Source organism: Crinia signifera, chromosome 2 (genome assembly GCF_055691185.1).
Source record: "Crinia signifera chromosome 2, ASM5569118v1, whole genome shotgun sequence".
Lineage (NCBI taxonomy): Eukaryota > Metazoa > Chordata > Amphibia > Anura > Myobatrachidae > Crinia > Crinia signifera.
Genome location: NC_139218.1, coordinates 226231833 through 226285544, shown reverse-complemented (window position 1 = coordinate 226285544; position 53712 = coordinate 226231833). Strand labels below are relative to the sequence as shown.

General features: G+C 45.0%; 1 long non-coding RNA gene across 1 annotated transcript; it reads right to left on the bottom strand.

The window, feature by feature from the left end:
* Positions 1-18340: 18340 nt before the first annotated feature.
* Positions 18341-53255, bottom strand: LOC146058990 (uncharacterized). Its single transcript, XR_014470083.1, has 3 exons — positions 53043-53255; positions 46587-46810; positions 18341-20869 (listed from the first exon to the last, which is right to left on the bottom strand). It is a non-coding gene; the product is annotated as an uncharacterized LOC146058990 (long non-coding RNA).
* Between the last annotated feature and the right edge of the window lie 457 nt (positions 53256-53712).

The following is a 53712-nucleotide window of genomic DNA, read 5'->3' as shown; positions in this document are numbered from 1 at the left end:
CAGTGGGTAGCTGACGCTGACTCCAAACGGAGTGTAGAAAACCTCCCCTTCACAGGTGGCAGGTTATTTGGGAGTGATTTGGACGAGTTAATCTCTAAAGCCACGGCGGGAAAGTCCACTTTCCTGCCATCTACTCCACAGGCGCCGAAGCGTCCCTTTCAAGCTCACTCCCAGCAGTCCTTTCGGGCAAGTAAATTCCGCCCTAAAGCCAGGGGTGGTTCAAATGCTGCAAGAGGCTCCCGTGGTAAATTCAGGAAGCCTTCTGCTTCGGCCACCGCAGAGCGGCCATCCGGGGCAGCTGCAGGTAAACCCGCAGCATGACGGTGGGGCTCCACCATTAGCTCCGGCAGAGGTGGGAGCCAGACTGGCGTTCTTCGGCCAGGTTTGGGAAGCCTCGTGCCTAAATTCTTGGGTACAGGCTCTTATTACGCACGGCTACAAGCTGGAGTTTGCAGTACAGCCACCTCAGAGGTTCTTCAAATCAGGCCTCCCAGCGTCCCCAGAGGACCAAGTGGTGTTGCAAGGTGATAACCCGGGTCCCTCCCCTAGAGAGGGGGCAGGGTTATTACTCGAACCTATTTGTAGTTCCAAAACCAGACGGGTCAGTACGCCCGATTCTGAACTTAAAATCCCTGAATCCTTTCTTGAAAGTGACCAAATTCAAGATGGAGTCCTTGCGGGCCGTGATAGCGGCACTGGAGGAGGGGGAGTTCTTGGCGTCCTTAGATGTGAAGGACGCTTACCTTCACATCCCTATATGGCCCCCTCATCAGAAATACCTGAGGTTTGCGCTGCTAAACGAGCACTATCAGTTTCGCGCACTGCCTTTCGGCTTGTCCTCAGCCCCGCGCATATTCACCAAGGTGATGGCGGAGATGATGGTGGTTTTAAGAAAAAAGGGTATCTGTGTGATACCATACTTGGACGACCTGCTGGTAAAGGCGCGGTCGCCACAGGAATTACAGACAGCCTTACAAGTTACCATTCAGACCCTGTCGGGCCATGGTTGGCTCCTGAATCTGGCAAAGTCCTCTCTGATCCCTTCACAGAGACTGCAGTTCCTGGGGATGGTGATGGACACAGCTCTCTTGAGAGTGTCCCTGCCACAGGACAAGGTGTTGGACATCCAGCAGCTGGTCACAGACTTACTGAGGACCCCCCAGGTGACGGTGCACCAGTGCATTGTCTTATTGGGAAAGATGGTCGCCTCTTTCGAGGCTCTCCAATTCGGGAGGTTTCACAGCAGGATTTTCCAGCTCGATCTCCTAGGGAAGTGGTCCGGTTCACACCGCCAGATGCACCGGCGAATTGTGTTGTCATCTCGGACCAGACTGTCACTACAGTGGTGGCTCCACACGCCCAACCTGCTGGCAGGGCGTCGGATTGGCATCCAGGATTGGGTCTTAGTCACCACGGATGCAAGCCTCACGGGATGGGGGGCAGTGACCATGGGTCAGTCCTTTCAGGGCAAGTGGACCCTATGGGAAACACGCCTCCATATCAACAACCTGGAGTTACGTGCTGTGTATTACGCACTTCTGAAGGCGGCCCCTCTCCTCAGCGGTCAGGCGGTCCGCATCCAATCAGACAATGCCACCACGGTGGCATTCCTGAACAGACAGGGCGGGACCAAAAGCAGGCCCTGTATGAGGGAAGCATCGAAGATCCTGTCCTGGGCAGAGAGTCACTGCCAGGCGCTCTCGGCCATATTCATACCCGGGGTGGACAACTGGGAAGCAGACTTCCTCAGTCGCCACGAGCTCCACCCCGGGGAATGGAGTCTACACCACCAGGTATTCAGTTCTCTGGTGGCTCGGTGGGGGACCCCACTGGTAGACTTGATGGCATCAAGAAACAACTGGAAAGTATCCAGGTACTTCTCGAGGGCAAGAGACCCTCAGGCAGAAGGAGTGGACGCCCTCTCCATACTGTGGACGTTCAACAGCCTGGTGTATGTCTTCCCACCGATCCCCCTAGTGGCTCGGGTGCTAAGGAAGATAAGAAGAGACGGAACCGAGGTGATTCTGGTGGCTCCAGACTGGCCACGAAGAACGTGGTACCCAGAGCTTCTAAGTCTACAAAGGGACTCGTGGCGCCTACCCCTGCAAAGAGATCTACTCATGCAAGGACCGTGCGTCTTCCAGGCCTTGGAACAGCTGCGTTTGACGGCCTGGAAGTTGAACGGCAGATCCTGACTCAGAAGGGGTTTCACACTTCAGTCATCAGAACTATGACAAGTGCAAGGAAACCGGTAACGGCTGCACATTACCACCATATCTGGAAAAGATATGTGGGTTGGTGTGAACAGGAAAAGTTTACTCCTTCAGAGTTCAAACTGGAAAGGTTTCTTAGCTTTCTTCAAGCTGGTCTGGATCTAGGCCTACGCCTAGGCTCTTTAACCCCTTCCTGACAGAGCCTGTTTTTGCCTTCCTGACAGAGCCCTTTTTTTCAATTCTGACATGTCTCACTTAAGTGGGGATAACTTTTTTTTGCTTTTACTTATCCCAGTGATTTTGAGATTGTTTTTTCGTGACACATTGTACTTCAAGTTAGTGGTAAATTTTCGTCGATACAGTCTGTGTTTTTTTGTGAAAAATACCAAAATATCGTGAAAAAATGGAAAATTTAGCGATTTGCAAAATGTTAAATTTTCTGCTTGTGAGACAAATAATCTTACCACTCAAAATAGTGAATAACTAACATAGACCATATGTCTACTTTATGTTGACATCATTATTTCAACTTCCTTTTAATTTTTTGGGACACTAGGAGGCTTACAATATGAATAGCAAATTCTCAAATTTTCAAGAAAATTTCAAACACTGATTTTTTTAGGGACCAGTTCAGTTCTGATGTGACTTTGAGGGACTTGTATGTGAGACACCCCCATAAATGATGCCATTTCAAAAACTGCACCCCTCACAGTATTCAAAACAGCATTTTGGAAGTTTGTTAACCCTTTAGGTGTTTCACAGGAATTAAAACAAAGTGTAGGTGAAATTTCAAAATTTCTTTTTTTTTGCAGATTTGCAATTTTAATACATTTTTCTAAGGAACACAGTACATTTTACTAGAGAAATGTGACTAAAAATTGATTCCCCCAATTCTTTTGTTTTCATAAATATCCTATATGTGGCCCTAGTGTGCACGGTGACCAAACCACAGGCTTCATAATAGAAGGAGCACCTACTTGATTTTGGAGCCTCCTTTTTATGAGATTATTTTTTAGGCACCATGTAGGTTTCTAGGCACCATAACATGCTAAAAGTTAGGAACCCCCCCACAAGTGACCCCATTTTGCAAACTACACCCCTCAGGGAATTCAGCTAGGGGTATAGTGTACATTTCAAACCCGCAGGGGTTTCACCAATTGTGGTACAACTGGGCAGTGAAAATGAAAAATTATTTTTTTTACACAAAAATGCAGTTCTGGCTCCAAATTTGTCATTTTCAGAAGGTATGAAGGAGAAAAAGCACCCCAAAATCTGTGCCCCAATTTCTCCCGAGTACAGCAATGCCTCACATGTGACCAAAAAATACCAGTTGGGTGCATGGCAGGACTCAAAAGGGAAGGAGTGATTTTTGGATTTTGCAGCTCAGATTCTGGTGGAATTTTGGTGGGTGCTATGTCGCATTAGCAAGACCCCCCAAGCACCAATACAGTGGAACCCCCCCACAAGTCACCCCATTTTGAAAACTACACCCCTCAGGGAATTCATCTAGGGGTATAGTGTACATTTCAAACCCCCAGGGGTTTCACCAATTTTGATACAAGTGGGCAGTGAAAATGAAAAATTACATTTTTTTACACAAAAATGCAGTTCTGGCTCAAAATTTTTCATTTTCAGAAGGTATGAAGGAGAAAAATCACCCCAAAATCTGTGCCCCAATTTCTCCCGAGTACGGCAATGCCTCACATGTGACCAAAAAATACCAGTTGGGTGCATGGCAGGACTCAGAAGGGAAGGAGTGATTTTTGGATTTTGCAGCACAGATTCTGGTGGAATGAATGGTGGGTGCTATGTTGCACCAATACAGTGGAACCCCCCCACAAGTCACCCCATTTTGCAAAGTACACCCCTCAGGGAATTCATCTAGGGGTATAGTGTACATTTCAAACCCCCAGGGGTTTCACCAATTTTGATACAAGTGGGCAGTGAAAATGAAAAATTACATTTTTTTACACAAAAATGCAGTTCTGGCTCACAATTTTTCATTTTCAGAAGGTATGAAGGAGAAAAAGCACCCCAAAATATGTGCCCCAATTTCTTCCGAGTACGGCAATGCCTCACATGTGACCAAAAAATACCAGTTGGGTGCATGGCAGGACTCAGAACGGAAGGAGTGATTTTTGGATTTTGCGGCTCAGATTCTGGTGGAATTTTGGTGGGTGCTATGTCGCATTAGCAAGACCCCCCAAGCACCAATACAGTGGAACCCCCCCACAAGTCACCCCATTTTGAAAACTACACCCCTCAGGGAATTCATCTAGGGGTATAGTGTACATTTAAAACCCCCAGGGGTTTCACCAATTTTGATACAAGTGGGCAGTGAAAAAGAAAAATTACATTTTTTACACAAAAATGCAGTTCTGGCTCAAAATTTTTCATTTTCAGAAGGTATGAAGGAGAAAAAGCACCCCAAAATCTGTGCCCCAATTTCTCCCGAGTACGGCAATGCCTCACATGTGACCAAAAAATACCAGTTGGGTGCATGGCAGGACTCAGAAGGGAAGGAGTGATTTTTGGATTTTGCAGCTCAGATTCTGGTGGAATTTTGGTGGGTGCTATGTCGCATTAGCAAGACCCCCCAAGCACCAATACAGTGGAACCCCCCCACAAGTCACCCCATTTTGAAAACTACACCCCTCAGGGAATTCATCTAGGGGTATAGTGTACATTTCAAACCCCCAGGGGTTTCACCAATTTTGATACAAGTGGGCAGTGAAAATGAAAAATTACATTTTTTTACACAAAAATGCAGTTCTGGCTCAAAATTTTTCATTTTCAGAAGGTATGAAGGAGAAAAAGCACCCCAAAATCTGTGCCCCAATATCTCCCGAGTACGGCAATGCCTCACATGTGACCAAAAAATACCAGTTGGGTGCATGGCAGGACTCAGAACGGAAGGAGTGATTTTTGGATTTTGCAGCACACATTCTGGTGGAATGAATGGTGGGTGCTATGTTGCACCAATACAGTGGAACCCCCCCACAAGTCACCCCATTTTGCAAAGTACACCCCTCAGGGAATTCATCTAGGGGTATAGTGTACATTTCAAACCCCCAGGGGTTTCACCAATTTTGATACAAGTGGGCAGTGAAAATGAAAAATTACATTTTTTTACACAAAAATGCAGTTCTGGCTCACAATTTTTCATTTTCAGAAGGTATGAAGGAGAAAAAGCACCCCAAAATATGTGCCCCAATTTCTTCCGAGTACGGCAATGCCTCACATGTGACCAAAAAATACCAGTTGGGTGCATGGCAGGACTCAGAACGGAAGGAGTGATTTTTGGATTTTGTGGCTCAGATTCTGGTGGAATTTTGGTGGGTGCTATGTCGCATTAGCAAGACCCCCCAAGCACCAATACAGTGGAACCCCCCCACAAGTCACCCCATTTTGCAAACTACACCCCTCAGGGAATTCATCTAGGGGTATAGTGTACATTTCAAACCCCCAGGGGTTTCACCAATTTTGATACAAGTGGGCAGTGAACATGAAAAATTACATTTTTTACACAAAAATGCAGTTCTGGCTCAAAATTTTTCATTTTCAGAAGGTATGAAGGAGAAAAAGCACCCCAAAATCTGTGCCCCAATTTCTCCCGAGTACGGCAATGCCTCACATGTGACCAAAAAATACCAGTTGGGTGCATGGCAGGACTCAAAAGGGAAGGAGTGATTTTTGGATTTTGCAGCTCAGATTCTGGTGGAATTTTGGTGGGTGCTATGTCGCATTAGCAAGACCCCCCAAGCACCAATACAGTAGAACCCCCCCACAAGTGACCCCATTTTGCAAACTACACCCCTCAGGGAATTCATCTAGGGGTATAGTGTACATTTAAAACCCCCAGGGGTTTCACCAATTTTGATACAAGTGGGCAGTGAAAAAGAAAAAATTACATTTTTTACACAAAAATGCAGTTCTGGCTCAAAATTTTTCATTTTCAGAAGGTATGAAGGAGAAAAAGCACCCCAAAATCTGTGCCCCAATTTCTCCCGAGTACGGCAATGCCTCACATGTGACCAAAAAATACCAGTTGGGTGCATGGCAGGACTCAGAAGGGAAGGAGTGATTTTTGGATTTTGCAGCACAGATTCTGGTGGAATGAATGGTGGGTGCTATGTTGCACCAATACAGTGGAACCCCCCCACAAGTCACCCCATTTTGCAAACTACACCCCTCAGGGAATTCATCTAGGGGTATAGTGTACATTTCAAACCCCCAGGGGTTTCACCAATTTTGATACAAGTGGGCAGTGAAAATGAAAAATTACATTTTTTTACACAAAAATGCAGTTCTGGCTCAAAATATTTCATTTTCACAAGGAATGAAGGAGACAAAGCACCCCAAAATCTGTGCCCCAATTTCTCCCGAGTACGGCAATGCCTCATGTGTGACCAAAAAGTGGCAGGACTCAGAAGGGAAGGAGTGATATTTGGAGTTTGCAGCACAAATTCTGGTGGAATTTTGGTGGGTGCTATGTCGCATTAGCAAGACCCCCCAAGCACCAATACAGTGGAACCCCCCCACAAGTCACCCCATTTTGAAAACTACACCCCTCAGGGAATTCATCTAGGGGTATAGTGTACATTTAAAACCCCCAGGGGTTTCACCAATTTTGATACAAGTGGGCAGTGAAAAAGAAAAATTACATTTTTTACACAAAAATGCAGTTCTGGCTCAAAATTTTTCATTTTCAGAAGGTATGAAGGAGAAAAAGCACCCCAAAATCTGTGCCCCAATATCTCCCGAGTACGGCAATGCCTCACATGTGACCAAAAAATACCAGTTGGGTGCATGGCAGGACTCAGAAGGGAAGGAGTGATTTTTGGATTTTGCGGCTCAGATTCTGGTGGAATGAATGGTGGGTGCTATGTGGCATTAGCAAGACCCCCGAAGCACGGTGAAATTATGAACCTAATATTCCATAGATGTGTGGTATAATTTAAAACACTCCTTTATACATAGGCCGGGTTTGTCGGGGCAAGTGTCACACTGGAAAATAGTTTGCTTTCTTATTCCCTTTTTATAGCAAACTTTGCACCTTTTTTGTGTCCTGCCCTTTTTTCCAGTGGAGGGGATTTCATCAGGAAAATGCTGCCCTGGTACAATACGGGGGCCAGTACTAGAAGTACTGGGGCCCTCTGCCTGCTGGTTCCCAAATATTAGGCCCTTTATGACTTCCTCTTGAAAGTGCATAAATGTCCCCCTCTGGCCGGTAGAACGGAATAGCACGTAAGCGTTATACAGTGCCATCTGGATGATATACACGGCCACCTTCTTGTACCAGATTTTTGTTTTCCGCAGGGCACTGTACGGCTTCAGTACCTGATCTGAAAGATCCACTCCGCCCATGTACCTATTGTAATCCAGGATACAATTAGGTTTTGAGGTGTGGGTACTGGTACCTCGTACAGGGACGGAGGTGGTACTGTCTCCGTGAATTGTTGTCAGTATAAGGACATCCCTCTTGTCCTTATATTTGACCAACAACATATTTTCGGTGCATATTCCCCTGCTTTCACCCCTTCTCATTACTTGGGCAATGTGCGTTTTTGGGAGGCCTCTTTGGTTCTTGCGCACAGTACCGCAAGCTGCTGTACCTCTTGAACCAAGGGCCTTAAACAGGGGGATGCTAGTGTAAAAGTTATCCACATAGAGGTGATAACCTTTATCCAGGAAGGGGTGCACTAAATCCCAGACAATTTTCCCACTAACACCTACGAGGGAGGGGGGGCATTCTGGCGGTTGAATTCTTGAATCCTTCCCTTCATAAACCCTAAACCTGTGGGTGTACCCTGAGGTGCTCTCACACAGCTTATACATTTTTATGCCATACCTTGCCCTCTTACTGGGAAGGTACTGGCGGAATTTAACCCTTCCTTTAAAATGTATAAGGGACTCGTCGATACAAATAAATTTTTCAGGGATGTACACCTCTTCAAATTTGGCACTGAAATGATCAATGACCGGCCTGACTTTGAATAGCCGGTCAAAGGTGGGATCATCTCTGGGTGGGCACTGTGCATTATCGGTGTAATGTATGAATTTAAGAATTGTCTCAAATCGAGTCCGGGGCATGGCCATACGGTAAAATGGAGTACTGTACAGAACATCTGTACTCCAATATTGCCTAATTTCTGGCTTTTTTACTATGCCCATATGAAACACCAGACCCCAAAACGTCATCATCTCTACTGCATCTACAGGGGTCCACCTAGCAAATGATGACGTGGGGTTTTGAGCAATAAACTGCTGGGCATATAAATTAGTTTGGTCCACCATTAAATTTATAAAATCATCAGAGAAAAATAATTTGAAAAAGTCAATTTCTCTGAGACCTGTGGAATCAAATTGGATTCCTGGCATGCCCAAAAACTCAGGAACCTGGGGCTCAAAATTGTCTGGTGGTGGGGTCCATACTAGATCAATTATTGGGGGGGGAATCTCAGCTGATCTACGGGGGCGTCTTTGAGGGGGTCCCTCATCAGCAGAGGAGGAAGAGGAGCTTAAGGCAAATCCTTCAAATTCCCCGCTTGCATCACTGCCTGTGTCAGAGTCAGAAGCAAGCATGGCATATGCCTCCTCCACTGAATACATTCTCCTGGATGATTGGGAGGACATTTGGGAGGACATTTGGGAGGACATTTGGGATGCCATTTTTATTTTTGTGTTACCGGTAGTGAAATGTTTCAACACGTGTATAGTGTAGGGGGGGGCACAAACTTTATTTCAATCCGGGGGGTATGTAGTGTGTAGTGTGTATGTGGTGCAGAAAAAAAAAAAAATGCTTTATACCAATAAAAAAAAAAAAAATGAAGGGGTTAAAAAAAAAAAAAAATGAAGGGGTTAAAAAAAAAAAAAAGGAAGGGGTTAAAAAAAAAAAAGGTCCTGCGCCAAAAATTGAGCACAGATGTTGGTCAGTAACGTCTGTCACTGAACAGCGCTCAAAGGCAACAGGAATTTGATCAAAAAAAAAAAAAAATAGATCAACCCTATGCCGAAAAAGATGATCAGTGATGTACGTCACTGATCAGCGCACAGCGGCCACAGGACACCCACAAAATCACAGTGTGTGTAAAAAAAAAAATTAAAAAAATACCCCACAGCACACACACAAAAAAAAAAGGTGATCAGTGATGCGACACTGATTACCAGTGAGGTGCAGCAGGTGCACAACCTTTGGTGCAACTGACAGGTATATATAAAAAAAAAAAAACCTCTGTACCCCCAAAAAAGTTGCTGATCACCTCAGATATAGTGATCAGCACAAAAGGCGGGGACAGCAGACACAAAATTTAGCACTCTCTATCACTATCTCTCTCTATCTCTCTATCTCTCACTATCTAACACTATCTAACACTCTATGACACTGCAGCAGCAGCACTCACAGGTATATCTATATATAAAAAAAAACCTGCGCCCCCAAAAAGTTACTGATCAGTTAATTTATACTGATCAGCACAAAAGGAGGGGGCAGCAGTCAGTTATATAAAAAATATATAGCACAATCTGTCACTATCTCTCTCTATCTCTCTCTCTCTATCTCTCTCTATCTCTCTATAACTATCACACTGCAGCAGCACAAAATATAGCACTCTGTCAGTAGGCCTCTCTCTCTATCTCTCTCTCTCTATCTCTCTCTCTCTATCTATAACTATATCACACTGCAGCAGCACAAAATATAGCACTCTCTGACACTATCTCTCTCTCTATCTCTCTCTATCTCTCTCTATCTCTCTCTATCTCTCTCTCTCTATCTCTCTCTATCTCTCTCTATCTATCTCTATCTATCTCTCTCTATCTATCTCTATCTATCTCTCTATCTATCTAGCTAATACTAATACAGTGCAGCAGCACAATATCACAGTATGGCACAATTATTGCACAGGATCCAGGAAGCAATCAGCAGCGATCAGGTAAGTATTGCAGCAAGTATTTCTGGTCAGTATGGCGGCAGGGGGGTACGGTGACCGCACTGCACGCTTTCCAGACCGGAATGGCGTCTGCAGTGCAGTCACCGTTAGTTTAAATCTCCCTCCTTGGCTGTGATTGGTCCGTCGGTCCGACGGACCAATCACGGCCTTTGGGGGCGGGCGGGGTGAGGTGGGGTGACACCAGTGTCACCCTTACACCCCGCGGTGATTGGTGCTGTACTTTACAGCACCAATCACCTCTGATCCCGTGTCACCGGCGAACGTTATTCGCCGGTGACACAGGAAAACGCTGTGAATGGCTGTTCACACTGAACAGCCAATCACAGCGATCGCCGACGGGGGGGCGGCATCGCAGCCCCCCCGGGGCATGCACGGACATGTCTGCTGTCAGGGACAGCAGACATGTTGAAACTGTCACCGCGTCTATAGACGCGGTGACAGTTTAAATCCATGACGTACATTTACGCCATGTGTCGGGAAGTGCTTCCCGACCATGACGTAAATGTACGTCAAATGTCGGGAAGGGGTTAAAAATGCAGGTATCTGCATTATCTGTTTTTTCCAGAGGAAACTGGCTAATATTCCTGAAGTGCAGACTTTTCTGCAAGGAGTATTGCATATACAGCCTCCTTTTGTGGCCCCTACTCCACCGTGGGACTTGGATGTTGTGCTGAAGTTCCTTAAATCCTCCTGGTTTGAGCCCTTGGAGGAAATTTACCTGAAATATTTAACTTGGAAGACAGTGGTCTTACTAGCCCTAGCTTCGGCTAGGAGGGTCTCGGAGCTAGGGGCATTGACTTGCAAGAGTCCTTATTTGATATTCTTTGAGGACAGGGCAGAATTACGCACTAACCCGCGTTTCTACCCAAAGTGGTGTCTGCGTTCCATGTGGTTCCTGCTGGTGGGCCTCATTCTGAGGTGCCAACGTCCTTGGACGTAGTAAGGATTCTCCGTGTCTACATCAGGAGAACAGCAAGGATTCGCAAAACTGATGGACTTTTCGTCCTCTATGACGCCCAAAAGATTGGACGTCCTGCTTCCAAGCAGTCTATTGCACGATGGATATGTGCAACCATTAAACAGGCTTATGTGGTAGCAAAGCTGCCTATGCCTGTTGGGGTGAAAGCTCACTCTACTCGTTCTGTGGGGACATCCTGGGCGGCTGCCCAAGGAGTTTCAGCCTTACAATTGTGTAGAGCAGCCACATGGTCTGGCCAACACACTTTTGTCAAATTTTATAAGTTTGATGCTCTGGCCACTGAGGATACTCAGTTTGGGCAAGCGGTGCTGCGGCAATAGGTTCCGCACAATCCCGCCCGTTCTGATATCTTTGGTATATCCCCATCGTTATGAACGACTCCCTGTATCCCATAAGAATGATAGAGAAAATAGGATTTTAATACCTACCGGTAAATCCTTTTCTCGAAGTTCTTATGGGATACAGGGCGCCCGCCTCTGTGCGGAGGTTTGCCTTGCTCACTTTGTGAGATATGGACCAATACTGGGTTCTTCTACTACCCTTTTTGTTCCTGGCGGACATAAGGGTGTAGGTTACCTAGGTAACTTACAGTTACATAGTGTACCTTAAAGGTTCACGAGTGTAAATTGTCACTTAGGTGATAATTCTATACATTGTTCCAGTTGGAACATAGTTCAAAATAGTTGTCATGTTGACATGTTCTTAGGCCCTTAGACTTCCCAGGTTCTGGGGTTGCTAATGTGGTCTGTTATGTTGAATGTTGGGTGTGCTGGATGAATCTCACCACGGTAAATATACACATATTCCTCTCATATTGTTCTTCTCCTTCGGCACAGTTCACTTAACTGAAGCTAGAGGGAGGGGAGCAGAGGGGAGGAGCCAGTACACCCTGTATAAATTTTTATATGTGCCTGTCTCCTTCGGATAAGCTCTTTTCCCCATCGTTATGAACGACTCCCTGTATCCCATAAGAACTTCGAGAAAAGGATTTACCGGTAGGTATTAAAATCCTATTTTTTTGTAATACCACCTTCAGACAGAAATGTCTGAAAGTCCCGGTTTTTACCCAGCATTTTCATTGCTGTTTAATTTTGCCATTCCCAGCCTAATACACCCTCCCCCCCCTTTCACACAGAAAAACAAATTACCAGGTTAGAAACTCCTACCTGGTAATTTACTAAATAACCTGGGTATATCTTCTGTGTGAGGGTCAAGCCAGCTCAACAATACTGGGTCCTCGACCTGGGATTTAAGACCTGGGTTGACCCTTTCACACAGAATAAGGACCCACGTAGAACGGCAAAGTACCGGGTAGAACTGCTTCGTGCGTTAATTTGGATTTTCTGTGTGAAAGGGGTATAACAAACCTCTGTAAAAAAAAGATTGACCAGAACTGTTTACAATGCCAAAGATATTTAGCAAATGGTGGATCATGAATTCCCTTTATTGCATCTCTTTGGTCCAGCTTGCATGTGTTACAATTTGAATAGCAAATGTAACTGGGTTTTGTCATGCATATACTTGGCTTTTCTTGTAAATTGTGAAATGTTATTCATTATATTATAGAATTTGAAGATGCTACAACATCTCTGTGTGTATATAAAGGTTCCAGGAAGTGTCAACTTTTTTACCAATTTTCCTTTGCACACAATAGAGGTGCACATGAAAATTAGTAATGTTGACTATGTACAGTATGTATGTGTTCAGCAAAACATAATTTCGCATGTGACTTTAAATATAGTTTGTATTCATGAATAATTTATTTGGTTTAGCATAGTTGATTCATGAGGTTTCTGTGACTCTGTTAAAGCATGCATATTTATAATGTCACCTTCATACTAGAGGGGACACTGAAGTCTGTTAAACATGTGGGTATAGCGTGGTGTCTGAGGAGTCAGCCTTTTAAGAATATTGAAGTGTGGTAGGCTCCTCCACCTCTGTCCTCCTCCCAGACTCTAGTCTTGGAAAAGTGCCCAGAGGAATTGGATCTCTGGGCTTGGTCTTCTGCTGGGGGACTAAGTTTTTAGCCTTGTAGTTCGATTCCAGTAGTGAGGACAGGCAAAGTTACCCACTGTCTGCCTATGACCTGGTAGTTCCCCAGATATCCGCTGTTATCGGGGACTACTGTATGCTTTGCATGTCTGAGCCCAAATCACTAATAAGCAGCCTCAGGGACCTGCGATAACACATGGGATCAGGGTTTTCACACAACCGTGGGTCCATTTTCAGCCGTTAAAAAATTTGGTACTTGTGTAGTTTCACGGCGCCAGTGTTTGTTTATTAATCCAGACAGCTGTGTTTAATGTTTCTTTGAAATTTGCAGCTTGCCAGAGTCTGTGATTACTTTAACTGTGAAACTTGGCAGGTTTCCAGACACTGTAGTAGGCTAGCGCACGCTCACTCTGTGCTTAATCCGTGTAACTGTACTAAGGTACGTTATCGGTGAAATAGCGGTGAGGTTTTTTTGCGCTGCAGTAGCGTCACAGTCACAAACAGCGGCTGAAGTCGCAAACTGCATCTAGTTGGCCGCAGTCAGAATTTGAGTCCCAGTCACAGTTGCATCCCAGTCACAAACACTTTTCACGCCACCCCAAAGTGTGGCGAGATGATGCGGTACGCATCCGACAGACTTTTTCATATCCCCACTATCCACGACAGCGTGGAGTTGATCTTATATAGTGTAGCGAGCCACCGAGCCCAAAGCGTGACGAGCGCAGCGACCCCCACGAGGGGACGTGGAATACATGTGAAGTAATCCGCGCCCCCTCGCAGGGCTCGCTGCGCTCGCCACGCTTCAGGCTCGGTGGCTCGCTGCGCTCGCCACACTATATAGTCAACTCCACGCCGACGTAGATAGTGGGCGTATGAAAAGGTCAGTCAGATGCGTACTGCGTCCGCGCGCCACGCTTCGGGTGGCGTGGAAAGTGTGTTTGTGACTGGAACGCAATTGTGACTGACTCAAATTCTGACTGCGGCCAACTAGACGCAGTTTGCGACTGTGATGCTACTGCAGCTAAAAAAAAAAAAATGCAATTTCACCGATAACGTAGCTTAGTACAGTTATGCTGCTTTCCCACTGCTGAAACGGGTCATTACCCGTTTTTTTTTAAACGGCAAGAGCCATAAAGACCCTTTCCCACTGCAGCTTTTAAACTGTAAATTACCGTTTAAAAGCTGTTTTTGGCACATTCACACTGCCGTTTAAAAACCCGTTTAACCCATAAAAAATATGAGGGGGGGGGGGTTAAAAAAAAAAAACGGTGTGGGGTCCCCCCCACTGCCGTAACCAGCACCAAGCTGAGAGCCGGGGCTGGTACTAAAAAAATCAAGAAACCCGACAAATAGGGCTTCGCTGATTTTTTAAGACCAGCCCCAGGCTCAAGGGCCGGGGCTGGTACCCAAAATATGGGGGACAAAAGGAGTAGGGGTCCCCCGTATTTTAAGAACCAGCCCCAGGCACAACCAGCCAGCAGGGTAATGCCACAGCCGGGGGACAGTTATTATATAAGGTCCCGCGGCCAAGGCATTAACCCTACCGACCAGTCAGCCTGGCCAGGGGTCCTTGGGGAGTGGACCCAATAAAGGCCCCCCCCCCCCCCCTCCAGAACTTACCTGACCAGGCTGAAGCTGTCCTCGATGCCCCTGGGCGGTGGGCATCGAGCTGATCTTTGTGTGAAAAAATAGATGAAAAAACTACTGTTTTAAACTGTAGAACTATGAGTCCCAGCAAGCCTCCCCCGCAAGCTGGGACTTGGAGAACCAGCCTGATTTCAGAATGAGAAAGTCGGCTCCTGATTGGCCAGAATTCATTCTGAGTAGAGACGCCGAGGATGAAGGATCTCTGCGTCTCTAGTGTACAGCGGAGCGGGTACCAGCAGCCGGGAACAGCGCGACTTGAAGTGAAGATGCCGGGGTGGACGCCAGAGGACAGGTGAGTAGGATTTCCTTCCCCAGGTAACCCTTTGGATTACTACGGATCCAGGACCCCGGACTCTTCAGCCCTGGAGCCCCGGATCAGCCCCGGAACGGACCCTGGGACCTACCTACAGGATCAAGATAGGTAAGTATCAGTGTGTTTGTGTAATGTATGTATTAAACTTTTATTTTTCTGGCTTGTCAGTGTGTTTATTTAACTATTTTTTTTACTGTGGAACTACAAGACCCAGCGGGCCCTTTAATGCCCCGCAGGCTGGGACTTGTGGTTCTCCAAGTCCCAGCTTGCGGGGGAGGCTTGCTGGGACTCCTAGTTCCACAGTTTAAAACAATAGTTTTTTTCATCTATTTTTTACACAAAGATCAGCTTGATGCCCACCGCCCAGGGGCATCGAGGACAGCACCAGGCTTCAGCCTGGTCAGGTAAGTTCTGGAGGGGGGGACCCCTTTATTGGGGGGGTCACCACTCCCCCAGGACCCCTGGCCAGGCTGACTGGTCGGTAAGGTTAATGCTTTGGCCGTGGGACCTTATATAATAAGTGTCCCCCGGCTGCGGCATTACCCTGCTGGCTGGTTGTGCCTGGTGCTGGTTCTTAAAATACGGGGGACCCCTACTCATTTTGTCCCCCGTATTTTTGGAACCGGCCCTTGAGCCTGGGGCTGGTCTTAAAAAATCAGCGAAGCCCTATTTGTCGGGTTTCTTGATTTTTTTATTTTTTATATCAGCCCCGGCTTTCAGCCTGGTGCTGGTTATGGCAGTGGGGGGGACCCCACGGCGATTTTTTTTTTTTTACTAAATACCGTTTCAGAGGCATTCCCACTGCCTTAAAAACGGTATTTAAACGTGTAGGACTCTGCTTTTAAAACGGGTTGAAATACCGGTTAACTTTAACCGGTATTTCAACTCTGGCGCTTTCCCACTGCAGCCTTAAACGGTAAATTGAGGGAAAAAACGGCAATATACCGTTTAAGAGCTGCAGTGGGAAAGGGGCATAAAGGGGTGTACACACGGAGCAAATTTGTGCTATTTTCTAAGCAATCTGACTAGATTGCTTAGAAAGTAAGCACAGATCTCTCCGTGTGTATGCTCCGAGAGATTAAATATCTCTTGCTAACTAAGTCAGTGCATGCAGTCACAATCTAGTAAGATTGCTTAGCAAATGACTGCAAATCTCTCTGTGTGTACAGAATGAGAGATACTGATCACAATCTCTCATTCTGAAACATTACCCTGACTTTTTTTGCTTAAGCAAAATTGCTTAGCAAAATCGCTTAGCAAAATCACTTAGCACAAAACGCTGCATGTGTATGTGCTCCCCATGGGAGATCTTGACACCAGCAAAATTGATTAGCAAAATAGCTTAGCAAAATTGCTCAGCACAGATCTCTACGTGTGTATGCCCCTTTACACAGATTAAGCACAGAGTCTGGAAAGCAGCCAAGTTTCACATTTAAAGTAAACACTGATCAGGATGTGGACTCTGGCATGCTGCAAATTTTCAAAGAAACTGTAAACACAGCTGTCTGGATTAATAAACAAACACTGGCGCCAAAAGTACCAAAAATTCACGAAGTGGATAACGCAATAATGACCCTCGGTCATTAATCACAATATCTGCCCATTTATATCATCCAAAGCTGCATTGGTGAAAATAGGGTATTCCAGTATATACATGGAGTACATTTCCAGTTGAGTTGCATCTTGCAAACACGCTGGAGCCACATACTGCAAGGTGTCTGCATGTGGGCTGAGGACTGGGGAAGGATTATAGGCAGCCCTTGGTAAGTGGAAACCCGATACCTGATAGGGAAGGGAAGGCATTTCAAGTGATCCCCCAGTGTGAACATGCTAGGGGTTAAAAAGACGTAGGACAGATGGCTTTCTCTCTGGATCAGTGGGTTATGGCTTTTGTTGGACTGGATGCAGAGCGGTGAAGGTTAGGCCACAAATGGGGTGTTAATGTGTTCCTAACAAAATAGAATAATATTAGGTTCAGGAATTGAGGACAGTGCCTTGTTTCATTTGCAGTCTGTTGAACCTCTGATATTTCATTGTCAATATACTAGAGTGTACATACAAATTTCTGGGTGGTGTTCATTAGGTCGACGATGTCCATGTCGACACCAACAGGTTAACATGAGTTTTTCAATGTTGCCATCTGAGCATGTGGACCCGCATTTCGTGTACCGCTTCCCCTCACATGGCTTGTGTTGATATCCATTTGTAATCTGAGAACTGTAAAAAATACTGTTGTTCTGTTCACCTTGTGAACTTGATTCACACCGCCCCTGATGAAGTCCTAAAGGATTAAATGCATAGGAATACAGTTTTCTATATGTGGCACATCTCGAACAAAACAGTTGTATGTTGAAGTCAATAATGGAAATGTAGATCTGAAGAACCCAATGCACTGTTTTTGGAATGTCCTTGAATACATGTAATTGTATTTATAATGGATTTTTTATGATTTTTTATATTCTTTATATTAAGCCACTAAGAATTGGGTTCTGGTGAATCAATCTACAGCGCAGGCTTATTTCCAGTACGGTCCCGGGCTCCACCCTTCCTCACTTGACTTACCATAACCCAGCTTCTGCTTTCCCATATTCTCCTCCGCTGAGCTGCAGCCCGTAACACAGGCTTCTTCAACTCAGGAAAACGGTGGCTAAAATTCCGGGCCCTAAAATTCCTGATGTCAACCCTGATTGTTTGTGTGGTATTAGTTTAAGCAGACTGTGTTTGTCTATTGTTGTAACTTAGATGAAGTTTAGAGTTTGAGAACCTGTGGTATAAAGGATTAGGTTAGAAACAATTCCAGGTTCTAACATAAAGTGCATGCATCCAGTTAGAAAGTGACACTTTGGGGGTTATTCTAGTTCATTCTTTCTGACAAAATCCTTCTTAGATGGACAAAACCATGTGCACTGCGGGTGGGGCAGATGTAACTTGTGCAGAGAGAATTAGATTTGGGTGGGGTTTTTCTTCAAAGTGAGATCTATATTGCAGTGTAAAATCATGGAGTCAGTATTTTCCCTGCACAGAAACAAAAAAACTCACCCAAATCTAATTCTCTCTGCACATGTTACATCTGCCCCCCATGAAGTGCACATGGTTTTGTCCATCTAAGAAGGATTTTGTCAGAAAGAATGAACTAGAATAAACCCCTTTGTCACGTTCCTAGAAGCACCAGCTGTAGTGTAACGGAGGCTGGGTGCTTTAATGTAAGGATGTTGCTACCACGACAGAAGGGAGAGAAACAATAGGATAAAATGAAACGGGTTTAATAAAGATACTGTAATACAAGTTGATACTGATGGCACAATTAATATACTGTAGGTTATGCAATAGAGAAAGTCAATAGTCCAATACTTTATTGTAGAATGTGATGATGCGTGGTACTTGAAAAGGTTATTGAAATGTTGATTGAAGGATAACAGAAGAATTGGAGGTTTGATAGGATAATTGAATAATTGGTTGAAGAATTGAAGATTGGGGTTAAGGTTGAAGGATAACTGGAAGATTGGATGGTTGGTTGGAGGATTGGATGATTGATTGGAGGATTGGTTGGATAATTGGATGATTTGTTGGCAGATTGGAGGATGGGTTGGAAGATTGGATGAATAAAGAAATGATGAAGTCTGTCCTTGCTGGATTGGATCGTGGCTGCAATCAGAGGTGACCGTGGAATAATTACCGTTGGGAAAGAGAAGTAAGATAGTACCCCTTTGGGGGGCTAACCTTACTCGGTCCGCATTGGCGGCAGTGGAGTCCGTGGTACACGAAAAGAGCAGTGGGACGATCAGCAGGAGAATACTTCACTTGAAGACACGAGGATTGTAGCAGGAAAACTACAGAGCCAGACCGGAGCAATGATGCTTAGGCAGAGACATCATTGTACTGACTGCCGGTCTAACCCGGTCAGTCAGTACTTAACAGGTGAACTGTGCGGCTATTGGTTAGCCTATTGACAGGGGAGGCGGAGCCGCACAGGACAGGCTGAGGTAACCGAAAACATGGCGGCCACCAGAGGGGCGACAGGATTCAGTCGGCAGTGAGAGCGCGCAGCTGCGCAATTGCCGGCATTCAGACAGAGGCCTAACCAGGCACAAACACACATGGCAGTTCAGGTCTCATGCCGCTCATGCCCAGCATGGCACCGGAGCACACAGCACCACTGTCACCACGCAGTGACAGTGTGGACACATTTACCCCACCAGGACCAGGGACACAAGCGGAGGTGAGTGCCATAGCATTAGACATGCGGTTAGAGAGCCTAGGGCTGGGCACAGCACAGGGGATTTGGGTGAGAGCCATGGTGGATGTGACAGTACCCCCCCTTTTACGAGTGGCCCCAGGACACTCTTTAGGCTTGTTTGGGAGTTTCCTGTGGAAGTTAATTACCATTCTAGGAGCATGTACCTCAGAGGCATTAGTCCAAGACCTCTCCTCCGGCCCGTAGCCTTTCCAGTCGATTAGATACTGTAATCTCTTGTACCGGATGCGAGAGTCCAGGATATGAGCTACTTCATACTCGATGCCTCTATGGGTAAAAACTTTAGGAGATTTAGGCAAAGAAAGATGAAATCTGTTCAATATTAGAGGTTTTAACAATGATACATGAAAGGAATTAGGGATCCTTAAATAATTTGGTAACTTTAATTTGCAGGCAACTGGGTTGATGATTTGTACTATCGGGAATGGCCCGATGAAACGAGGTGCAAACTTCATTGAGGGAACACGAAGACTAAGATTTCGAGTGGACAGCCATACCTTGTTGCCTACTTTCCAAGTAGGAGCAACTCTTCTTCTTCGGTCTGCAAACCTTTTATACCTTTGTGAGGCTTTTGTTAGAGATTTCCTGACTTTCCTCCAGTGTTGTCGGAGTTGCTGGAGGGACAAAGTTACCGCTGGTACAGATGTTACAGGTACTTGCTGGAAATCAGGAACCCTAGGCTGGAAGCCACAGTTCATATAGAAAGGAGTAGAAGAAGAAGACGAATGGTACTGATTATTATGCCCAAATTCGGCCCATGGTAACACCTCAACCCAGTCATCTTGAGAGGAGGAGACATCTTAACGAAGAAAAGTCTCTACATCTTGGTTGACTCTCTCCGTCTGGCCATTAGATTGTGAATGGTATGCTGTACTGAAATTAAGCTGAATTTTGAGAACTTTACACAAAGCTCGCCAAAACTTTGCAACAAATTGTACACCTTGATCAGACACAATTTCCTCAGGTAACCCATGGATTCTGAAAATTTCCTTAATGAACAGTTCTGCTAATTTAGGAGCTGAAGGTAGACCTCGTAGAGGTATGAAATGAGCCATCTTAGAGAATTTGTCTATGACGATCCAAATGGTGGTATAACCATCTGATGGTGGAAGGTCAGTGATAAAGTCCATCGATAGATGAGTCCAAGGCCTCTTGGGAATAGACAATGGCCTTAATGGACCTACTGGAGCTAGATTGGAGTATTTATGTTGGGCACAATGAGGACAGGAAGCAATAAAGTCCTGAACATCCTTTTTCAGAGCAGGCCACCAATACCGATGTGACAGGAATTCATAGGTTTTCTGAACCCCTGGATGACCAGAGAACTTAGAATAATGGGCCCAGCGTAGAATCTGTTTTCTTGAACTAGGCTTGACAAAATTTTTACCTGGCGGTACTGGAACTTGAACAGTTGTTACGGCAAAAGCAAGTGGGTCAACAATTGGACTTCCTTTGTAAGATCTCGCTTCCTCCGCAGTCTCCCAAGACCTAGACAAGGCATCCGCCTTCCGATTCTTTGCTCTAGGAGAAAAAGACAATTTAAAATTAAATCTTGAAAAGAATAATGCCCATCTGGCTTGACGGGGATTAAGACATTGAGCATTTTTTAAATACAGCAAATTCTTATGATCAGTAATGATGCTAATAACATGAACTGCCCCCTCTAATAGATACCGCCACTCCTCCAAAGCCATCTTAATAGCTAATAATTCTTGATCCCCCTATAGCATAGATCTGTTCTGCCGGGGAGAATTTTTTGGAGAAAAAGCCACATGGATGTAATTGTCCGTCAGCTTTCACTTGGGAAAGGACTGCTCCCACGCCGATGGCAGAGGCATCTACCTCTAGCGTGAAAGTTACAGTATACTGACCTCTGGTTGAGAAATACAGAAAATTATTCTTGTTAATAGGATGAGGTTAAAAACTCCTCCCTAGAAAACAAAAATCCTGGCGCTCAATCAATAGTGGTGGTTAGTTTAACTGAAAAAGTATATAAAAGTAGAAATTCCCGATTAGCTGCTGCCAGTATCAAATGAGATCGCCCGAGCTCATTACAAAAAACAAAAATTACAAAGAATGATACTCGGCGCTGCTAATTGGCATAAATAAATAATGTCTGCTGAGTGAATAAGTTTGCGGACACACTGCTTGAATTTATAACAATTTTTATAAAGGTATAAAAAGGGGGGAAAAACAATTAGACAGTCACATACATATATAGGTAACAATTAGTATCAACACATTAAGATACAATAAAAAATATAGTTACAATCCTAAATGAGAGGTCTCCAGTGATATGCAGAATAGTATTGATTCTGCTGATGTAAATAGTAGACAGTTCGTGTTAATACACGGTTTTTAAAGGTAGGTAAATAATAGCCACTGTAATTGAGTACAAGCCAGTCCTTTTAGCGTGTAATGGACACGCAAGTGGCTTATGTAGGCAATAAGGGACCAAGCACGCATAAATTATCTGTTGTCCAGATGACGTATTTTTAGGGAGCACAAAACAGTTTGTAATTGTTGGTAGTATGCTCACCTAATAAGTGTATTGTCCAATCCAAACGGAGCGCCGGTTAGTAGGCAGCCAGAGCGGCTTATGATGTTGGAAAGCCGGTACTTGATTATAGCTGCGCCGGTTTTGGAAGTTAGCCCGTGATGGTAACAGAAGTATTGCACGGTGTCTGTGCTGGCGGGAGTAGTAAGCCGGCAGCACTTCCAATGCAGGAGATAGGTGTAGATGGGCTGTGCACGGTGTCCGCGCTGAACGGCCTTGTGTGCCGACGGCGCTTCCAGTGCAGGAAACAATGTAGGTAAGCGATACGTGGTGTCTGTGCTGAGGGGCCTGATGAGCCGGCAGCACTTCCACGGCGGGTGACAGTCGATAGCGTGTAGCGTGGTCCAACTTAGGCAAACAAACAGGAGACCTCACACTGAGCTTTTGCTGACCTCTGGTTGAGTCAACACTGGTGCAGAGATGAATTTCTTCTTGAGTAACAAAAAGGCATCAGCAGCTTTGGTATCCCATTTAGAAGGTTTGGCATTTTCGCGAGTAAGAGCAGTTATTGGAGCAACAATGGTAGAAAAGTCTTTAATGAGTTTCCTGTAATAATTCTCAAATCCGAGGAATCTTTGGACCCCTCGAAGAGTATGAGGACGAGGCCAAGACTGAATGGCTTCCACCTTTGCTGGATCCATCTCCAGACCGGACCCTGATACAATGTAACCTAGAAAAGGTATGGATGGAACCTCAAAAGTACATTTTTCCAATTTACAAAAGAGAAAGTTTTTTCTGAGGCGAGAGAGTACCTCCCTGACAATCTCTCGATGTTTTTGGACACTTTTGGCAAATATTAAGATATCGTCGAGATAGACCACCACATGTTTGTACAGGAGATCATGCGGTTAGAGAGCCTAGGGCTGGGCACAGCATAGGGGATTTGGGTGAGAGCCATGGTGGATGTGACACACTTGATAGCAAATGTCCACTGCTCACTGTATGCACTGGAGGATATACATTTTTTTTATATAATTTTTATTGTGATTGTGGAAGCATTTCCATACATGTAGAGGCGCTGACAACACTATTGTTTGTGATACTTGGTTTTTGGGTTCCTACTACTAGGGAACTAAGGGGGTTATTCTGTTTGGTACGGTGAAACGTACGTACGGTCCGTCACACCGTGTGTTTTCCGTACGCTCACAGTGAACGTAAGTCTGCCCACAGAACAGCCGCACACGGACGGTCACAGACACCGACAATGGGGAGTGGCCTTCACTTGAGCGTACGCCACCGTGCACGGACGGATCTCCCGCTTAGCCACCGATACCTGGCGTACATCAGAGCGTATGCCACAGTGCACAGACGGTTCTCGTCCGTTTTCCCACCGACACCTTCCGTATATCTGAGCGTACGCCACATGCAAACATGTTCTAATATTGTTCAAAATAAGACTTTAGAGTGTGATAGGCAGATGTTGGGATCCTTTGTTAGAGATATGTGATTGCAATAATGTGCTTGGTGGCATCTTACATACAGAGTGTGCTACATAAAGTTCATAGCAGATATGAAAGTGCATAATGTATGTTCTTGGGGAAAAAAATACAGATTGTGTGCAAAATAGTGGCCATGGCCTTAGGACATTGCTCCACCACTGCAAGTAGAAATTGAGTCCAAAAACATAATTGTTGCTCTTAGACGTGGTTTATGTGTCTTTTTCATAATAGAAAACTGGTATGTTTGTGTTACAGTGAAAAAGTTGACACATGTCGACTCCTGTGAATTGAGTGTCCTGCTTTTTAAAGTAGAAAATAACACTTTCTGAATGGGTGCAGAAAGATGGTTATAAAATAAGTACCTGGACAAATATAACCAGGTATTCGAATGAATATTACCTAAAATTAAACCAACCTTTACATGTTGAGAAGTGTAGAAAGATATGCTTCCAATCTGTTTGAGGGCTGTGTGTGGCTTGCAGGTAGTGAAATAATGGTTTTCACTTAATAGCCTGCAGCATTGCTTATTACATTCAGGTGTATGTGTTTGACTAGTAATCAGCGTTAATTAGAAGACCCAGGTGTCCGCTCTCATGCGGTATCTCTAGGGGTGGTCTGGAGCTATCTTTGGTGTCCGCCTGTTTTTGGGCCAAAATGCACGGCGAGTTCGCCGATCGAGGCGGTTGTGGCACCGTGCATTTTGTGTGCACACCCCCGTGTACGCCCATGTTTACGCCCAGTTTTCCTCATTATTCCGGCCGCTCCCATAAAAACGCCCACATGACGCCCACAATGACCGTGTTCTTGCGGACAGGTTTTTTCGCATTGAGAGACCCGTCCGTGAGCGGTGTGAGGTCGCCGCACATGCGCATTGCGAAAGATACGCATGCGCAGATGGAAAAAAGCCCGATCCGCCCATATTCTGTCCCACCGTACCAAACAGAATAACCCCCTAAGTGTTAGTAGTGAGCATAACAAATAGGAATAGCATGATTTTAGAGATTTTGTTGTGCTTGTGTGCGTGTGTTTGTGTACATAAATATATATATATATATATATATATATGTGTGTATATATATATATATATATATATATATATATATATATATATATATATATATATATATATAGCTTTTTTGTTAAAATAGCAATATATATTTTATTCCTAAATAGAAGAAAAATTATCTGATTTTTTTTTCTGTTAAGAGGATCAGGTTTACCATAGAGAAGAAAGGTAAGAGGGAAGAGGTATAATTATTTCCAGAGCAACTAATGCATATACTGTAGATTTACTTGTTGCTATAGAAATACAGAACTTACAAAACTGTATATCAGAATAGATTAGATTATTATTTTTTTTTATGCTTAAAGGATATGTGAAGAGGTGTGCAATTGTGGTAACATCAAAGTGATTGTTGCAAATGTATTTAAAAATGGCTCTATTTACAATAAGACCGTGGAGAGGCAAAGGAAACTATTAAGGGGAGGGGTCTAAATACTTTATAATAGGATGCGCTACCTAGCTAAAGTTGCCCACACACAGATAGATCCAATCCGATATCTATCCAATTTCCCAACACCCCTGATCATGGCCACACACAGAACGATTGAGTAAACGATGAGAGGGTTTACTCAATCATTCTGTGTGGCCATGATCAGGGGTGTTCGGGGGGCTGTCGCTCTTCCCTCCACACCCTCACCGTTGGAATGCTGCACCTCCACCGCTGGCAAACAGGGAGAGTCCGGCCATGGGCAAGAAATTTTAAATGAATAGGGAGGCCACAGATTGGCTTAGAGAGCTCTCAGCAGAGGTATGGCAGGGGTTTAGGAAGTGGGAGCTGCCGGTGCTGGGATATGGCACATTTTTCATGCCTACACACGGAACAATGTGGTCATTATCTTGCTGAAGGTATAGTGGGCTCGGTGAACGACCCACTGGCACCCGCATCGGATCGTCATCAAACCCACACAGAAGTTTTTAAATGATTGGTCGGAAATGGTCATAATTTTTTCCCATACAAACGGCCCTTGGCACAAAAAAGGTTCCCCACCCCTGAAATAAAGAAAGCAGTGAAATAAACTTTATTTGTGTGGTGCCCTGAGGTGATTTGTGGTGTCCGACAACACGGAGATGAACCTCTATTATGTTAGGGAGCTACCTGATGTTTGCAGGATAGGCTCATAAAATTGGCCACTTTTATGCCAGAAACCTCGGATATGATGTGCAAAAAAAAAAACCTCCGCTATTTTAACAATAAAAGCATGGTAAAGGCTTCTCAAAATTTTAGTGCATGAAATACCCTTTATTATCAATTGGTTTTCAATATAATAATGTCCAGATGATGGCCTTCCTTTATCTGCCACCAGTCGGCTTCCATGCTGCATGCTGATACCTGGCCACTATCAGGTACCACAGACAGTTACCCAGTCACAGATAAGCCACTGTACATCTCCACTTTTCAGCTCCTAATCAGTGGTGTAACAATGGTGCTGCAGACCCCGCCATGGCTTGGAGGAGCCAGCACCAGTGGGGTATGCGGCACACAGTATTAAATACACAAGCTGTCATATAGTGATGAGCAGCTCAGTCAAAGGAGAGGTGGGGGCTCCTACCCACAGGGCTGACATCCCACCCGCCTCCCACCCACAGCGCTGACATCCGGGCTTCCGCCTGCAGCACTGACATCCTGCCCGGCTCCTACCCACAGTGCTGACAGCCCAGCTCCTGCGTGCAGCCGCATGTGTATGTAAGTATATATGTGGTGGGGTGGGGAGGGGAGCACCAGAGAATTTTTGTCTGGGGGGGCGTAATAGTTCAAGTTACGCCACTGTCCTATTTTGCCATCCTGTCGCTTCCAGCTAACCTGCCGCCGGAGTCTTCTACAGAACTTTGCCTATTATACTTAAACTAGGTGATTCATCGCGACCTACGGGCGCTCTTCACACCAGCATAAGGGTCTGCGCCCCCTTAATTTGTGAACATTTATATTATGAGAAATATGGTTAGAATTGTATGTAAGATGCCCTGTATTGCAACGTGAGTTATAGGTGAAATGTGTTAAATAGAGAGCATATGATTTGGAAGGGGGTGTGTATTCTTTTGTTTAATTAAAAAGCGGTTACAGAGTAAGATGTACATTGATAGCGTGGAGGGTACAGTGACATTTGTGGGTGTGGGGGGGGTGCGTGTTGTTGAGGTGTGTGTGTCTGTGTGCAATAGTATAGTAGGGTGTTTTTGAGTCAGCGGCTCCCCACTGGCGGAGGTCACGACACAGGAAAACAGGATGCTGGGTAGTGATAGGGGTGTGTGGGCATATGGGGGACTAAAGAGAAGGGTGGGGGACACTGTGCAGCTTCTGCCAGTGGGTGAGGGTCCAGCGTGGCAGCACAGGAGTACAGGACGGTGGCCCTGAGTCAGTGTCTCAGTGCATGAGAGCAGGAGACTGGGTGGTAAAGCATGATAGGGAAATGTGGGCAACACAGGATGAGCGGGTCCCCACTGGCGGAAGTTACGGGGCAGGAGAACAGGAGGCAGGGCAGTGATAGAGGTGTGTGGGCATGAGGGGTAGTAAAGGTTTTTGGCTGTTGCTGAGTAGGGATAGGCATTGGTGCAGACGCCATCGATGGTTGGCATTGATAGCGATTTTGCACCCTGCCATCGATAGTAGTAACATATTACTTGGAGAACCATCGATTGTTGTAGCTATCAATGGTCATCCATTATATCTGACTGAATAGGCCGTTGGTCAATCAGAAATTGGTGGCGGGACTTCCGAGTGTGGGGGGCGGAGCTATGCGCCGTGTCCCGCCACCTTAAAATTTTTTTTAACTTGATCGGTTCTCCTTTGCCATCGATGTAGGGAAACCATCTGGTCCTTCCACATCGATGGCAAAAGTATTCAACATCGGCCATAAACCATCGATTATTTGAAATCATTGATGGTCGATGGGCATCCCTAGAACTGGAGGAGGGTGGGGGGACAGTATGCAGCTCCCGGCAGTGGGTGAGCGTCTCCTCCCACTGGGAGAGAGTGAGTGTGCATGAGAGCAGGAGGCTGTATAATAGTGGTATGTGGGCAAGACATTGATAAAAGTTGTGGCGCCGGTGCAAAGGACCGCGGGGACACTTTTGGCAGTGGAGGAACCTGCAGCGTGGCAGCCAGGGCCGGATTTCCCATCTAGGGGCGATACCTGCTTGTGGCGGTACAGGATCCCCCATTGTCACGGGGGTACGTGAAATGCGGGAGCGGGGTCGTGGGGTCTGCTGGGGGGTGGAATTGCTGGAAGGGGGACAGGGGGGTCTGCAAATTGCGGGAGGAGGGGGTGTGCGGGGATCTGCGATCAGCGGGAGGGGACGGGGGTCCGCAAATCGTGGGAGGGGGCTTGAATCGCAGGAAGGGGGGTCCGCAAATTGCGGGAGCGGGGTTGTAGGTGTCAGTGAATTGCGGGAGGAGGGGTTGTGGAGGTCTGTGAATCGCAGGAGGGGCGTGGGGGGTGCCGTGAATGCCGTGAATCAAGGGAGGGGGGGGCGCGGGGGGAGGTGGCGCGGGAGTCCGTGAATCGAGGGAGGGGGCATGAATCGCAGGAGGGGAGGAGCGGGGGGTGCCGTGAATTGCGTGAGGGGGGGGCGTGAATTGCGGGAGGGGGTCTGCAAATCGCGGGAGGGGGGTGCTACGGGGGGTTTCGTGAATCGAGGGAGGGTGTGGGGGTCCGCAAATCGCACGGGGGGGGGGGGGCTAGAATCGCTGGCCCTGTGTATGGTGTTAGCAGGCTGGATATGCCTATCTTCCATGATGCCAATTTTGCATAGGGTTGCTCCTGGAAAGTTCCACAGCACCAAAGTGTATTTTGGAAAGCTGAGATGGCAGTATCTGGTTCAAGGACAGGTGATGATAAAAAGTGACAGCTTGCACCCTTCAACCAACGCGTTTTGCTGTTGTATACACAGCTTTTTCAAGATGTATGTCGTGTTCAAAGGATGACGTTTATATACCCATATTAATTGCACAGCACTTTGCACCTGTTGTTAATTAATAATCAATTAGCAACAGGTGCAAAGTGCTATGCAATTAATATGGGTTTTCTATATAGTAATGGAATATAAAAAATCTAGATCAATATACAGTAACTAGATATACATGTTGAGTTTCCCTTATCCAAATATCCGTTATCCAAATTAGTCCAAAAACCATATATTCCAGAAAGTGGTCACTACTGGGACATCTGTAAATGATATGTAACTGGCACTAAATACGTGCAAAACAATGATTGCAAGGCATTTAATTTCAGTATCTGAGATAGTAGACAAACTTTGTTTCATGTTTTGAAAACCTTGTTTTAGGCACAAATAAAATATATTTGTGTGTATTTCATGTGTTTGATGTGTTTAGGACCATGAGCATTTCGGATAAGGGATTTTTCTGGTTTTGTGAATTTTTTTTAACATATTTAACTTGTCCCCTAGTGGTGCTCTGATGGTCCCTGACGTCCACGGTGCCCCCACGGCATCCACAGCGGCCTTCAGGATCCTCTTCAGTGGTACCAGAGGTGCATTGTGGGAGTTCGCAGGCCACTGGCACGCCCACGCACTTGCGCAATGCACCCCTGGGACCTGAGTTACCGCTGAAGAGGATCCTGAATCCTGCTGTGGACCCTGGGGGACGTGGTAAGTATAAAAAAAAGGGGCAGGGGGGGGAGGGACACTAAATATTCTGAAAAACTAAGTTTTTGGGATATTTGGATACAGTATACTCAACCTGTACCTCGATGCATCATTTATTTATTTATTGACAGTTTCTCATATAGCGCATACAAATTCCGCAGCGCTTTACAGAGAATATTTGAACATTCACATCAGTCCCTGCCCCAGTGGAGCTTACAATCTATATTCCCTACCACATATACATGCACACACAGACATTCTAGGGTTAATTTTGTTTGGAGCCAATTAGCCTACCAGTATATTTTTGGATTGTGGGAGGAAACCAGAGTACCCGGAGGAAACCCACGCAAGTACGGGGAGAATATACAAACTCTGCACAGTTAGAGCCATGGTGGGAATTGAACCCATGACCTCAGCACTGTGAGGCAGTAAGGCTAACCATTACACCATCCCTACTGCATCATTGAAATATGAAAAATTATTCTGAAATACGGAGTAATCCGTTATCCAAAATGCTCAGGGCCAGAAGAATTTTGGATAAGGGATACTAAATCTGTATAACACAGCGACATGACATTCCTAACAATTATCTTGATTTTTTAAGCTACAGTATTTTGTGAAATGGTGGTGGTTGTACTTTTTTTGTGTGTGGACAGCAGCAGCAGGAGCAAGCAGCAGTAGTGTGAGTGAAGCGTTTGAGATTGGATTTCCATCTGCTTTTGATTTTTCCTAGTAGATACAAGTGGTACACAGCTGTGTACCAATGTAGCACTCAAACGCAGTGACCAAATGTTGCAGTGCACGCTCAGACTAAGGACGGGATGTAATGCCACCTGAGTTCGGTGGCAGTGTTGGGTTTGTTGGGCAGTGTGGGATGCCCAACAAACTGACTTTTTTCTAAAGAGGCTAGCACTTATAAGGAATTGTTTTGCCATATGATTGCCCCTTCCCCCACTGCCTCCGAACTTGGGGGGCATTACATACCGCAAAAAGTATCAGTGGACATATTGGCAAAGTTGAGGGCAAATGCTTTTCTTGAAAAACAGGTTATACAGTAAGATAAATGAAATTAACAAACAGTTGCTAACCATGTTTGCTGTCTTTGCCTCCAGCCTGCAAATACGATTGCCACTATAACCCCCTCCACATTGGGGCTTGCCCAAATCAGTTGCACTCCTTCTTCTCTATCAAGTCGCACAGGGATCAGATTATTGACTCTAATTGTGGCTGAAGCTAGAATGCAAAAATAAATACATAGTTATCAGGAAAGAAAAGAGTGTCTTTTGTTGGTGCACCTGGAGAAAAGAAATTCAATAAAACGTTGCTTTTATTTAATTCATTAAAATAGTTTGCGAATATAAAAAAAGATTTGACAAGACATGAGACAACACATAGTGATATAAAAAAGGATAGAAATCCTTACACCTAGTGTAAAACCCCACTGTTTGTTTCTCCCAATCAGTTTAAATAATCTGTGTGGCTTTTTTCAATTATAACGTGGTGCAGGGTTATAGTTACTGTGTATACAATGTTTCAAATGTCCCTGGGCTCTCTCTAGCAGCCGCTGGTAAGCACCTGAGCACGGATAAAATTCCGTCTCAGTGCTCCTGCAGGCTTGCTGGAGCCAGTAGTACCACGTCCTACAGTTCTTCCACTGAGCAGTGTGAGAGGAGTGCCTGCGTGCACTTCCTCGCTCACGTGGGTTTAAGAACAAGCAGGAACACTGACGGTTCTGGCGCCAGATACCGTGTCCGTGTTAGTCTTTTAGGGGACCGTGTCCAACGGTCAGCCTAACGCAGCCAACATGTCAAAATATACAATTTATAAGTGGGGAAGGGAGAGTGGGGTATTAGACACACTAGGTGTGTGGTATAGTCGAGCGTACGCTTTCGCAACAAAGCTTCCTCAGGACCCTGAGAAAATTTCTTTTCTCCAGGTGCACCAACAAAAGACACTCTTTTCTTTCCTGATAACTATGTCCTTTTTGTGTCTATGGTAGCACACCCTCATATCCATCACTAATTGAGTGTTGATAATATATAAGGAGGGTTCACCCTTGCATTGAAATCCATTTGATTACTGTGCGACTGACTAAACCTCTCCCAATCTCTCCAAAAATAAATACAGTTTCATTAGGAAATCCAGAATGGAGGTCAGAAAAATGATATTAAAATGGTATATGCTAACAATAGGCAAATAAGCTTAATATAATGCTTTAATCATCACTGATAAATATCGTCTTCATAAATAAATGTTAATGCAGAACATGAATTCTACCAGTTGCTCGAAATAAAGAAAAAAATGAAAAAATATAAATATCTGTCCAATAAATAATTAATTCATTGAAAAAAATCCATGTATCAGTTAATTCAGAAAAGAAAAAACAGCGCAAAATAATAAGGTTAGTACATACATATTAAAGATCAAAGTGATGCTTAAATAACCAGTAAATAATCCATAAACAGCGGTGTAATTAAAATCTGATACAGAAAGACACTGTGTAAGAATTGTGGAGATAATGCAGCATAATCCTGAGGTCTGGCTTAATATTAAGTACAAAGGAACATACCTCCTGAGAGAGTATTTGCCGGAGTTCACCTACTAAGGTCCTGTAGCGTGCCCTACTCAAGGTGAGGTTATACATTTACCCACGTTGTTAGTAAGTGTGGGAGTTAATACCGTTAGATTAGTTTAAACTGCAGCTCATTGGCTTGGAGTAGCAGAATGGGTACTTATATGTTAGTTGGGCGCCCACTATAGTTAGTACGCTCATACCCCCCCTATCCATGTTGGCATGGAGGTGACTTTATATAGTGTGGTGAGCTCAGCGAGCTACCGAGCCCGAAGCGTGGCAAGCGTAGCGAGCCCTGCGAGTGGACGCGGAAAACTAAGCAAATAGCTTAGTGGGCGCCCAACTAACAAGTACTGCAGAATGTTACTGGTTGGTGGCCACCTCTTGCAGGCTTCTATATAAGATAGTCTTACATGCCCGAGTCTAGAGGATCCAAGTGTTTCAAGGTCCAGGACCGGGTCTTCTTTCTAAACTTGGATCCCAGAACAAGGCAAAAATGTATTTTCCTGGAGACGTATTTCTTATGTTTTGCATTTTCCTGGAGTGGCAGCTAATGTGTTTTGGACTGCATATAATACCCCTTTTTCATCTACAAGCCAGGTTGCACCCCGGATTTTGTACCCAGCTACAACCTGGGTGCGAACCGGCTTGCAAACCCATTCACACTAGAGTCCCCACCCGGCATAATGCCGGGTGGGTAATGTCATCGGGAGGTGGGGTTGGGGAGGTGCTGGGAGATGAAAGCATCTCCCAGTGCCGGCTTTTGCACTGTAGTGAGCGGGACCCGGGTCGCATCGACCCCTCGGATACCCGTTTACACTACACAGTGACCCAGGTTGAACCCGTGTTCAACCCTGGTCGCTACCTGGGTAGAAATGCTGGGTCTCATGCAGGGCCGCCAAGAGAAATCCTGGGCCCCGGTACAACAACTTCCTGGAGCCCCCACGGACAGAGCTCCCCGCACACTCTGCAGACCCCTTTGTTACGCCACTGCTTCCAATTTGGATACACGTACAAAAATTTACACTGTAATGCCTATTACACATGTCACACACCCATTACATATTATACCACATGCCATAATGCTCATTACATTATTAAGGGGTTAACATGCTCTGCCAGGGGTTAACATTCTCTGCCAGGGATTAACCTGTCTGCCCTGATTTACATGCTCTGCCAGGGGTTAACATGCTCTGCCAGGGGTTACATGCTCTTTGCAAAGGATTTACACATACCCTCCAACATGGCCCATTCCATTAGTTACAAAATGCTCTGTTCCTGGACTTCCCTGCCAGTGGCAGTTACAGATGTGAGCCTGCAGTACAGTCCAATATTCAAAAAGGGGGGACACATATACTGCCACCCCAAGCATCACTGTCCTGGACTCACTGGCAGTTGATGTGACTGCCCCTCTTTGAATTTTGGACTGTGCTGGAGTCCAACCTCTGTAACGACCACTGGCAGGGAAGTCCAGGAACAGAGCATTTTGTACTTGCCACCAAATAAAAAAAACCTGTGTGTCCAGACCAGGGCCCCCGTGACAGGCCCGGGTAAATTGTACCTGCTCCCCCCCCTCTCTCGGCACCCCTGGTCTCATGATCTGGGTTATTTCTACAGGGAGAGTTTCCACCTGCCCAAAATCCCGGGTTTTCCCGTGCAAAAACCCGGGATATTTAGGCTATTGGAAAAGGGGTATAAACTACCCTCCTGATGATCCCACACTCGGTAACAGAAGGACCAAGTGTGGAATGGGGATAGAGGCTTGAAAACTGCGTAATAATAAAAAAAAACACCATTAGCATGCCATCTGGGCGCCATTACACAACATAATTGGTTGGTTTGTTTTTTGCCATTTTCTTAACATTGTAGTCTTTACATAAACTTAGATACATTGGGGGCGTGGCCACAGCAGCGCGGGAGTAGAGTGGTGTGGTGAAGGAGCTCCGTGGAAATCCATCCGTGAATGGAGATTCCCTGACTGGCAAGGCTGAGCATTGTACCGGTGTCAGCAGTGCTCTGCGTCCCTCCGTTGCTTCTGTAAAGGACGGAGGCAAAAGCTTACCAGAGGCTGTGTGGCGGAGAGCAGGAGCGGCCGGATGTGCTAGAGCGGTGACGCGGCTGGAGGTCGAAGACGGCGTGGTGACGGGATGCACGGTGTGACGCGGCTCCCCTGTGACGCGGCTTCCCGGCGACGGGACGCGACCAGCAGAGAACCGCAGAAGCATCCGATGGGTGCTAGGAAGTCGCGGCCCCCCGTGCCCAGACGGGTACCATACTGTACCGCAAACAAGCCGCAAACAATCCGCAGTCCAGCTTGGAGTGACACGGCCCCCTCTCTATCCGAGGCAGGAAGCAGGCGGCCATACTGAGGCGGTGTGAGGTGGCCAACATAAGCAGCACATAACGTAGCCCAAGCAGCACCGGGTCCGGGCATTTGGAGTGAGGTGGCCTCCCCCCTGCAGTAAGAAGTGGCCAGCAGAAAGGAGAAAAACAGTGGCAGTAGAAAGTGAGGGAGCAAAGCATCATTGTGACCATAGACCAGGGGTGTCCAAACTTTTTGCGACGAGGGCCAGTTTGGTGAAGTGTAAATGTGTGGGGGCCGACCATTCAGCCTGACATTCTTTGAATCATTAATCACATCAGAATGGTCCCCCACTCAACCCCCATTCACTCTTGTCCCCCAGCCTGCCTCTTCACTGTATTTCCCCCACTCTGCCCCATTCACTCTACGTCCCCCAGCCTGCCCCTTCACTGTATTTCCCCCAGCCTGCCCCTCCTTCACTGTATGTCCCCCCATTCACTGTATGTTCCCCACTCTGCACCCCTTCTCTTAATGTCCATCAGTGCCTCCATTCATTGTATGTCCCCAAGCCTGACTCCCATTCACTGTATGACCCCCATTCACTATGTACTCCACTCTGCCCATGCTCCCCCTTCTCTGAATGGCCATCACTGCCTGCATTCACTGTATGTCCCCCAGCCTGACCCTCCTTCACTGTATGTCCCCCACTCTGCGCCCTCCCTTCTCTGTATGTTTCCCAGCCCCTTGTGTGAGCCAGAGGAAGGAGAGGCAAAGCAGGCACTTCAAGGACAGGTGATGCTTGGGCTCCTGCTGCTGCCCTCCTTCGCTCTGCATGTTATGGGAGCAAGCTTCCCCTTTGCTGCACCCCCTCCCCAAACACTGCTGTCATTGTTATTGTGGAGTAGGGTAGCAGCAGCAGGGGTAGGATGCCAAACACATCAGACTGTGGCGGCCGGCACCTCCTCACTGTAGTAGACAGCAAGGTAAAGGCATGCTCGCCGGGGCCCCACCTTTAATGTCCTGTGCTGTGCTTCCCACATCTGATGCTCTGCCCGCTTCCAGCCGGAGGCTGCGGGCCGCTTGAAATGACAGCACGGGCCGCAATTGTCCCCCGGGCCTGACTTTGGACATGCCTGCCATAGACCAAAGCACACAAGGGAAGAAGTAAAGGAGAAGTCTGGTAAGCAACTGGAAAATGGAGCGGAGTGGAGGAGTCGGGGGTAAGCAAGGTGGTGTATGGCATTTGGAGTAATGTATAAAAAGCTGTAATAAAAGGACAGACCCAAGGGTAAAGGTGGAAGTTCCCGGTCAGCACGGAGGTGCATGTACATTGTTGCTATTAGAGGCTCACTGAGCCAAGGAGAGCCTGTGTCGGCATTTCCATTAGTAACATAGGTGATACTGACATTCAGTGGTGTATGGCAGCTGGAGTAAAAGTATAAAATGCTGTGTTAAAAGGACAGATCCAAGGGTAAAGGTGGAAACTCCCGGTCAGCACCGAGGTGCAGGTATATAGCTGCTATTAGAGGCACACTGAACTAGTGTGGGCCTGTGTCAGCATTCCCACCAGGATCACAGGTGATATTGACATTCAGTGGTGTATGGCAGTCGGAGTAAAAGTATAAAATGCTGTGACAAAAGGACAGATCCAAATAAATAAGATTCTCTCCTAAGCAATTTCCACTTGTGCAAGGGCAGAGCTTAAGGCACGGGGTATAGGAGTTGCCTTAGATCAACAATAAGAGAATTTAAAATTCAATCCAGAGACCCTCAGATAAAAGTGGGACAGCACATAATACCTGAATAAATAAGTTGAGACTTGCCAACCTCAAAAACGTCACTACAATGGGGAAAACGGTTAATGCAACAGCAGCAGCGGCGAGATTAGAAAGATACGCCAGATCCCAAGCAGGGGGAAGTACAAATACCCCTGCCTCTACCTCGGTGACGACCCCAGTGAAGGGCAACACTGTACTAAGCACCCCAGAAATAACTATGCAGCAACTCATGGAGGCCATAAAAGGCAGTGAGCAGAGACTGTCCGATAAAATCACTGATATGCAACATCACCTTTTTGAGACAGGAAATTAAGGAGGTTAAAATACAACTTAATGAGGTGGAAAGTAGAGTCTCAAAAATTGAAGATGGACACTCAGTATTGGCCACTAAAGTGGATATACTGGCCGAACAAGTACAGGACATGAAATCTAAAATGACCGATATGGAAGGGAGATTAAGGAGAAACAACATTAGGTTTATTGGCTTCCCAGAACAAGAGGAAGGACCTGATCCTATAAAATTTATGGAAAAATGGATAATAGAATAATTTGGTGAAAACTCCTTTTCAAAGTCATTTGCAATAGAAAGAGCCCATAGAGTGCCATTCAAACCACCACCCCCAGGGGCTCCCCCTCGCACGATGATCATAAAGTTACTGAACTTTCAGGACCGCGATACAATTCTCTGACAGGCGTGGATAAAAGGCTCAGTGGATTACAATGGAACGAGGATATCATTGTTTCCAAAAAGACAGAGCAAAATATATGGAAGTGAAAAGAAAGCTGCGCGAAAAAGGAATTAAGTACTCTATGCTATATCCAGTTGAGAATCATAGCTGAGGATCATTTGTTTTGCAGTCACCCAACGATGCAGCAAAATGGGTGGATAAATGGACACCAGGCCCAACCCAACTTGCAGTTAGGGAGGCTTAAATCCTAATTAAGTACCAGGGAGTTCACCGCACTTTGGTGGCCCTAAAAAGTAAAAGCCCCACAGAGGGATCAGGTATACAGCAGGGGGTTGTGTATACAGGAAGGGGGTTGGGTGGAGGGGGGGTGGGTGGGGTGTGTGTTTATGTTGTTTGTACCCTTGTTCAGAATGTATATAAAAGCAAACAAGCTCTGTACTAACGTGATGCCGGCGGAAATGCCTTATGTAATCAATAATAAGTCCGGTACTAATATGATGTTGGTAGAAATGCCTTATGTACCCTATAGATATGGAGGATAAGTGCCCAGTTAGAGCACTGTATATATGCTATGCAAGTTCCTGGGGATGGCCAGCCGAGCCAGGACACAGTAATTGGTCAGACATGAAGATTAAAAGACAGGGATGGTAGGGGTTATGTTTTGGAATGTAAGGGGCATTAATGATCAAATTAAGAGGGCATTGGTCTTAAAACAAATAAAACAATATAATGCAGATATTATCTGCCTGGCCGAAACCCACTTGTTGGGAAGTAAATTGAGGACCCTCAAGAATGCTTGGGTGGGCCAGAAATATCATACCCTTCACCACAAATTCAAGGGGAATCTCGATCTTAATAAAAAAAAAAACTTCCTTTTTGTCTGTAGTAGGGTGAGGTCAGACGGGATGGGCAGATTTATCTTCTTGAAATGCACGATTCGATCAATGCAAATGTGTTTATTAGCAGTATATGTGCCCCCTCCATTCTCCTATGACGTATTGAAAGAAGCTGTGGAATTTGTGTCGTCCTCTCCGTGCCTTCCTGTGTTATGTACCAGGGATTTTAATAACATCCTCAATCCCCATCTAGATAGATGGAGTGGGTCGCGGGCGGGAACGAAGAGGGGGAACAAACGGTTTGATTTATTTATAAAGGATCTTGGTTGGATAGACGTATGGAGAGAAAGGAATCCGAATACGAAACAATTTTCGTGTTTTTCAGCATCCTATGAATCATTCTCCAGAATCGACCTGGTGCTAGTATCAAATAGTCTGGTGCCAAAAGTGGGGAAAGTAGAATATAAGGCTAGAAGCATATCAGATCACTCCCCGGTAATATTGGAATTAAATGAGTCAGAGGCAAGGGGAAATCAGTTCTGGAAATTTGACCCTAGATGGTTGGATAAGATGAAGGAGGTGGAAAAAATGGGTGGATGCTGGGCAGAATTTTGGGAACTTAATAAGGGATCAGCATCGAACAGTACGATCTGGGATGCTTTTAAAACATATATGAGGGGAATCTTGAAAAAAGGAATAGGTGACATAAAGAAGCAGAGTCGTAGTAAAATAGCAGATCTAGAAAAGAAATTCAAAGCTTCGGAGAGAGCCTATCTGGAGGATGATTCTGAGGATAAAAAAAAGGAGTGGCTGGAGGCACAAAAGAGATGGTTGGAGGTATTGGAGGTGGAAAACGCCAACATGCTCCAACACAACTCATATACAAGATATGCCAGTGCGGATAGATCCGGAAGTTTTCTGGCTTATATCGCACAGGCAGAAGGTCCAGCAACTATTATAACAAAAATAATTAATAAAGTAGGGACGATAGTACACACAAATCCAGAGATAGAGAAGGCCCTTAGAGACTATTTCAGGGAGATATATGAATCTAGGCTCCTAAGTAATCAGAGGGAAATAATAGAATACTTAAATAAAATAAAACTACCAAGTCTTTCAATAGCATGTAGAGAAGAGCTGGAGGCTCCGTTAAATCTACAAGAAATAAAAGAGGTGATTAAATCACTTCCAAATGGTAAATCACCAGGGTTAGATGGCATACCTGGGGAAATATATAAAAAATATGCAGATATAATAGCCCCCATGCTATTGGAAACACTGAACACCAGTTTTGAAGAAAATAGTCTTCCTAGATCTATGCTGGAGACAAAGGTAGTGGTACTATTAAAAACAGAGAAAGATCCTATGTTATTGGACTCCTATAGGCCAATTTAGCTGATTTCTGTAGAGGCTAAAATTATCGCCAAGATTTTGGCTATAAGGTTGAATCGTCATCTGGATAAAATTGTACATGAAGTCCAGACTGGCTTCATGCCAGGCAAAGCTACCTCTATAAATCTGCGAAAACTATATACCCATCTGCAGATCCCTCGGGAAAGCGAACCCTCCCCGGTGGTGGTGTCACTCGACGCGGTGAAGTCGAGTGGCACTTCCTCTGGGAGGTAATGAGGGCATTCGGGATAGGACCCAGATTCATCAGGTGGGTGCAATTATTATATACTGGCCCCGAGGCCAGAATGGGTATAAACGGATGTATCTCTCAACCATTTTCTATTGAGAGAGGGACAAGGCAAAGGTGCCCGTTATCACTGAGCATCTTCGCCCTAGCAATAGAACAACTCGCATGTATCCTAAGGGATCAACTGGGAATAGAAGGATTCAAGAGGGGGAGGCACAGGGATATAACGGCATTATATGCAGATGATCTGCTGATATTTTTATCAGATGGAGTTAAATCTGTCCCGATAGTTTTAAAAATAATTGAGAAGTATGGGGATCACTCAGGCTTCCGTGTCAATTGGGGGAAATCTAGTATTCTCCCGATAGGACCAGGATCCCTGGCGAAATTCCAACTAGCCTCACCACTCAAAATAGTAAATACATTTAAATATCTGGGAATATGGTTCTCTCCAGACCCTAACGACTTCGCTAAACTCAATCTGGCCCGCTGGTAGTATACCTGGCGGCAAAAATAAAACAATGGAGCAAGCTACCCTTAACAACAACGGCAGAGTAAATCTGCTAAAAATGATAATACTTCCAAAATTTCTGTACGCTTTACAACAATCCCCTGTTATATACTGAAAAGTTTTTCATGATCTCCTCGTTCGTCTGGAATAACTCACGCCCTAAAATCAGTCTCCAACCCCTAATGAGGAAAAATGGGGATGGGGGGCTATCCCTCCCCGACCTTAGATTGTACTACATCTCCAGCCAAATAACATAAATGACAGACTGGGCGGAGGGATCGGGATCAGGAGAGGGGATAAAGGAACTAGTATCAAGGAGTGGAAATGGGATGACTCCTATGCAAAGACTAATAACAGGTCAGGATATGTAAGTAAAAAGGATGCCCCAATGGTGATACAAGCAATTAAAATATGGGGGGAAGTGAACAAATTATATGGTTTCCAAAGTCTCGACACCGAATACCCCCTTGGCAATGTAAAGGGATTGAGTGAATTGGAATATCTACAAGTATCCAAGACTTGGGGTAGGCATGGGGTCATGACACTAAGTCAATTGTATGTAAACAGAGAGCTAAAACCCTATGGTCATTTGCAAGAGGAATTCTCCTTACCCCCTTCCCATATTTTCAGATATCTCCAGCTGAAAAATGCACTAGGTGCCCAATTTAAAGGTCAAGTCCCAGAATTTGGAACATCGCCCATTAAAAAAATATTAACCAAAACTAATAAGATCTCCAAGATATATAATCACTTGCTGCAAGTCAAAAATGAGGATGGGCTGATTAAAATAAAAGAGAAATGGGAGGAAGACATGGGACAGATGAGCGGGGACGAATGGACCAATGCCATGAATTTGATTCCTAAATCGACGAATTAAATCAAGGTCCAACAAATACAGCTATACATATTACACAGATCATATACTGTATGTCCACAGGGAGGATGGTGAAATTCAAAGCAATATCATCAGATAAATGTCCAAAATGTAACAACGCTCCAGGGTAATTTTTTCATTTGTTATGGGACTGCTGGGTGGTCCAGGACTTTTGGATAAGGGTTAAAAGGTACTTGGTTGAAATCGGGGTAAAGGAAAATATTCTTACGCCCAAATGTTGCCTGTTAAACATAGTTAGAGATAGAGGTATAGACAGTAACGAGAAAGCTTTTATTGCCAACCTGTGTTCCCTGGCTAAGGTAATGATAGCCAGATCCTGGATGGCAAAAACAGGGCCAGAATTCGAAGGTTGGATAGCATTGGTGGAGTACACAGCACGGCACGAAAGACATATCCACAAGAATAGGAATACATTGGGGAAATTTAAAAAGATATGGAGTAAATGGTTAGTAAAACACCAACGTCACATACACATTATATAAGTAATAATAATTAGTAGACGTGGAGATTAGTCACAATTAGTTATAAAGAATTAAACACATAAAGCAGATTAGATATACTTAATTTATTAAGCAGCGAGCACAATTACAAATATAAATATTAAAAAAAAAATAATAAAAATCACTATAAAACACACACAAAATAAGATATGGGGATGGATACCCATGTGTAAATAATAATAATAAAAATCACTATAAAACACACACACAAAATAAGATATGGGGATGGATACCCATGTGTACTTTCATGAGGAAAATCAAACACAAAAGTGTGAATAGCCACAAAGAAATTAAAATACACTTTACAAATCACATCCACAAATAGTGCTCACTCATAGAAATTTCAGTGTAGCTCCACAAGATCTTGGAAACTCCGGGGATAATACCTCATCAGAAGAAAGATTCATTAAGGTGGTATAACTTAAAATCGAGATAAGGATAATTAACCCGGGCTAACGATAGCAGAACAAGGAAACTCATAAACCAGAGCAGTGTTGGTTTTAGATATAGGTGGTAAATACAATTATATACGTAGTAGTTAGGTAGGGAGGAATAAAATGTCTACTATTAATCATTCACTGCAATGTATGTGTATATATGTATGTCGTTTGTCTGTTATGTTATGTAAATACCTAATGTATATGTGATACATAAGGTGATGTTTTTTTATTCATGTTTTTTGTATTGGAAAATAATAAAAAGAATTTAAAAAAAAGAGCTTTTTAATACCCAATTGGCACTTCAACAGACTCCTGAGGATTACAAATCTTTATATACACCGGATACGGGACTAGCTATCTCTACCTGGTCATCTAAGATCATCTACAGTAAGTATCAAAGATTGGACCTGCAGCGAACATCTCTAATCCCCCCAGGTCTACCGGACAAGTTACCATCTAATCATTCAATATTGGAACATACATTTGGAACCGGCTACCTGGTAAATTATTGCTGCTCATATTAGAGACATCCCCTCCAGTTTCCCAAATCCTGGATATAGGAGTCTAAAAGTGTCTTTGAGGGATATCCACAATTTTTTACTAAGTATCCACTCCTTGTTGTTTGTGTGTCCATCCATATATATCTCTATATGTATGTACTTAATTTTACCCTGAATGTTTATGTATAATCATTATTACATTTTTATATTGCTAAGAAACCGTTAATATCTGAATTAGTTGAGAAACTAAGCCAGCACTGGTTACACTTTTTTTCTTATAAAACAAAAGAAAACAACTGCTTTATTCTAAAGACTCGAATCTGACTCGAATCTGACTGCTTGCTATCAACAACACCATTGTTGCGTACAATGGGTGGGTATAGCGCTCGAGTTACTTCTGTTTGAAGGGGCTGCAGACCCAGAGTGGTCCAGACTCTAATTTCAAAGTATGCAGGCAGGGAGGTGCTGCGCTCACCTTCTGAGGTGCTAACATAGCCGGTGTGGTCTTTGAACACCTCTTGGTTATGGCCTGTGGTGTAACAGTGGGTAGGTTTCTAATAATATATAATAAAGAAATATAGAGAAGTGTGAGTGGTATAAAGGATGTTTATTGCTTGTAAAAAAAATCAAATGGGAAATGGGGATGGGGCTGGTGGCCATGTAGCTTCCACTAGGTAGGAGTGGTGTCCGCTACCGGCAGGGTGTGCGCCCCACACACCCTGACGGTAGCAGACACCACTCCTACCTAGTGGAAGCTACATGGCCACCAGCCCCATCCCCATTTCCCATTTGATTGTTTTTACAAGCAATAAACATCCTTTATACCACTCACACTTCTCTATATTTCTTTATTATACATTATTAGAAACCTACCCACTGTTACACCACAGGCCATAACCAAGAGGTGTTCACAGACCACACCGGCTGTGTTAGCACCTCAGAAGGTGAGCGCAGCACCTCCCTGCCTGCCAACATCACCATTGTACATATTTAGACGTGGACGTAAATCTAACAGCAAATGCAACATACTAAACCAAGTAAACATTTCCAAAATGCAGGACAATGTATACTTTAATGTCTGTGCATAGCATTTTAAATATCACCCAAGCAGACCCTCCAACATTATCCCTTCCATAAATACAAAATATTCGGCTCATGAAATCACCAAATATTTTATTATTGCAATTACCTGTGCTGAATTATACATTTATTTTATTATTTATTAACAGTTTCTTATATAGAGCAGCATATTACATTGCGCTTTACAAAAGGAGACAGTGATAGAACAAACAGGGTGTTTACAGACAGTCAAAAGGTAGGAGGGCCCTGCTCTCAGGCTTACAATCTATAGGGAAATAGGCATTGATACATAAGGATAGATACTGTATTCTTTATTGTATTAATACTACCAGAATGCAAGGTTCCTGGTATGCCGTATTATAAGGTGACCCAGCAGTTTGGCCATGGGTCAGGAGGATGGAAACTGTGCAAAATAAAGACTAGATATGTGTGGACTATACAGTGGGGATGTGATTAGATAGGAACGGTATATGAAGGTTAACTGACTGGTTCTGGAATTTGATAAGCTTGCCTGAAGAGGTGAGTTTTCAGGAAACACTTATAGGTTTGGAGACTGGAGTAGAGTCTTATTGCGCTTGGGAGGGCATTCCACAGAGTGGGTGCAGCCTGAAGAAAGTTCTGCAATCGGGAATGGGAGCGAGTAATGAGTGTGGATGAGAGACGCAGATCTTGTGAGGAGCACAGAGGTCGGGTTGGAAGATATTTTGAGATAAGAGATGTATGTTGGTGTAGGTTGGTTTATGGCTTGGTGTGTAAGTAAAATACTTTTGTATTGAATACTGTAGAATACAGGTAACCACTGAAGTGACTGACAGAGTAGCTTTGCAGATGATGAACGTCTGGCTAGGAAGATTAGCCTCACAGCTGCATCATGATGGACTGTAGTGGTGAGAGTTTGGGGAATGCAAATAAGGAGACTAGTGCAATAATCAATACGCAAGATGATGAGAGCATGGATTAGAGTTTTTGCAGTGTCTTGTGTAAGGTAAGCGCAAATTTTGAATATGTTTATTAGGTGCATGTGGCATGATTTTGAGACAGATTGAATGTGGGGAACAAAGGAAAGTTCAGAGTCAAGGATAACACCTAGGCAGCGAGCTTGAGAGGTAGGAGTGATTGTCATATTCACAACAACAATAGAGATATCAGATTGGTAACTACTATTTATTAGCGGAAATATAATTAATTCTGTTATTGAAATATTAACTTTGAGGTGGCGAGATGACATACAGGATGAAACAACAGAAAGGCTTTCAGAGACACGTCTCAATACAGATGGGGACAGGTCCAGGGAGGATAGGTAGAGCTGAGTATCATCTGCATACAGATGATACTGAAATCCAAAAGACTTGATTAGTTTGCCAAGAGATGAGGTATAGATTGAGAAAAACAGAGGACCTAAAACTGAACCCTGAGGCACTCCATCTGAAAGAGGTAGCGAAGAGGAGGTGGAATCAGAGTAACAAACACTAAAGGAGAGGTTAGATAGGTAGGATGAGAACCAAGAGAGGGCTGTGTCTTTAAGCCCTAGGGATTGTAGTGTTTGTATGAGAAGTGTGTGGTCAACAGTGTCAAAAGCAGCAGAGAGATCTAGAAGATTTGTAGTGAATAGTGGCCTTTAGACTTAGCAGTGGCCAGATCATTCACAACTTTAGTCAGTGTACTCTCTGTGGAGTGTTGGGAACAAAAGCCTGACTGAAGCGGGTCCAGTAAGTTGTGCAAGTTAAGAAAGTGTGAGTTGAGTGTAGGCAAGTCTTTCAAGTAGTTTGGAGGTGCATGGAAGTTGAGAGATGGGACGGTAGTTTGAGAGAGAGCTTGGGTCAGAATTCAGTTTTTTTCAGAATCGGAGTAATAACTGAGTGTTATAACTGTGTATAACTGTGTATTATCACATTTCAAGCAGGCTACTGCAGTGGTAAGTGGAAACTTTGGGGTTTATTTACTAAGACAGGAGTTCTATTGAAGATGCTTATTTGTCTGACCACCGGACCCCTAACCATTGGATGTCCTCAGCTCAATACCTGTTCCATTGGATACAAATTGCCATGAGGTAGAAGGTAGGCTCCAACATCAGCCACTCCCTCAATCGGTATACAGGATCATCACTGCCATTGTTTTAGACTCCATTCGACCAGGGACAGTTACTCTGTGGACAGTGCAGGTCTAATCCCTACCCCTTTTGGGGACCATCCCATCACGTGAGATCTGGTTACCAAACAACCACATTTTAATATTGTACTTAATCAATTTATGAGCTGTTTTTATTATATATATATATATATATATATATATATATATATATATATATATATGTAGATTTATATATATATATATATATATATATATATATATATATATATGTGTTATGCAAATGTCCTACCATCAATTTATTTTAAAATCTTAAATAAATAAATTAATGTAATTTTTAAGAGAGAATTGATTCACCTATTATTGACTAGAAACGCTGCTTTTTGTTGTTTTTCTTGTTGTTGCTACAATTAAGTGAGTAGCACAGAATTGCGTAATTAGACCCAACCCCTCAGTTAGGGTAGCAGATTATCTTCCCAGTGTGCCCATTTTTCTAGGAAGTGGGCAGAATACAAGAGCGCTGTTGACTATTCTGGGAGTGCGGGGGACTACCCTAGAAACCGTGTGTCTCCCACAGGATGTGGGAGAGTAGGCAAATATGTTTTTTAGGATATCCATGCGTGAGTCCAGATGGTCAAGTTGATGATTTGACCATTTGGAGGTACTATATATACCATAATTGCCTACTTTAAGTGCCTCCTCTCCGGACTTCTCCCAGAGAAGAGACTCTTTGCAGCTTTTCCGGGGTGGGGTGGGGGCAGAGTTTATCATGAAGCCCTGCACCAATTCCTGTAACTTCCATGATTTTGCGGCTTTTCAGGAGCCTGTACTAAAGGACCCGATTCGCGGTATTTTAGCTCCGACCCCTCCCTAAATATCCGCAAATGCTGGTATTTGACCGGCTGAGGGAGAGGATGCAGGGGCTGATGCGGGGGCCCCGCTAAATGCGGGAGGCTGGTCCACCCTTCCATGGGGGCCGGAAGGGGGCCACTATATACAGTGGATGGAGATAAGTTACCAGGAGCTGGTTGGTTGGTTATTTATATCTATCCACATCTGTACTAAAGCATTGAAATCCTAAAAACCTGGACTAATGACAACATAATTGGTTGGTTTGTTTTTTGCCATTTTCTTAGCATTGTAGTCTTTACATAAAAAAGCCCAATTCTCATTATTTTTTCTTTCTCTAACCATGCATATATTAACAAATAACCTCTGAGTTTGTGAAAGAACCCTTTTCTGTATGTGTTTGTAGTAGGCTGATAAGAGGTGTAGGAGAGCAATCCCTCAGGTTTGTAATGGTTTAGATGAGAACAGTCTCATAAAAGAGAGTCGGGATGCGATCTGTGCTGTGATTGGTGCACTATACACTGCATACACTCTATGCAGAGTACTTATAGGCTTGTTTTATTTATTACTGAGTGCCATTAAGCTACTGTATAGCAGCAATTTACCATCGATAGATACAGCAGGGTTCAGAAGAAGAAAAAGTCATAACCCTGCAGGATATTGCTAGTTGTGACATAACCCAACATAACATAACCCAATGTAAACATTTAAAGGGAAATTGCCATACTATAAACTATTATGTATGTTAACCTTTCATGTCAATTATTGACAGCACTCCCTACCATAATCATACACATTGTATATTGATAGGGCTACTTCTATTAATATTACATGGCCATAAATGTTTAAGTAACTGTGGATTGCACATGGAACACAGATCCATAAATGCTTTAAGGCTTACCAATAGCATGCCAAGAGTTAACTTCCATCGCAGCTGGTTTTGCATTCCAAGGACATGCGCTGGAGACCTCAACATCCTCTTTTTCCATAGCAACAACAGTAGTTGTGACACGCTCATTCCATCCACAGGCACCGAGGACTGGAAATGCAGCTTCCTTATATCAGCTGCTCCAGTATTATTCACAGCAATGCTCACAACTATGTTCTGTTATTTGGGGAGAGTCTCTATAGTTAGGGAATAATTATATAATACAAAGAAAATAATTCAGTCATTAATATGTCTTATGTGTCACCTAAAAGTGACTATTAGATGCTGATTCCTTACACAAAATATAAAAACATTTTCTATATTTGATATAAATCATGTTAGCATACTTAAAAAGACTTAAATAATAACATTGTATTGTGTGAATTGTATGCAAGTCTAAGAAGTTCGTTTAGTAACCACATTATAAATACTTAAAGCTGCAGATGTGACCACTAACATTGTCATAATCTAGAATATGTAATACATACAGTTCTATAAACCATTTAACTACAGCACCTGTAGCCTTCTCCATAGCAGTCTGAGTTTGTTTACTGCTGGTGCTGTCTTTACCATGGACCATAGTTGCCTATCCTCTGGCATTCTGCAGGAGACTCCCTGAAAGAACAGTAATCTCCCTCTCTCCCTCATTAGTCTAGCAATCTCCCTCATGTCACCTATCCCACATGACATGCACGACGACACACATTGTCTACATGATCACCTGTCCGTGTGGTCTTAGTTATGTCGGTAAAACAGACCGTACGTTGCGGGAGCGCATGGCAGCACACCGCTATTCCATCCGTAATGCTTTGACCACCGGACAGAGTGATCAGCCGGTTTCCAGACATTTTTTACAGGCTGGACAAAGCCTGGCTTCTTTGAGGTACTGTCTTATTGACCACATTCCCGCTGATCTACGCGGAGGTGACCGCTCACTTAGATTGTTACGCTGTGAATCCAGATGGATTCACAGGTTAGGTACACTAGCCCCAAGCGGCCTTAATGAATACCTGGGTCTGCATGCTTTTCTATAAAGTGAATTATTAATATTACTGATTTTTCTAATGTCGACTTGTACCTTTATGCTTTTTATATTTTCTCTTTTTTTTTTGTGTATGTTGATATATTGCTATGGGAACGTATCATGGCCGCTGACATCAGTAAATGGGCGTCATGTCTTTGATTACGTTCCCATCACACCTGTGATTGTGTTTGGGGAGGGGATATAAGGTGAACCTTGCTGATGTATTGTTTGTATCTGCCTGATGACGATGTGAATAAAAAGACATCGAAACGTTGCAAAGCCATGCCGTTGGTTGTGTGTCGATTATTTGGGAGTGCCGCCGGTGGAACATATGTATGCTGGACGTCCCCACGGGATCTCTAGGTCGGAAGGCACCCTATTAGTGCATTAACGGAGTGCTGTCCTCAAGGTCTGCTATATATTTATTGGTTGCTAATGGCTGGTCCAGCTGTCCTATCTTGCCTTCCCACTCAATACAAAGGCTGTGGGAGGGATGGTTAGGGTTTAGGCTGTGGGAGGGATGGTCAGGGTTTAGGCTGTGGGAGGGGTGGTCAGGGTTTAGGATGCGGGAGGGATGGTCAGGGTTTAGGCTGCGGGAGGGATGGTCAGGGTTTAGGCTGTGGCAGGGGCGGATTGGACCACCGGGAAACCGGGCCATTTCTGGCCAGTCCGGATTTGGCCGATTTCCCCCCTGACCAGGCCGCCGCTGTCTCCCCTGGCCGGGCCGCGGCCGCTAACCGCATGAGGGTGACAGGGAAGGCTGCCAGTGATAAAGATGGCGGCGGCCGGTGGTCCTAGAGGAGAGCTACTGCACATGCCCAATGCAGCAGCTCCTCTTCCTCCCATTGTCCTTTGCAGTGCTCGATACATGTTAGGTCCTGCAGCCTAGAGTTGCGGTGCCCTGAACTGTCTTCACCCGGCTCCTGCTGCTTTCAGAGCTGTCCTCCGCTGCTGACAGCCGTGTTGTCCTCCCCTGCCGGAGCCGTGCTGTCCTCCCTGGACCCCTGCTGCCCCTGAAGAGAAGCTGCCTGGTAAGTGAACGGCTCCTACCCATTGGCATCCCCCATCCCTGGCACCCCGGCAGCACCCAGACAGGAAAAGGGGTATACTCTGCGCAATCTCACATATATTCTACTGACAAAAAAAACACTCTTTGCACCTGAGTTGGTTTTAAAAAAATAAGGAATTTATTTGTTTTGTAAATTTATATAAAATAATAGAAGTGGGAAAAGATTAATGCAATAATAAAACAAGTTATACTAATAACGGTATACACACTGGGGGTGGTGTGGCAAAACAAGACAAACTTACATTTAACATGCAAAATGGATGGATATATAAATAAATCCTCCTTAGATGATAAGCAATGTCTCTTGCAGTTAGCTTTTTTCCTTAAGTTTCAAAAAGTAAATTGCACTTCAGTATCTGTGCACTAGGATGGTAGGTACTTGTATCCAAATTGTAGTGCTTACCAGGGTGCTGTAGTGGCTGAGGGTCTGCCGGCAGACTTCCCAAGTAGGTGGTGTGCTTGATCAGTACCGACTTCCAGGCAGCACCCTCCCGTTGGTACTGATCAGATACACCCCCCCGGGAACCCGTCTGCACCGATCAAACCCCCCCAGGAACCCATCAGCACCGATCAAACAACCTCCCACTGCGGGAACCTATCAACACAGATCAAACAAACACCACCCCCCCCCCCCTGGGCTGCCCTATGGTTTCTCCCGGGCCGGATTACATTTTCAATCCGCCCCTGGACTGGTGGAGGGATGGTCAGGGTTCAGGCTGCTTGAGGGAAGGTCAGGGTTCAGGCTGCGAGAGGTATGGTCAGGGTTTAGACTGCGGGAGGGATAGTCAGGGTTCAGGCTGTGGGAGGAATGGTCAGGGTTCAGGCTGCGGGAGGGATGGTCCGGCTTCAGACTGCGGCAGGGATGGTCAGGGTTCAGGCTGCGGGAGGGATGATCAGGGTTCAGGCTGCGGCAGGGATGGTCAGGGTTCAGGCTGCTGGAAGAGAAGGTCAGGGATTAGGCAGCAGGAGGCAAGAGAGGGTTTAGAGTTTGGCTGCATGAGGGGATGGGGGTTAGATTTATCCTGCCAGAGGGAAGGTCAGGGTTTAGGCTGTAGAAGAAGAGGCTGTAGAAGTTTAGGCTGTGAGAGGAGAGGGTTAGACTGGGGAAGGGGAGGAAGGTTAGGTTTAGGCTGCAGGGGGGACGGTGTACGGTTAGATTCAGCAGCACAGCTTGTTCTCCCTCTTTCCCCTGCAGCACAGTTTGCCTTATGTACAAACCACCAGACGCCCCAACCCTCCCTGATCCCCCCCTCCGCCAGAGATGATGCTGCTCTACTTTACAGCAAGCTGCCGTCATAGTCAATCCTTCGCTCTCTCAGCCACACAACCGCCTCCGTCTCTGCTCACCTTAGTTTGTTGAAGCCTCTTGTCGGAGCCTCAAAATGAATAGTAAGGGGAAGGAAACACCTTGCAGAGCGGGAGGAGGTGGAGCGCCTCAGCTTCCAGCTATGCCGCTGCAGCTGCTCTGTATTTGGCAGCTGCAGCCAGGCGCTTCCCACTCACAGTGGACGATGTGGTGCAGCAGGGAGGCGCTGGGCAGTATTGGTGCTCTACCCTCTTTACATCCTCTGCTGCTGCTGGCTGTGGCTGCCCCTATCACACAGGCAGCACAGCGGCCAGTGGATCTCCACACATTGATATCATATACTGGTAGAGTATACATAGCCGGGTATTTTAAGGGCGCTCCACAGACCCCGCCGGTATTGGCTCCCCCAAGCCACCGCGGTGTCTGCATCAGCATACTTACGCCACTGCATACACACTATGTAATCATCCCAGTGACGGCACAGTTGTGTTGGAGGATTGTATCCAATTAATTGTTGCTTCTGTAAACCATTAGTTGTTGTGCATACACACTACGTGCACCACATCATGTATTGCATTGTACCAACTGACATGCAGCACATCAGATGGGAAGATGCGATGAATTACAGGTCTAAACGATGCATTGGGTATACACCAGGAATTCTCAACCTCAGTCCCCAAGGCACGCAAACAGTTCAGGTTTTACTGATATCCAGGCTTTAGCACAGATGATTAAATCAAAATAAATTGGGGAATAATTAAGTCACCTATACTCAAGCATGGGCATCACTGAAACCTTGAACTGAGGTTGGGTTGGGAATGCCTGATATACACACTAGAAGATGGATCCCCCCCTGAGAACACTATATTGGACAATTAATCTTTTGTTGTGTACAGGACTGTGATGAAGGAACAATCACATTATAGAATGGATAATTAAAAAGAAATGCACCTTTGTTTAACAATATTTTTATCACACAGTGGATTACAGAAAGCTCTGACTGGATTCAGCAACAAGAGATGGAGGTGAGCAAGGAAATATAGCTCCTTTAATCAAGCCTACACCGAACTTCCGCTTCCGGCTGGAACGCTGATGGCAGCAGGGTGAGGGAGCTCCGCTGAACCCCCGGCACGGACACAAAAGCAGCCACACGGGCACACAACACCCCGTTGACACCGCCAGACACCTCCCGACGCTGGATGGACGGGTCTCGGTCCGCTTATATGCCCCCGAAAACACAGCGCACGAAGGCAGAGAAGCGGGCGGCCGGAGCCAATATGGCCGCCGCAGACGCTGACACGCTGCAGGACATGGAGGGGACGGGCGCAGACGACCAGGCACTGGGCACACAAAGAAAAGGTACCCAAAATACCCGCTCATCCAGGGCTGCTGACACCCCCACTACCATGGGAGACCCCCAAATAACATATGAAGGGATTGTGCAGGCTATAAGGGACACTATACAGCCAATGATGGATGCACAGACAGCAAGATTTGATAAAGCTGTACTGGACATTAAATCACAGCTAACAAACGTCTCTAAACGCCTGCAGATCACTGAGAACACAGTGGGGACATTATTCCACGATGTTACAGAAATGAAGCAGGACTCTGCTAAGCTAGCTAAAGAGCATTTACAGATCATGAATAAATTAGATGATCGGCCCGTTCCAGGGGGGATCGGGGGGGAGACCAAGAGTGGTGATTTTTAAAGTCCTAAATTACCAACACAAAGAAAGCATATGGCACGCCTCGAGGAAAAAACCTGACCTCTCCTGGGATGGGATGAAACTACGCCTGTTCCAGGATTACTCAGCGGAAGTGACCAGGGCCCGCAAAGCATTTGCTCCGGTGTGCACTAAGCTATTTAAATCCTCCACGAAATTCGCCTTGCTATACCCAGCCAAGTTAAGAATCTTTGATGGAGATAAATTTAGAGAGTTTGCTACAGCGACAGACGCAGAAAGATTCCTGGAGGAAACAGAGGGAGAGGAACCATCACCCAGACCGCAGGAATCCACCTGAGGAATCACCAAAGAAGGAGTTCGGGACTGCCCACAAAAAAAAAAAAAAAAAAAAAAGCCCTTATTGAAGGAGACGAAAATGTATCTGGAGACCCTGTGGCAAGTTTAATCCCATAGATTTGCTTATTCGGCCTATGCTACAGCCTCCAAAAGAGACCTCGGGAACTTATTCTGGCCCACTTCACTATGCCGGGTGGAGCTAGGAGATTCTTTGCACTCCCACGCGAAGAAGAGTTTAATACAGGTTGATACTTTGGTATCGGAAGTTCTTATAGGAGAAGTAGACCCAAGAGAGAAGGCTTCTCTCAGGTTTAGGAATATAGAGTTCAGTTAAGTATGTTTTTTATATGTGTTGTCTTGTCTCCCCGAATGCCCAGCCTCTTCCCCAATGTGTCCTCTCCCATGTATGTTAAGGCCCGATTTGTTTATATTGTCTCTGAGAAAGATAAGGGTTCAAGGCTTGGTATGGTATATGAATATGTAGGATAAAATGTTGACATACATGCACAATGCCCAGACATGAATGATTTGGTAATAGGTTCGTGGAACATAGGTGGGTTTAACTCCCCAATTAAAAGGAAGAAGGTACTTATGCATCTGAACAAGATGTCCATTGATGTAGCCCTCCTGCAGGAGACTCATCTGTTGACACCTGAAGTACTCAAATTGAACGCACTGGGGTGGTCAGTAGTAGCACACGCAGAGTTCACCTCCAAGGCAAGAGGAGTAGTGATACTAATCAAACAAAAGCTCCCATGGGTCATGCATTCAGCTGTGGTAGACCCGGAAGGGCGATATGTAATTGTTGACATAACTATTCAAAATGTAAAGTATGTGATTTGCAATGTTTATGCCCCTAACCAATATTCTAAAGACTTTTTCATACGCATTATGTCCAGGATGTCGAGGTATTATGGCTCGTCAGTGATTATGGGTGGAGATTTTAACCTACTGTCCTCCAATACTCTAGATAGAAACACTCCAAGTGCGAGAAAAGTGAACTTACCTGAATTTGGTGTTCCGGCCTTTATGAAGGAACTGGGGTTGGTGGATGTGTGGAGAGCGTGTCATCCGCTGGAGAGAGAATACTCCTGTTTGTCGGCGGCGCATGGCACGCTCTCTAGAATAGATTACATAATGGTGTCGGAGCATATGTTTCCCAAGGTAAAAGATGCAAAGATGGAGTCAATTCACATCTCAGATCATGCCTTGTGCTGGTTTAGACTATCTGTCAATGCGGAAAAAGGCCCTGTACGCCAGTGGCGCTTTCCTACGCATCTGACAAACTCCATTAAATTCAGGAGCATGCTGGATGCCGCGTGGTCGGACTACAAACACCACAACGCAGAGAGTGCATTGAATGACCCTGTTCTTTTCTGGCAGGCAGCCAAGCCTGTCATTACTGGAGTGATTTTCTCCTACTGTAAATCTTTATATAAACAAGACAATGAGGAATACTTAGAGGTGCAGGCCAAATTGACTAATGCTTACCAGGCGTTCATCACACACCCTGACCCGGCCTCAAGAAAAACATATTATGACCTCAAAACTCTATTTGATAACATCCTATCTAAAATGGAGAGCAGATATACATTCCACAAAGACACAGCTTTTTACCGCTATGGTAACAAATCGAGCAGGCTCCTGTCACATTTGTTAAAAGGTAGACGCCCAGC